A 72,089-nucleotide genomic window follows, 5' to 3' on the forward strand; every position below is an offset into this window, starting at 1 on the left:
GTAATTACGAGAATCAAAAAGTCGTAATTACGAGAATCGAAAAGTCGTAATTACGAGAATTAAAAAGTCGTAATTACGAGAATTGAAAAGTCGTAATTACGAGAAAAAAGTCGTAATTACGAGAAAAAAGTAGTAATTACGAGAATCGAAAAGTCGTAATTACGAGAATTGAAAACTCGTAATTACGGGAAAAAAGTCGTAATTACGAGAATTGAAATCTCGTAATTACGAGATTTTAAATTTTATTTTTTTCCTTACAACTTGGCACTAATACGCTTCCGTAAAATACTTTATGGCTAAATTCCACATTGACATGTTGAGGGTACTGCAGTCCGGTCACTGTTTGCAATTGACTGAACTCAAACTATGTCTAAAGTTCTTCAGAATCAACAAGTCATGGCTGGCTGCTATTGTAAGAGCGTAAGTTTATATGTACTCCATGTACATATATGTTCATATACACTTTAGCTAATATAGTGGTGAACATACCGGTTGCACTAGTCCATTCAATAGAAAGACTGTTTAATCCAGTATACACAATCAACCTATCATGCCTATTGTATGTAGCATCTTTTCATGTCACAGTTTCTCAATTTTAAGTCAGCGAAGATACATCATGCATTAGTAGTGGCAGAGTTATCGGATGAAGTGCAATGTATAATACATGTCTGAAAAAAGAAATATCTTGAATTATTTTTCTGTTCACACACAAAATCGAGAGTAAAGCTAGATTTGGGCTTTGTTAAGGCTTACACCCATGTGACAAAATAGCATTACATGTGTGTGGGCCAAAGATATTGTTACAGTATTGAAATGGATAGGTAAACATTTCTTTGATATAGCTTAGACATGCTTTTAAATAAGAAACATAATAGTATTAATTTTCAAAAAGACGTCTGTAGGTGAAAGATACTGAAGTGAAATGATAGGTAAACAGTTGTTTTTGGTATAGCTTACACATGCTTGGTTGACCTAGCCTGTTAATGAGTTATTCACTACTTCATAATCATGATGATATGGATTATAAGACTGGAACAAATATGTTTAAGAAATTAAATCTAGATGATTAAAACACGTGCATTTTGAGTGCATCAACATAACGTTCAACAAGAGTATTTTCAAACCTATGAGGGGGGAGGGGGCTCTGAACAATTGTTATGGTATACAAACGAGGAAGAAACGCCCCTATTGGATAGTAATAGTTATTATAACAAAGGAAAAACAAATAAAGTTTCTTTGTTGTGTTTAATTTGTTGAAAACTAGCCATAACAATGAAGCAGTGATTTGAAATCTAGCCATAACATATGAATCATTGATTTGAAATCTAACCACAACAAATGAAGCATTGATTTGAAATTTAGCCATAACAAATGAAGCATTGATTTGAAATCTAGCCATAACAGATGAAGTATTGATTCCAAATCTAGCCATAACAGATGAAGCATTGGTTTGTTATCTAGCCATAACAAATGAAGCATTGATTTCAAATCTAGCCATAACAGATGAAGCATTGGTTTGTTATCTAGCCATAACAGATGAAGCATTGGTTTGTTATCTAGCCATAACAAATGGAGCCTTGATTTCAAATCTAGCCATTAAAATAAAGCATTGATTTGAAATCTATCCATAACAAAAGAAGCATTGATTTCAATTTTTAGATCTAGCCATAACAAAAGAAGCATTGATTTTAGATCTAGCCATAACAAATGAAGCATTGATTTGAAATCTAGTCATAACAAATGAAGCATTGATTTGAAATCTAGCCATAACAGATGAAGCATTGATTTGAAATCTAGTCATAACAAATGAAGCATTGATTTGAAATCTAGCCATAAATGTAAAGCATTGACTTGAAATCTAGCCATAACAAATGAAGCATTGATTTGAAATCTAGCCATAACAGATGAAGCATTGATTTGAAATCTAGCCATAACAAATGAAGCATTGATTTGAAATCTAGCCATAACAAATGAAGCATTGATTTGAAATCTAGCCATAACAGATGAAGCATTGATTTGAAATCTAGCCATAAATGTAAAGCATTGACTTGAAATATAGCCATAACAGATGAAGCATTGATTTGAAATCTAGCCATAACAGATGAAGCATTGATTTGAAATCTAGCCATAACAAATGAAGCATTGATTTGAAATCTAGCCATAAATGTAAAGCATTGACTTGAAATCTAGCCATAACAAATGAAGCATTGATTTGAAAACTAGCCATAACAGATGAAGCATTGATTTGAAATTTAGCCATAACAAATAAAGCATTGATTTGAAATATAGCCATAACAAATGAAGCATTGATTTGAAATCTAGCCATAACAAATGAAGCATTGATTTGAAATCTAGCCATAACAGATGAAGCATTGATTTGAAATCTAGCCACAACAAATGAAGCATTGATTTGAAATTTAGCCATAACAGATGAAGCATTGATTTGAAATATAGCCATAACAGATGAAGCATTGATTCCAAATCTAGCCATAACAGATGAAGCATTGATTTGAAATCTAGCCATAACAGATGAAGCATTGATTTCAAATCTAGCCACAACAAATAAAGCGTTGATTTGAAATCTAGCCATAACAAATAAAGCATTGATTTGAAATCTAGCCATAACAGATGAAGCATTGATTTGAAATATAGCCATAACAGATGAAGCATTGATTCCAAATCTAGCCATAACAGATGAAGCATTGATTTGAAATCTAGCCATAACAGATGAAGCATTGATTTGAAATCGAGCCACAACAAATGAAGCATTGATTTGAAATCTAGCCATAACAGATGAAGCATTGATTTGAAATCTAGCCATAACAGATGAAGCATTGATTTGAAATCTAGCCATAACAGATGAAGCATTGATTTGAAATCTAGCCATAACAAATGAAGCATTGATTTGAAATCTAGCCATAACAGATTTGAAATCTAGCCACAACAAATGAAGCATTGATTTGAAATTTAGCCATAACAAATGAAGCATTGATTTGAAATCTAGCCATAACAAATGAAGCTTTGATTTGAAATCTAGCCATAACAGTTAAAGCATTGATTCCAAATCTAGCCATAACAAATGAAGCATTGATTTGAAATCTAGCCATAACAAATGAAGCATTGATTTCGAAACTAGCCATAACAGATGAAGCATTGACTTGAAATCTAGCCATAATTGATGAAGCATTGATTTGAAATCTAGCCATAACAAATGAAGCATTGATTTCAATTTTTAGATCTAGCCATAACAAAAGAAGCATTGATTTTAGATCTAGCCATAACAAATGAAGCATTGATTTGAAATCTAGTCATAACAAATGAAGCATTGATTTGAAATATAGCCATAACAGATGAAGTATTGATTTGAAATCTAGCCATAATTGATGAAGCATTGATTTGAAATCTAGCCATAACAGATGAAGCATTGATTTGAAATCTAACCATAATTGATGAAGCATTGATTTGAAATCTAGTCATAACAGATGAAGCATTGATTTCAAATCTAGTCATAATAAATAAAGCGTTGATTTGAAATCTAGCCATAACAAATGAGGCATTGATTTCAAATCTAGCCATAACATATGAATCATTGATTTGAAATCTAGCCATAACAGATGAAGCATTGATTTCAAATCTAGTCATAACAAATGAGGCATTGATTTGAAATCTAGCCATAACATATGAAGCATTGATTTCAAATCTAGTCATAACAAATGAAGCATTGATTTGAAATCTAGCCATAACAAATGAAGCATTGATTTGAAATCTAGTCATAACAAATGAAGCATTGATTTGAAATCTAGCCATAATAGATGAAGCATTGATTTGAAATCGAGCCATAACAAATGAAGCATTGATTTCAAATCTAGTCATAACAGATGAAGCATTGATTTGAAATCTAGTCATAACAAATAAAGCATTTATTTCAAATCTAGCCATAACAGATGAAGCATTTATTTCAAATTTAGCCATGACAAATAAAGCATTGATTTGAAATCTAGCCATAACAGATGAAGCATTGATTTGAAATCTAGCCATAACAGATGAAGCATTGATTTGAAATCTAGCCATAACAAATGAAGCATTGATTTGAAATCTAGCCATAACAAATGAAGCATTGATTTGAAATCTAGCCATAACAAATAAAGCATTGATTTGAAATCTAGCCATAACATATGAGTCATTGATTTGAAATCTAGCCATAACAGATGAAGCATTGATTTGAAATCGAGCCATAACAAATGAAGCATTGATTTCAAATCTAGTCATAACAGATGAAGCATTGATTTGAAATCTAGTCATAACAAATAAAGCATTTATTTCAAATCTAGCCATAACATATGAAGCATTTATTTCAAATTTAGCCATAACAAATAAAGCATTGATTTGAAATCTAGTCATAACAAATAAAGCATTTATTTCAAATCTAGCCATAACATATGAAGCATTTATTTCAAATTTAGCCATAACAAATAAAGCATTGATTTGAAATCTAGCCATAACAGATGAAGCATTGATTTGAAATCTAGCCATAACAAATAAAGCATTGACTTGAAATCTAGCCATAACAAATGAAGCATTGATTTCAAATCTAGTCATAACAGATGAAGCATTGATTTGAAATCTAGTCATAACAAATAAAGCATTTATTTCAAATCTAGCCATAACAGATGAAGCATTTATTTCAAATTTAGCCATAATAAATAAAGCATTGATTTGAAATCTAGCCATAACAAATGAAGCATTGACTTGAAATCTAGCCATAATTTATGAAGCATTGATTTGAAATCTAGCCATAACAAATGAAGCATTGACTTGAAATCTAGCCATAATTTATGAAGCATTGATTTGAAATCTAGCCATAACAAATGAAGCATTGATTTGAAATCTAGCCATAACAAATAAAGCATTGATTTGAAATCTAGCCATAACAGATGAAGCATTGATTTGAAATCTAGTCATAACAGATGAAGCATTGATTTCAAATCTAGTCATAATAAATAAAGCATTGATTTGAAATCTAACAATAACAGATGAAGCATTGATTTGAAATCTAGCCATAACAGATGAAGCATTGATTTGAAATCTAGCCATAACAAATAAAGCATTGACTTGAAATCTAGCCATAATTTATGAAGCATTGATTTGAAATCTAGCCATAACAAATGAAGCATTGATTTGAAATCTAGTCATAACAAATAAAGCATTTATTTCAAATCTAACAATAACAGATGAAGCATTGATTTCAAATCTAGTCATAACAAATGAAGCATTGATCATAAAACAATGGCTCATTAGAATTATAATCGATTAGTACCGATTGTCTTTGTCGTTCATTTATTCCTTTTATTACATTGTTATCTGACAATTAAACCACACATATTTTGATTATTAGAAGTAAAAAAGTAGTTCAATTGAAAATGGCCCTTCCAACTAATGAGCCCGTATTTGAATCACAATGAAGGTAATATCTTACAAAGGATCGGAATCAGTGAAGTACAATAACAATGAAACTAGGCTCTATGAATATTAATGATAAAACGTGTCAAAAGGTCACTAAGAAACCTGTTATCAGTTTGAATCCAGGTGTATTTTGATATCTTAACTATCAGCACGTGGCTACAGTTATCCTCTGCATGTAAAGTATGGATGTCCACTAGACGTCAATCACGTAGCTACAGTTATCCTCTACATGTAAAGTATGGATGTCCACTAGACGTCAATCACGTAGCTACAGTTATCCTCTGCATGTAAAGTATGGATGTCCACTAGACGTCAATCACGTAGCTACAGTTATCCTCTGCATGTAAAGTATGGATGTCCACTAGACGTCAATCACGTAGCTACAGTTATCCTCTGCATGTAAAGTATGGATGTCCACTAGGCGTCAATCACGTAGCTACAGTTATCCTTTGCATGTAAAGTATGGATGTCCACTAGACGTCAATCACGTAGCTACAGTTATCCTTTGCATGTAAAGTATGGATGTCCACTAGACGTCAGTCACGTAGCTACAGTTATCCTCTGCATGTAAAGTATGGATGTCCACTAGACGTCAGTCACGTAGCTACAGTTATCCTCTGCATGTAAAGTATGGATGTCCACTAGACGTCAGTCACGTAGCTACAGTTATCCTCTGCATGTAAAGTATGGATGTCCACTAGACGTCAATCACGTAGCTACAGTTATCCTCTGCATGTAAAGTATGGATTTCCACTAGACGTCAATCACGTAGCTACAGTTATCCTCTGCATGTAAAGTATGGATGTCCACTAGACGTCAATCACGTAGCTACAGTTATCCTCTGCATGTAAAGTATGGATTTCCACTAGACGTCAATCACGTAGCTACAGTTATCCTCTGCATGTAAAGTATGGATGTCCACTAGACGTCAATCACGTAGCTACAGTTATCCTCTGCATGTAAAGTATGGATGTCCACTAGACGTCAGTCACGTAGCTACAGTTATCCTCTGCATGTAAAGTATGGATGTCCACTAGACGTCAATCACGTAGCTATAGTTATCCTCTGCATGTAAAGTATGGATGTCCACTAGACGTCAATCACGTAGCTACAGTTATCCTCTGCATGAAAAGTATGGATGTCCACTAGACGTCAATCACGTGGCTACAGTTATCCTCTGCATGTTAAGTATGGATGTCTACTAGACGTCAAACACGTAGCTACAGTTATCCTCTGCATGTAAAGTATGGATGTCCACTAGACGTCAATCACGTAGCTACAGTTATCCTTTGCATGTAAAGTATGGATGTCCACTAGACGTCAGTCACGTAGCTACAGTTATCCTCTGCATGTAAAGTATGGATGTCCACTAGACGTCAATCACGTAGCTACAGTTATCCTTTGCATGTAAAGTATGGATGTCCACTAGACGTTAGTCACGTAGCTACAGTTATCCTCTGCATGTAAAGTATGGATGTCCACTAGACGTCAGTCACGTAGCTACAGTTATCCTCTGCATGTAAAGTATGGATGTCCACTAGACGTCAGTCACGTAGCTACAGTTATCCTCTGCATGTAAAGTATGGATGTCCACTAGACGTCAGTCACGTAGCTACAGTTATCCTCTGCATGTAAAGTATGGATGTCCACTAGACGTCAGTCACGTAGCTACAGTTATCCTCTGCATGTAAAGTATGGATGTCCACTAGACGTCACTCACGTAGCTACAGTTATCCTTTGCATGTAAAGTATGGATGTGTCACAGATGACATATTTATATTTTCAGTAAACTTAATATTTTAACAACATCGCATGTCCTAGTTTGACTGAAAGGTCAATAGACTGTCTCCAGGATATCGGATTCAGACCACACAGGATTCCAAGCATACTCGAATACATGAGACGACAGTCTGCATTTTATAAATATCTGGGATTCATAGTGATCATTCATCAATGTTTTGAAAATACTTTTAGGGCATGATCACGCCCAGAAATAATTATTTGGCCATTGGCCATGCGTTATGTAAATTTAGACTTTGGGGACGTCACAATAAAGAACACTTGGAACTGACAGGCACTCAGTTTTGGTAGGGAGACTTGGCTTCGCGGGAAGTCAATGAACGAGGCACTATGCTGGGTGTTTGCCTTGATTTCCAGTGTAGATCTTTAAACACTGTGTGTAGTCTGAGCTAATTCCCTTTAAGTTCAAGTGTGATCCTGGTACGTACATACAGAAGTTGAGTCAGATATGAGATATGAGGGTGATTCGGGTGTTATTACTTGGTCTATCAGCTGTGTGCGAAGATCAGTAGTAATAGATGTCCACTAGACGTCAGTCACGTAGCTACAGTTATCCTCTGCATGTAAAGTATGGATGTCCACTAGACGTCAATCACGTAGCTACAGTTATCCTTTGCATGTAAAGTATGGATGTCCACTAGACGTCAACTTGATCGAATTCACTGAAATAGCTGTGATATTTGTTGTAGGCTTTCTAAGGCCAAATAAAAAAAGTTGTTTGGTTCCGGTTACCCGACCCCACCAAGTTTTTCACGCCGACCCTAAACTTTTTGTTTTACGATTCGAGAAAAATAACAATAACATCGCGAAAATCGTGAAGTCTCGCAAGAAATAGTGGATGCGGAAACTGACATCAACTTAAAAAGACAATAATTATAAACTTATTCTTCCAATCTGTAATGGTTGTGCATCTGATAGGAAGAAATAAACAGCACAGAGACCATTTGGAGAACGATGGAAAACGTGAACTAGACACTCTAAAATTGAATGTAATCGGAACCACACAATTTGTTTTACGCCTAATCTAGCGATATCACATTAACAGTTGGTGTAGATGGCCAACGATAAGTACCTAGAGTAAATTTAACCAAGTGATGATGGTAAGGAACTCAATCGATGTCAGTTTTCAGCGTCTACTGTACTAGAAAGCTGGTGAGATAATCCTAAAAGACAAATTGTCGAGTGACTTCTACCAGAAGATACGTGCACCTTAAGTTTGAATCGTTTGCAGACATAGTAGTCACTACATAGACGTCCCAAATACGTGTACCTTTGATAAAATAAAGATATCCTATCAATGGAATAGTCGGCTATGGTTGATCTGTAACATTGTTATTTTGTGTTGAAACACTGATTGAGTAGATAGAGTAGATTTTTAGTGTTGATAATTCAACACCAGCCAGTCTGCCAGAAGCCATCGTAGTTGTCAGGGTTACAGTCAGTAACAGGATCTGGCCAGTCATACCACGCCGATTTTCTATACTTGTCCAGTCTTTCATTGAGTTCTTTCACTTTTTCCGGGTAGAGTTTTGCCACATTGTTTGTTTCATATGGATCGACTAGATAGACGACAAATAAAACAAAGTACTTTAGATAAATTACTAATGGAATGTGATTATATACAATTAAGCAAAAAACTGTAATTTCCGATAACATGCTAAGAAAATATGGTAGGTATGAAACAAGCAGAATTTACGGTTAATGGGGAAGGGGCGGCTTAAGGGATAAATATTATATTTTTGTAAAACTTGATTTCATTTGATTATAGGTAGATAAATGTTTACCAGGTTAACTTGGTTCAAAGGATAGCAAATCAAAACCAAAACATTTCAAGACTGGACCTTTCAGACCAATGACCACCCGCATTCATTTTCATGACCACCATTTTCTCCTCAGGCTCCCCGTCAGAAAATCTGCCTGTTCACTTTGGATTTTAGTTTTTGTGAAAAACTACGCCCCAAGGCAAGACAATTTTCTGTTAGAATAATTTTGCTGTTACATTAATAGTTTGAAGAACAGTAATGCACACACACACACACACACACACACACACACACACACACACACACACACACACACACACACACACACACACACACACACACACACACACACACACACACACACACGCGCGCACACACACACACACACACATATTAAATACTAAAGGAAATCAAATATATCATTTTCGGTCCAAAAAAAGCAACAAAACAATCGATATCAAAAATTAAAATAGAGCATGTCAAATACCATCTTCCCACATTAACAAAACTTGAATATTAGTTTCATTATTTATTCGCATCGCTTCATCGGATTGCATATACGTGAATTCAAACACATTGTCAAACATGACAACTAAAATCCGCGGCCGCTGATCAATCATGCTTTTAGATTTCAAAGCAGGTACTAGAGTGACAGATGTGATTTTTTTATGTTTTTAATGGCAATTTGCCATTTCAGATAAACATATGTAATAATATTTAACCAAACCCCATGCCACTCGAGTTCCAGTGTGGGTACTCAGGGGTATTTGTACTCGTGCTTGCAGAGTTCGCTACTCTCGTGAAAGTGCAAGCACTCGGGCAAATACTCTGAGTACGTCAAACTTGCACTCACGTGTCATGGGGTTCTGTCATAGTATTTACCGTCTAGATTAAACAGATACACATCCGTGCCATCAGGTTCACGTGGTGCTATATAACCTTTTTCGCCTTTTCTGTACGAGGGATAGTACCAACCAACTGGAGATAACAAATCAGGAAATAGTTCCATACAGCTTTATATATAATATATTATACACTTATTAGAGTAATTATATATATATATATATATATATACTATGGGCATACTACAGCTGAACTGGTCTATACTATGGGCATAGCACAGCTGCACTGGTCTATACTATGGACATACTAGAGCTGAACTGGTCTATACTATGGACATACAACAGCTAAATAGGTCTATACTATGGATATACTACAGCTGAACTGGTCTATACTATGGACATACTACAGCTAGACTGGCCTATAGTATGGACATAGTACAGCTGAACTGGTCTATACTATGGACATACTACAGCTAGACTGGCCTATACTATGGACATACTACAGCTGAACTGGTCTATACTATGGACATAGTACAGCTGAACTGGTCTATACTATGGCCATACTGCAGCTGAACTGGTCTATACTATGGACATAGTACAGCTAAACTGGTCTATACTATGGACATACTAAAGCTAAACTGGTCTATACAATGGACATACTACAGCTAGACTGGCCTATAGTATGGACATAGTACAGCTGAACTGGTCTATGCTATGGGCATACTGCAGCTGAACTGGTCTATACTATGGACATAGTACAGCTAGACTGGCCTATAGTATGGACATAGTACAGCTGAACTGGTCTATACTATGGGCATACTACAGCTGAACTGGTCTATACTATGGACATAGTACAGCTAAACTGGTCTTTACTATGGACATACTACAGCTAGACTGGCCTATAGTATGGACATAGTACAGCTGAACTGGTCTATACTATGGGCATACTGCAGCTGAACTGGTCTATACTATGGACATAGTACAGCTAAACTGGTATATACTATGGACATACTAAAGCTAAACTGGTCTATACAATGGACATACTACAGCTGAACTGGTCTATACTATGGGCATAGCACAGCTGCACTGGTCTATACTATGGACATACTAGAGCTGAACTGGTCTATACTATGGACATACTACAGCTAGACTGGCCTATAGTATGGACATAGTACAGCTGAACTGGTCTATACTATGGGCATACTGCAGCTGAACTGGTCTATACTATGGACATAGTACAGCTGAACTGGTCTATACTATGGACATAGTACAGCTGAACTGGTCTATACTATGGACATACTAAAGCTAAACTGGTCTATACAATGGACATACTACAGCTGAATTGGCCTATACTATGAACATACTACAGCTAAACTGGTCTATACTATGGACATACTACAGCTGAACTGGTCTATACTAGGGACATACTAAAGCTAAACTGGTCTATACAATGGACATACTACAGCTAAACTGGTCTATACTATGGGCATAGCACAGCTGCACTGGTCTATACTATGGACATACTAGAGCTGAACTGGTCTATACTATGGACATACAACAGCTAGACTGGCCTATACTATGGATATACTACAGCTGAACTGGTCTATACTATGGACATACAACAGCTAAACTGGTCTATACAATGGACATACTACAGCTGAACTGGTCTATACTATGGACATACTACAGCTGAACTGGTCTATACTATGGATATACTACAGCTGAACTGGTCTATACTATGGACATACTACAGCTAAACTGGTCTATGCTATGGACATACTACCGCTAAACTGGTCTATACAATGGACATACTACAGCTGAACTGGTCTATACTAGGGACATACTAAAGCTAAACTGGTCTATACAATGGACATACTACAGCTGAACTGGTCTATACTATGGCCATACTGCAGCTGAACTGGTGTATACTATGGACATACTACAGCTAAACTGGTCTATACTATGGGCATACTGCAGCTGAACTGGTCTATACTATGGACATACTACAGCTAGACTGGCCTATACTATGGACATAGTACAGCTAAACTGGTCTATACTATGGGCATACTGCAGCTGAACTGGTCTATACTATGGACATAGTACAGCTGCATTGGTCTATACTACAGCTGAACTTGTCTATACCCGGTACTGTGGACATACTACAGCTAAACTGATCCATACTATGGACATACTATATCTAAACTGGTCTATACTATGGACATGCTACCACTGAACTGGTCTATACTAGGGACATATATTTACCGCTAAACTGGTCTATACTATGGATATACTACAGCTAAACTGATCCATACTATGGACATACTATATCTAAACTGGTCTATACTATGGACATACTACAGCTAGACTGGCCTATAGTATGGACATAGTACAGCTAAACTGGTGTATACTACGGACATGCTATCGCTAAACATGTCTATACTACGGACATGCTATCGCTAAACCTTTTTTATACTATGGATATGCTACTGCTGAACTAGTAGGTCTATACTAATTAGATTATATTCTTGTGCTTAGCTATGTACATCATCTATCGTACGTATATACTTACGTTCATTCCAAGTATACGAGAAAGACGGATAACCAACAATAAGTTTCCACTCTTCATGTCTGAAAAGATACATTACGATAAAACTTTAAAATGATCGTCAGCTCACAGGGAGAAGCACAACAGATAATCATTCCTAATGTGATTTGTTTATCCGGTGTGATACTCCTCAAAGTCACAGATAGACACGTTTAGAGAATTTATAAAGTGGATTTGGTAAAAGTGGAAAGATAGACCATGTGTCTTTGGGGAGGCTTTAAGTAATTACAAGGGGAAGGCCATGGTATACCAAACCCGGTCTGCTACGTAAAATGTTACCCCTCACCCGTTTTCTAAAATGTGGCCCACCCTCAATTTCCTTTCTCTAAAACATTCAAATATTTCAAAAACATTGGTAACAATGCAGTCAAACATGTGGAAAGGGACATGAGTTCCAGAGTCAATGGTAAGGACTCGAGCCCATCGCTGCTATCACCAAAGGGTATTTGTGTGGAGGCATTGCATTAATTAATTCTCGTGTTTTGATCTAATTTCCAGAGTTGAAGGCCAAAACTCCCAAAGACTATATGAAGACATTAGCGACATTGTTGTGTCATGAGCAATATCTACCTCCGCCACATTCTCCCCAATATCTTATCACCATGTTCCCTCAAGTCAAGACCCACTCCTCTCCTCACACCGAAACTAACGACTGATTCTATCCATGATTAGCAGTGTTCTGATATTAAGGTACAATGGGATGACTTAATAACGGTGGGATGTCAAAATCATATAATATTGCAAACTTAGAACATCGTATTATTTCATCACACGAGATCCGGTGTATCGTGTGAGACAGCTACTGGAAATCACTGATCAGAAATAAAACATCTTGTTTAGCCGTTTTCGCACTGTGATTGTTAGTCTCGCTGCCACACTCGTGAATATCGTTCCCTAAGTTTTGTAATGTAGAGCGGAGAAGTGAGGGACTTAAGTCTTAAGTCCCAAAGTCCGATCTGTGGAATAAAATGTGACCCCCCCATTCCGTTACGCTAAAATGTGACCCTCCTTCAATTTCCTTTCCCTAAAATATGATCCTCCCCTGTTGGAACATTTTTTATACCGCCTCCCTGTGGCGTAGTTGTAAGAGTTGAAGATAGTAGTCAGGAGGTCCTAGGTTCAATTCCCACTAGAGACGGAATTTTTCTGTTGTTTAATAGATCCCAGCAAAGGCATTTGTTTCACAACGGTGAGTTTGTGTTTGTATATAAATCAATGTCTGTGTTTGTATATAAATCAATGTCTGTATTGGATCTAATTGGCTGACCTTAAGGCCAGAACTTGCAAAGACTAGTTGAGCGCATAACTATCCTCCATAGGCCCAAGGTCAACATTTCCACCCCACCATATTATGCACAAAACCCTGCAACACTGTTCCCCCTTTACTACCGTTAAACCCGCTCCTCTCCGCACACCACAACTAAAAGTTAATTCACTGCATTTTACCTTACAATGGTGGGATGAGGTAGCAGTAGGATTTGGAACCGGTGGCAGTGGTGGGATCATACTAAAATCACAAAATAATGCATTTGATTTAAAAGGAGAGTCCTTATTTCGATTTTCTAAAATATGGCCTTGCCCCGACGACCGATTTGTAAAAAGTAACCCCCCCCCCCGACCCAAACAATACCCATTGTAATTACTAAAGAAGTCTCCCTTATATTAGGCACATCCTTCAAATGCTTTATTAATCAGTTGTTCAGGCATCATTTCACGGTACAACCACATGTAAACTGAATGCCTCCATAGATTCATGTTCCTACACACATTGTTGGAATGCAAAATTCAGAGTTATAGCAATCATACATGATGTACCCCTTAATTGGAAAGTTAATCATATGAAACCATATGTGAATGAATCATAAAAATTATAAGCTTCATAAACGTGCTTTAACGAACACAATCTGAAATGTAAAGCTTATATTCTAAAGAGTGTAATTATCAAAAACGGTTATTTATACAAATTATATATCACAATAAAAAATATATAAAAGCCTAAATCAAACAGGTGTGCTTTGTTATGGTTGATGTAGGTACAAAATTAGATGAAATTTGACGTTTGCATTCTTAACATATAGTCTAATTACCATAGATAATTAATTATAGTCTAATTACCATAGATAATTAATTATAGTCTAATTACCATAGATAATTAATTATACAAATTTCTTACTAAAACTAAACGCTGCATTAACAAGTTATAAAGTACATGTGCAATTTGTTATGTTTGATTTGTGATGTGCCAGGTGTGCTCATTGTGGTTGACATATGTACCAAGTGTGCTCATTGTGGTTGACATATGTACCTAGTGTGCTCATTGTGGTTGACATATGTACCAAGTGTGCTCATTGTGGTTGACATATGTACCAAGTGTGCTCATTGTGGTTGACATATGTACCAAGTGTGCTCATTGTGGTTGACATATGTACCTAGTGTGCTCATTGTGGTTGACATATGTACCAAGTGTGCTCATTGTGGTTGACATATGTACCAAGTGTGCTCATTGTGGTTGACATATGTACCAAGTGTGCTTATTGTGGTTGACATATGTACCAAGTGTGCTCATTGTGGTTGACATATGTACCAAGTGTGCTTATTGTGGTTGACATATGTACCAAGTGTGTTCATTGTGGTTGACATATGTACCGAGTGTGCTTATTGTGGTTGACATATGTACCAAGTGTGCTCATTGTGGTTGACATATGTACCAAGTGTGCTCATTGTGGTTGACATATGTACCTAGTGTGCTCATTGTGGTTGACATATGTACCTAGTGTGCTTATTGTGGTTGACATATGTACCAAGTGTGCTCATTGTGGTTGACATATGTACCAAGTGTGCTTATTGTGGTTGACATATGTACCTAGTGTGTTCATTGTGGTTGACATATGTACCAAGTGTGCTTATTGTGGTTGACATATGTACCTAGTGTGCTTATTGTGGTTGACATATGTACCAAGTGTGCTCATTGTGGTTGACATATGTACCAAGTGTGCTCATTGTGGTTGACATATGTACCAAGTGTGTTCATTGTGGTTGACATATGTACCAAGTGTGCTCATTGTGGTTGACATATGTACCTAGTGTGCTTATTGTGGTTGACATATGTACCAAGTGTGCTCATTGTGGTTGACATATGTACCAAGTGTGCTCATTGTGGTTGACATATGTACCAAGTGTGCTCATTGTGGTTGACATATGTACCAAGTGTGCTTATTGTGGTTGACATATGTACCTAGTGTGCTTATTGTGGTTGACATATGTACCAAGTGTGCTCATTGTGGTTGACATATGTACCAAGTGTGATCATTGTGGTTGACATATGTACCAAGTGTGCTCATTGTGGTTGACATATGTACCAAGTGTGCTTATTGTGGTTGACATATGTACCTAGTGTGCTTATTGTGGTTGACATATGTACCAAGTGTGCTCATTGTGGTTGACATATGTACCAAGTGTGCTCATTGTGGTTGACATATGTACCAAGTGTGCTCATTGTGGTTGACATATGTACCTAGTGTGCTTATTGTGGTTGACATATGTACCAAGTGTGCTCATTGTGGTTGGCATATGTACCAAGTGTGCTCATTGTGGTTGACATATGTACCAAGTGTTCTTATTGTGTTTGACATATGTACCAAGTGTGCTCATTGTGGTTGACATATGTACCAAGTGTGCTCATTGTGGTTGACATATGTACCAAGTGTGCTCATTGTGGTTGACATATGTACCAAGTGTTCTTATTGTGTTTGACATATGTACCAAGTGTGCTCATTGTGGTTGACATATGTACCAAGTGTGCTCATTGTGGTTGACATATGTACCAAGTGTTCTTATTGTGGTTGACATATGTACCAGGTGTGCTTATTGTGGTTGACATATGTACCGTGTGCTTATTGTGGTTGACATATGTACCAAGTGTGCTCATTGTGGTTGACATATGTACCAAGTGTGCTTATTGTGGTTGACATATGTACCAAGTGTGCTTATTGTGGTTGACATATGTACCAAGTGTGTTTATTGTGGTTGACATATGTACCAGGTGTGTTTATTGTGGTTGACATATGTACCAGGTGTGTTTATTGTGGTTGACATATGTACCAAGTGTGCTCATTGTGGTTGACATATGTACCAAGTGTGCTTATTGTGGTTGACATATGTACCAAGTGTGCTTATTGTGGTTGACATATGTACCAAGTGTGCTTATTGTGGTTGACATAAGTACCAGGTGTGTTTATTGTGGTTGACATATGTACCAAGTGTGCTCATTGTGGTTGACATATGTACCAAGTGTGCTCATTGTGGTTGACATATGTACCTAGTGTGCTTATTGTGGTTGACATATGTACCAGGTGTGTTTATTGTGGTTGACATATGTACCAAGTGTGCTCATTGTGGTTGACATATGTACCAGGTGTGCTTATTGTGGTTGACATATGTACCGTGTGCTTATTGTGGTTGACATATGTACCAAGTGTGCTCATTGTGGTTGACATATGTACCGTGTGCTTATTGTGGTTGACATATGTACCAAGTGTGCTTATTGTGGTTGACATATGTACCAAGTGTGCTCATTGTGGTTGACATATGTACCAGGTGTGTTTATTGTGGTTGACATATGTACCAGGTGTGTTTATTGTGGTTGACATATGTACCTAGTGTGCTTATTGTGGTTGACATATGTACCAAGTGTGCTCATTGTGGTTGACATATGTACCAAGTGTGCTCATTGTGGTTGACATATGTACCAAGTGTGCTCATTGTGGTTGACATATGTACCAAGTGTGCTTATTGTGGTTGACATATGTACCAAGTGTGCTCATTGTGGTTGACATATGTACCAGGTGTGTTTATTGTGGTTGACATATGTACCTAGTGTGCTTATTGTGGTTGACATATGTACCAAGTGTGCTCATTGTGGTTGACATATGTACCAAGTGTGCTTATTGTGGTTGACATATGTACCAAGTGTGCTCATTGTGGTTGACATATGTACCAGGTGTGTTTATTGTGGTTGACATATGTACCAGGTGTGTTTATTGTGGTTGACATATGTACCTAGTGTGCTTATTGTGGTTGACATATGTACCAAGTGTGCTCATTGTGGTTGACATATGTACCAAGTGTGCTCATTGTGGTTGACATATGTACCAAGTGTGCTCATTGTGGTTGACATATGTACCAAGTGTGCTTATTGTGGTTGACATATGTACCAAGTGTGCTTATTGTGGTTGACATATGTACCAAGTGTGCTTATTGTGGTTGACATATGTACCGTGTGCTTATTGTGGTTGACATATGTACCAAGTGTGCTCATTGTGGTTGACATATGTACCGTGTGCTTATTGTGGTTGACATATGTACCAAGTGTGCTTATTGTGGTTGACATATGTACCAAGTGTGCTCATTGTGGTTGACATATGTACCAGGTGTGTTTATTGTGGTTGCATATGTACCAGGTGTGTTTATTGTGGTTGACATATGTACCTAGTGTGCTTATTGTGGTTGACATATGTACCAAGTGTGCTCATTGTGGTTGACATATGTACCAAGTGTGCTCATTGTGGTTGACATATGTACCAAGTGTGCTCATTGTGGTTGACATATGTACCAAGTGTGCTTATTGTGGTTGACATATGTACCAAGTGTGCTCATTGTGGTTGACATAAGTACCAGGTGTGTTTATTGTGGTTGACATATGTACCAAGTGTGCTCATTGTGGTTGACATATGTACCAAGTGTGCTCATTGTGGTTGACATATGTACCAAGTGTGCTCATTGTGGTTGACATAAGTACCAGGTGTGTTTATTGTGGTTGACATATGTACCTAGTGTGCTCATTGTGGTTGACATATGTACCAAGTGTGCTCATTGTGGTTGACATATGTACCAAGTGTGCTCATTGTGGTTGACATATGTACCAAGTGTGCTCATTGTGGTTGACATATGTACCTAGTGTGCTCATTGTGGTTGACATATGTACCTAGTGTGCTCATTGTGGTTGACATATGTACCAAGTGTGCTCATTGTGGTTGACATAAGTACCAGGTGTGCTTATTGTGGTATCAATGACTTTCAGTAATTCAACTACTAAAAATGTAAAGAATGCACATTTCAAAGTCCGCAACATTTGGTATGTATATCTACTATAACAAAGCACACATCTTATAAAGCCATTTGGCATAGGTTTTAGTTTTTAATGAGTAATTTGCATATTAATTAATGATTTTCAGTAATGAGGCTATGTATAAAGAAGGCATTCTTCAAATTCCGCAAAATTTAGTACATATGTCAACCACAATGAGCACACTTGGTACATATGTCAACCACAATAAGCACACCTGGTACACACACACACACACACACACACACACACACACACACACACACACACACACACACACGTAACATAACATAACATAACATAACATAACATAACATAACATAACATAACATAACATAACATAACATAACATAACATGACATATTACAACACAAACTTCCTTTATGGGAGGTAAAAATGACAAATACACTTATTTTGTTGTTAACTCAAGTGACCCTCACTGCAGTTCAAGTGGTGTTTTTCAAAATGACCGCGTGCCACCACCACCACCACCACCACCACCACCACCACCACCACAAACACGGCCCCAGTCATATTGAATGGCTCTTAATACTTGTTTTCGAGCTGAAAATATACATACCTGTATGCAGATACATTACACCCTAATACTCCCTCAACGGCAGCAAACTTTTCGTCCACTGTAAGGAGCATTTGATGACGAGGAGACGCTGTACCAGTGGATAATGACTGCCAAACGTTTATTCCATCGATATCATCTACAATTATCATAAATATGCATTGGTGAATATTATGATGAACACCGATACTGACACACTGTAACACTAGATACATTCTGATTAAATCTGATGTGGTGCATACGGTTCGATTTCTTTATTTACCTCAATTTTCTCCGTATTTTCGTTCTATTTGTTCCAGGAGTGATCACCGCCTTCCCACCTTCCCACGAAGGCGGCGATCTCTCCAGGATCTAGGAATAAACAAAATGAAAAACGAAGAAAATTGATAAATTGATAAATATTCTCCCATCAGATTTTAATCAGATTGCACTAGGTAGTGATTAAGCACTTTGCAGTATCGCTACAGCTTCCAATGCCAAAACATGTCGCTAGAATCTTGTTGGCATTTTGAGGTAAAAGCCACACTGGAAGATAACGTTTCCAAGGTAATTTGACGGTGCTTAATAAAAAAACCATCTCTTCCAAGCGAAATTTACCCTCAAATTTCCTTAAATTTGCATAACGTTTTGGCAAAACTGAGATAAAGGAAACGCCATCGAGTAAAAATACTTTTTTTTATAAAGTCTTAACAATGCCATTTTTGTAGCAATGTATCATGGGAAAAGTCAATACAGTGGCCAAGTTGAATCCTTTGGTAACTTTGTCTACAGGGGTGCTCATCAATCAAATTTGTCTCTATTAAACGAGTTCATTGTTGATTGAAAAAGAAGGATACCTATTCATAGCGTTGTCAAGATTTCAGAACATTTTGCTAGAAAATGGTCATTGAAGCATCTCATGTTAAAAATCAGGAAGGCAACTCTTTTAGGATAATTTGAAAGTGCTAATTCTAAAAAACCGTGCCTTCCAAGTAAAAGTTTGACATTTTATCCCTTGAAATTAGCATATAACTTACATAAATTGGACTTCCTGCAAATATTACATAGAAAAGGAACACACTTTTAGAAACCTTCAAAATGCTGTTCCCCATTTTTGACCAATTAAGATACTTTCTAGAGCTAATCATCACCCACTTTTGACCAATTAAAATACTTTCTAGAGCAAATCATCACCCATTTTTGACGAATTAAGATACTTTCTAGAGCAAATCATCACCCACTTTTGACCAATTAAAATACTTTCTAGAGCAAATCATCACCCACTTTCGACGAATTAAGATACTTTCTAGAGCAAATCATCATCCACCTTTGACCGATTAAGATACTTTCTAGAGCAAATCATCACCCACTTTTGACGAATTAAGATACTTTCTAGAGCAAATCATCATCCACCTTTGACCGATTAAGATACTTTCTAGAGCAAATCATCACCCACTTTTGACCAATTAAAATACTTTCTAGAGCAAATCATCACTCACTTTTGACCAATTAAAATACTTTCTAGAGCAAATCATCACTCACTTTTGACCAATTAAAATACTTTCTAGAGCAAATCATCACCCACCTTTGACCAATTACTTTCTAGAGCAAATGATCACCCACTTTCGACCAATTACGATACTTTCTAGAGCAAATCATCACCCATTTTGACCAATTACTTTCTAGAGCAAATCATCACCCACTTTTGACCAATTAAGATACTTTCTAGAGCAAATCATCACCCACTTTTGACCAATTACGATACTTTCTAGAGCAAATCATCATCCACTTTTGACCAATTACGATACTTTCTAGAGTAAATCATCACCCACTTTTGACCAATTACGATACTTTCTAGAGCAAATCATCACCCACTTTTGACCAATTACGATACTTTCTAGAGCAAATCATCACCCACCTTTGACCAATTACGATACTTTCTAGAGTAAATCATCACCCACTTTTGACCAATTACGATACTTTCTAGAGCAAATCATCACCCACTTTTGATCAAACAAGATACTTTTTAGAGTAAATCATCACCCACTTTTGACCAATTAAAATACTTTCTAGAGCAAATCATCACCCACTTTTGATCAAACAAGATACTTTTTAGAGTAAATCATCACCCACTTTTGATCAAACAAGATACTTTTTAGAGTAAATCATCACCCACTTTTGATCAAACAAGATACTTTCTAGAGCGAATCATCACCCACTATTGACCAATTACGATACTTTCTAGAGCAAATCATCACTCACGTTTGACCAATTACGATACTTTCTAGAGCGAATCATCACTCACGTTTGATCAATTAAAATACTTTCTAGAGCAAATCATCACCCACTATTGACCAATTATGATACTTTCTAGAGCGAATCATCACCCACTATTGACCAATTACGATACTTTCTAGAGCAAATCATCACTCACGTTTGACCAATTAAGATACTTTCTAGAGCGAATCATCATCCACTTTTGACCAATTATGATACTTTCTAGAGCAAATCATCACCCACTTTTGACCAATTAAAATACTTTCTAGAGCAAATCATCACCCACTTTTGACGAATTAAGATACTTTCTAGAGCAAATCATCATCCACCTTTGACCGATTAAGATACTTTCTAGAGCAAATCATCACCCACTTTTGACCAATTAAGATACTTTCTAGAGCAAATCATCACTCACTTTTGACCAATTAAAATACTTTCTAGAGCAAATCATCACTCACTTTTGACCAATTAAAATACTTTCTAGAGCAAATCATCACCCACCTTTGACCAATTACTTTCTAGAGCAAATCATCATCCACTTTTGACCAATTACGATACTTTCAAGAGCAAATCATCATCCACTTTTGACCAATTACGATACTTTCTAGAGTAAATCATCACCCACTTTTGACCAATTACGATACTTTCTAGAGCAAATCATCATCCACCTTTGACCAATTACGATACTTTTTAGAGTAAATCATCACCCACTTTTGACCAATTAAAATACTTTCTAGAGCAAATCATCATCCACCTTTGACCAATTACGATACTTTCTAGAGTAAATCATCACCCACTTTTGACCAATTACGATACTTTCTAGAGCAAATCATCACCCACTTTTGATCAAACAAGATACTTTTTAGAGTAAATCATCACCCACTTTTGACCAATTAAAATACTTTCTAGAGCAAATCATCACCCACTTTTGATCAAACAAGATACTTTTTAGAGTAAATCATCTCCCACTTTTGATCAAACAAGATACTTTTTAGAGTAAATCATCACCCACCTTTGACCGATTAAGATACTTTCTAGAGCGAATCATCACTCACTTTTGACCAATTAAAATACTTTCTAGAGCAAATCATCACTCACTTTTGACCAATTAAAATACTTTCTAGAGCAAATCATCACTCACTTTTGACCAATTAAAATACTTTCTAGAGCAAATCATCACCCACCTTTGACCAATTACTTTCTAGAGCAAATGATCACCCACTTTCGACCAATTACGATACTTTCTAGAGCAAATCATCACCCATTTTGACCAATTACTTTCTAGAGCAAATCATCACCCACTTTTGACCAATTAAGATACTTTCTAGAGCAAATCATCACCCACTTTTGACCAATTACGATACTTTCTAGAGCAAATCATCACCCACTTTTGACCAATTACGATACTTTCTAGAGCAAATCATCACCCACCTTTGACCAATTACGATACTTTCTAGAGTAAATCATCACCCACTTTTGACCAATTACGATACTTTCTAGAGCAAATCATCACCCACTTTTGATCAAACAAGATACTTTTTAGAGTAAATCATCACCCACTTTTGACCAATTAAAATACTTTCTAGAGCAAATCATCACCCACTTTTGATCAAACAAGATACTTTTTAGAGTAAATCATCACCCACTTTTGATCAAACAAGATACTTTTTAGAGTAAATCATCACCCACTTTTGATCAAACAAGATACTTTCTAGAGCGAATCATCACCCACTATTGACCAATTACGATACTTTCTAGAGCAAATCATCACTCACGTTTGACCAATTACGATACTTTCTAGAGCGAATCATCACTCACGTTTGATCAATTAAAATACTTTCTAGAGCAAATCATCACCCACTATTGACCAATTATGATACTTTCTAGAGCGAATCATCACCCACTATTGACCAATTACGATACTTTCTAGAGCAAATCATCACTCACGTTTGACCAATTAAGATACTTTCTAGAGCGAATCATCATCCACTTTTGACCAATTATGATACTTTCTAGAGCAAATCATCACCCACTTTTGACCAATTAAAATACTTTCTAGAGCAAATCATCACCCACTTTTGACGAATTAAGATACTTTCTAGAGCAAATCATCATCCACCTTTGACCGATTAAGATACTTTCTAGAGCAAATCATCACCCACTTTTGACCAATTAAGATACTTTCTAGAGCAAATCATCACTCACTTTTGACCAATTAAAATACTTTCTAGAGCAAATCATCACTCACTTTTGACCAATTAAAATACTTTCTAGAGCAAATCATCACCCACCTTTGACCAATTACTTTCTAGAGCAAATCATCATCCACTTTTGACCAATTACGATACTTTCAAGAGCAAATCATCATCCACTTTTGACCAATTACGATACTTTCTAGAGTAAATCATCACCCACTTTTGACCAATTACGATACTTTCTAGAGCAAATCATCATCCACCTTTGACCAATTACGATACTTTTTAGAGTAAATCATCACCCACTTTTGACCAATTAAAATACTTTCTAGAGCAAATCATCATCCACCTTTGACCAATTACGATACTTTCTAGAGTAAATCATCACCCACTTTTGACCAATTACGATACTTTCTAGAGCAAATCATCACCCACTTTTGATCAAACAAGATACTTTTTAGAGTAAATCATCTCCCACTTTTGATCAAACAAGATACTTTTTAGAGTAAATCATCACCCACTTTTGATCAAACAAGATACTTTCTAGAGCGAATCATCACCCACTATTGACCAATTACGATACTTTCTAGAGCAAATCATCACTCACGTTTGACCAATTACTATACTTTCTAGAGCGAATCATCACTCACGTTTGATCAATTAAAATACTTTCTAGAGCAAATCATCACCCACTTTTGACCAATTATGATACTTTCTAGAGCGAATCATCACCCACTATTGACCAATTACGATACTTTCTAGAGCGAATCATCACTCACGTTTGATCAATTAAAATACTTTCTAGAGCGAATCATCACTCACGTTTGATCAATTAAAATACTTTCTAGAGCGAATCATCACCCACTATTAACCAATTACGATACTTTCTAGAGCGAATCATCACTCACGTTTGATCAAACAAGATACTTTCTAGAGCGAATCATCACCCACTATTGACCAATTACGATACTTTCTAGAGCAAATCATCACTCACGTTTGACCAATTACGATACTTTCTAGAGCGAATCATCACTCACGTTTGATCAATTAAAATACTTTCTAGAGCAAATCATCACCCACTTTTGACCAATTACGATACTTTCTAGAGCGAATCATCACCCACTTTTGACCAATTACGATACTTTCTAGAGCGAATCATCACTCACTATTAACCAATTACGATACTTTCTAGAGCGAATCATCACTCACGTTTGACCAATTACGATACTTTCTAGAGCGAATCATCACTCACGTTTGATCAATTAAGATACTTTCTAGAGCAAATCATCACCCACTTTTGACCAATTATGATACTTTCTAGAGCGAATCATCACCCACTATTGACCAATTACGATACTTTCTAGAGCGAATCATCACCCACTTTTGACCAATTACGATACTTTCTAGAGCGAATCATCACCCACTTTTGACCAATTACGATACTTTCTAGAGCGAATCATCATCCACTTTTGACCAATTAAAATACTTTCTAGAGCAAATCATCATCCACCTTTGACCAATTACGATACTTTCTAGAGCGAATCATCACTCACGTTTGATCAATTAAAATATCAAATTACAATAGACAAGTTGCCTTCCAACTTTTACCCACAAAATACCTGCAACATTCACCTTTTAACCACAAAATACCTGCAACCTTCACCTTTTACCCACAAAATACCTGCAACATTCACCTTTTAACCCCAAAATACCTACAACATTCACCTTTCCTGAAACTGGAACTAGACTGCTACAAATATACTGAACACAAACTTAGTTTTACTCAATAATGTCAAACATTGTTACACCTACTACACCTACTACACCTACTACCTAGAATAGTTAGATCTGATAACAATTGCTTCCTACTGTAACATCAAGACATACACAACAACAAATGATAGATAATATTCTAATCATATTTATTAGTATGACTTTATTCAATCAGATATAGACATAATTAAACCACATTAAATTATTTTGTTTCATAAGAGCAAATGGATCTAGAGCTGGGAAATAATGACACACATACACACAGACAGACAGACAGACAAACAAACAAACAAACAAACAAACAATCACACGCGCGCACACACACACACACACACACAGGTGAGCAAATAGACAGACAGACGCACACACACATGGGTGAGCAAATAGACAGACACACAGACACACACACTCACACAAAATGAGAGACCGACATAAACATACCTGGGACAGTTTGACCGACTACACCTTCAATGAGAGTAGGATACATATCAACGATGTGATACATACTAATAATGTCAAATAAATCAAAACATACAATGTTCAGTTAACATTTGTCATTCATTAGACATCGCCAAATTGTTCCAGTGATAATGATAATGGCAATGACAATGATAATAACAAAGATTATAACAATGACAATGATGCTGACAATGACAATAACAATGACGATGACAATGATAATAATGACAATGACAATGACAATGGTGATGATAATGACAATGACATTGACAATGACTAACAATAGCAATAACAAAGATACTGACAATGACAATAATATTAACAATGACAATAACAATGATAATGAAAATGATAATGACAATTATAATGACAATGACAAAGATAATGATAATGATGTGATAATTATTTATAATGACAATAATAATGATAAAGATAATGATAACGATGTCAATGATAATGACAATGGCACCAACAGTGATAATGACAATGACAACGATAATGACAATGATAATGATAATGGCAATAGCAATAAGAATGACAATGATAGTTATAATAACAATATCAATGACAATGACAATCATATGATAATGACAATGACATTGACAATAATGTCAACGATAATGACAGTGACAAAAACAATGATAATGAGAATGCCAATGACAATGATAATGACAATGACCGACAATAACCATGATAATGATAATGACAATGACAATAAAAATGATAACAATATGATAATAACATTAACAATGACAATGGCAGTAACAATGACAATGTCAATGATAATGACAATGGAAATAATAACAATGATGATAATGACAATAACGATAACGATAATGACAAGAGCAATGACAATGATAATGACAAGGACAAGAACAACAACAATTATAATGATAATAACAATGACAATGAAAACGATGACAATAATAATGACAATGATAATGACAATGACAAAGATAATGATAGTGATGTGATAATGATGATAATAACAATGATAATGACAATAACAATGATAATGATGATGATGTCAATGATAATGACAATGGCAATAACAATGGCAATGATAACTATAATAACAATATCAATGACAATGACAATGATATGATAATGACAATGACATTGACAATGACAATAACAACAATGATAATGACAATTACAATAATTACACTGACAATGACAATGATAATGACAATAATAATGATAATGATAATGACAATGTAAATAACAATGATAATGGCATTTTCAATAATTATAATCATAATGACAATGATAATTACAATAACAATGATAATGATAATGATATCAATGATAGTGACAATGGCAATAACTAACAATGACATTGATAATGACAATGATATAAACAATGATAATGACATTAACAATGACAATGACAATAACAATGTCAATGATAATGACAATGGCAAGAATAACTAATGATAATGACAATAATGATAATGATAATGACAAGGACAAGAACAGCAACAATGATAATGGCAATGATAATGATAACAATGATAATGATATGATAATTACAATAACAATGACAATGACAATAACAATGGCAATGATGTCAATGATGACAATGGCAATAACAATAACAATGGTAACGACAATGACAATGACAATGATAATGACAATGATAATGATAACGATAATGACAAGAGCAATGTTAGTTACGATAATGATAACAATGACAAGAGCAATGACAATGACAATGATAATGATAATGATAATGATAATGATAATGAAGGAAAAATAACATATGGAATAATATGCAAACAGGGTTGTTCAGATGCATGGAATTCAAAAGTGTTAACCAGAGTTTTGGGGATAAGTGTGATAATAAAGAGAAAATACTTCATGATAATGCCAAATATGCAACTTTATGCAAACAGACACCACAAGAAAATTTGTGATACACAGCGTTACCCATACAGAATATATCTTAAAGATAGGGTTTCCTTCTTTAGATGTCAGGTAAAAGAATATTGTTACATTATAATAATATGTAAATTAGGGTGATTTGTATTCATTTTTCTCATGTGAAAGCTATCTAAACTGACAAGAATACTTTCAGTTGATATCAAGTATTTCTTACAATTCGATGCTGTGAGTGATTTGAGAAGGGAGGTGAAGATGATGGGGTGACCTCCTAGTAGCACGTATTACATATTGAGAATATGTCCACATAGAACTTAATACATACATACAAGTTTACTCACTTGTTATTCGTATAGCCGGTTTTCTTGATACCTTTCCCAGCAATGAAACCAGCGGCTTTTATTCCACCTTCAAAAAACGTTCCCTTATCACCTCTATAGGGCCAGTTACTAGAACCTGAACGAACACTTCCACCATTCTGTAAAAACATAACACATGTGATATCAAATACAGTAACTTGTGAATCAATTTATAAAGTTGTCTTCTCTCCTCTGATTGACTATTGGGTAAGCACGGTTTCAATACATCATACATATAAAGGCCATAAGTCCAAACATTTATCAACCTTTGTGTGTACACTTATCATACACATAGTAAAAACTAGTGTTGTGATAGATGACGGATTAATGACGTCATGGCTCATTTGTCTACCCAAAGTTCATAAATAAAGTATTCCTAGTCCAAACTCCACCCATTGTTTCATTTACGTTATCTAATGTTAAGATTATGCAGAGTTCTCGATAGGTAAAATCATACAAACGTTGAAAAGTAAGGCAACCTTGACTGTTAACTAAGGCTTAGACATATCAATACTCTGTTTGTCCTGCTGATAGTAATATATGGATGCTCAATAGAGTTAGATGATGCAGTGACCCCGGAGTGACCACAGTATGCATGGTTTAGATTACTGTGACAACAAGATTACTTACATCTGAGTGAAAGATAATGAGAGAATCATTGTACATTCCGACAGCCTTTAGTTCATCAAAGATCTCTCCGGCCATAGAATCCATGAGCGTAAGCTGACCTTGGAATATAAAATAAAAATATGCAAACGATCAAAGATTTGTCTTTGATTGCAGCTTGAAAGCGTTGTATGTATGTATGTATGTATGTATGTATGTATGTATGTATGTATGTATGTATGTATGTATGTATGTATGTATGTATGTATGTATGTACAGGTATGTATGTATGTATGTATGTACAGGTATGTATGTATGTATGTATGTATGTATGTATGTATGTATGTATGTATGTATGTATGTATGTACATGTATGTATGTATGTATGTATGTATGTATGTATGTATGTATGTATGTATGTATGTATGTATGTATGTGTATGTGTGTGTATGTATGTATGTATGTATGTATGTATGTATGTATGTATGTATGTATGTGTGTGTATGTGTGTGTATGTATGTATGTATGTATGTATGTATGTATGTATGTATGTATGTATGTATGTATGTGTTTGTGTGTGTGTGTGTTTGTATGTATGTATGTATGTATGTATGTATGTATGTATGTATGTATGTATGTATGTATGTATGTATGTGTGTGTGTGTGTGTGTGTGTGTGTGTGTCTATTTATCTATCTATCTATATATATATAGGTATATATGTATACATGTATATCCGTGTCGGTATGTGTACATGTATAACTACATAACCATCAAAGAAATAAAATACCGGTGTCGTCGGTAGTTTGATACAATGATCAAATTTAAAACAGTTATATTATGTCTAAAAAAAACACCAAAATTGTTTTTTCTTATGCAAAAGAATTAATCCAAATATTATCAAATGATTTATCCATAAGATGAAACCAGTCTCACTTGTATATAAATGACCCTATAATATGAAAACCCCGACTTCAATATTTTACAAACAAAATCAAAATTCAAACCTGATAACCTTCTACGATTGTCATCTTCCATGTGTAGATATATATCTTCCCATTCTTGTGGAACCTAAATTGTTAAAATATGAAATACTACAATAATATATCGGTTGTTTCACAATAAATGCTTCATTTCTGCTTTTGTTTTGTTATGACTAGATTTCAACAAATTAAACAACAAGAGAAACTGTATTTTGCTTTCCCTACCTTATATAATAAGTATTTCTACAAGACGAGTGTTTCTTCCTGGTTTACCAAACCCACGAAAGTAGGCTTGACAAATTCTCATTTTGAACTTCATGTTGCTGCACACAAATTGCATAAGTTTTAATGACCTTGATTTAATCATTTGTTCGGTGATATATTGCTCTATAATGGATACAGAACGATTTTATTACGTGTCTACATATATAATGGATACAGAACGATTTTATTACGTGTCTACATATATAATGGATACAGAACGATTTTATTACGTGTCTACTTATATAATTCACATCCATCGGAATGGATACAGAACGATTTTATTACGTGTCTACTTATATAATTCACATCCATCGGAATGGATACAGAACGATTTTATTACGTGTCTACTTACATAATTCACATCCATCCAGCACGCGTTGTTTCTTTTAAATATCAAAGTTTATCGTGGCAGGCATTTCCTTATTGGCTTTGTGTATTACGATGTCACAGACAAAGTTTGGCAAGAGATTACGGCCTTCATTTATGGTGATATGTATGTATTGATATTGTTAGTTAATAGAACAAAGCCTGTTTTGAAGCTAGGATACATATAGGAAAACATCGATGGGTCCAAAACAATTTAGTTTGTATGTCACACAAAAATGGAAGTGTTCATACCTACTATGTGAAATAGATACTACAATTTATTGTGTGCTCTAGACTGATGAGATTGTGATTTGTAGTGACCGTAACATACAGTTGCCATACCATACCATACCATACCATACCATACCATACCATACACTTACCACACGAGGTGCATGGGGCTGCTGGTGGGCTACATACAGATACATGGGTTTAGAAGAATTGTGATTTCGTATGTATTCGATTACTTTAGCCTGGAAGAGCTCCTGCAATGGAAATGTGTGTATATATATGAATTAAGTCTATAATGCTCTGCTACTAATATTGCATCGATCACTGTTCTCTCCAGTGAGACACTTTTACTTAAATGAGTATATATATATATATATATATATATATATATATATATATATATATATATATATATATATATATATATATACACTCGTCGTCTGACGATCGCTCAAAGCATGAAACTCTGAGTAAACGACTTATTACATCCTTACAAATTAGTATATAGCTAGGTTGATAATATGAAAAGATATAGGAACAGCAACCCTTACGGAAAGCATTCAGAGTATGTCACGCTTTTACAGCCGAAATGCAGCATTCTTTCATACCTTGGATTTTAGATATGTTTAGTGAAGTTAACCAGAATACACCAAAATAACCATTTACATCTTCTTAGGAAGGCACTTTTTTCCAAATTTGAATCTCTCTTTGTAATATCAGTGTGCAATTTGTCACATATTTCTCATTTATTTATGGAGAGTGTAATGTTATGGTAATTATGGCATGAGAGAGTGTAATGTCATAGAAATCATGGCAGGAGAGAGTGTAATGTCAAGGAAATCATGGCAAGTGAGAGTGTAATGTCATAGAAATCATGGCAGGAGAGAGTGTAATGTCATAGAAATCATGGCAGGAGAGAGTGTAATGACATAGAAATCATGGCAAGTGAGAGTGTAATGTCATGGAAATCATGGCAAGTGAGAGTGTAATGTCATAGAAATCATGGCAGGAGAGAGTGTAATGTCTTAGAAATCATGGCAGGAGAGAGTGTAATGTCATAGAAATCATGGCAGGAGAGAGTGTAATGTCATAGAAATCATGGCAAGTGAGAGTGTAATGTCACAGAAATCATGGCAGGAGAGAGTGTAATGTCATAGAAATCATGGCAATTAGTGATAGTGTAATGTCACAGAAATCATGGCAAGTGACGGTATAATGTCATGGAAATAATGAGTTGGCTTTAATTTTACACTGTAACAGTTTTGGCGAGGTATTATGTCAGTAATTTTCTTGAATCACTTTATCAAATACACAAGATTCTATTCTAGGTGTAATGCTAACATGCACCTACTGTAGAATACACGTTATCTATGCCTTCTCCTTTAGCTGGTGTCAAATCATCGTGTAAATCGATACCTTCCATTAAACCAGGGTAGCCAGGATCTATAACAAACCAACAAATACAATCTTATTAGGATTGGGTTGAAGTATTACTAACTGATTATAAGATTGTTAATAATTAGCTTTAGTGCAATATGTCTCGTTATTATATGACAAATGTAGAAAACTATGCACATATGATAATGTAGAAAACTATGCACATATGATAATGTAGAAAACTATGCACATATGATAATGTAGAAAACTATGCACATATGATAATGTAGAAAACTATGCACATATGATAATGTAGAAAACTATGCACATATGATAATGTAGAAAACTATGCACATATGATAATGTAGAAAACTATGCACATATGATAATGTAGAAAACTATGCACATATGATAATGTAGAAAACTATGCACATATGATAATGTAGAAAACTATGCACATATGATAATGTATTACATGAATAATTGGGTCCAAGTATTGTAAAGTAGTAATTATGACGTTTGTGTGATGATAAACACTTTTACAAAATATGATTATGCAATTATTATATGTGTAAATGAATTTGGTCCCGTTGGTCTGTCAATCTTGTTTGAACTAAAGTTTGTCAAATTGGTATGTTATTTGCATAATAGTGACTACTCCATCCAAATGATTTGTGTAATCTCCTCCACAAGTTTTACTTTATATGCAAATTCAAAATTACTAAATATACAGGACAAAGAAGTTGTGAATGGTTCTACCTTGTTCGCTGTTGGTGTGTTCATAGTATAGGATACCATCATTAAAGAAACCAAAGAAATGGTCAAAGCCACGATTTGTAGGCATGTACGAGGAATTACAAAATCCCATATGCCATCTAAAGTGAAAGATATAATTCAATACAAAGATCAATTATTTTTAATTTTGTATCTCATCACTCGATATAATCGTTATATAATGGCGATTGAACCCAACTACGATGTCATCATGACGTAATATAACATGTGTTTGTTTTATTCAATATTACCAATGTTTGGTTGTGACATAAAATGGTACTGAACATTGACTAAATGTTTGTACAGTAATAAACAAATAATGGTAATTATAAAAGGAACAGAAACAAAAACTAGCGATGACTAAAATAAAGCCAAACAGAATAGAAAGTCAGTAAATACATTAAAATATGTATTACTGCAATAGTCCCATTAAGTAAGGAATTTTGAGTAATTCGTGCATTCAAAGGTTAAAGTATTCAAAGGACTCAACTCTTGCTGTTGGAAATCTTATGTGATTTGATTTAATAATCCTGACTGATGTCGCGTAGCACAGTGGCTGTACCCGTTTACATATCAACAGTTTTGAAAATAGATTTGACTTTAACTGATTTGGGTAAATAATAGGCAGAAATGTGTCACTTGGTAAAACTTACTTGCCAACGCCATATGTTGCATAACCTGCATCTTTCAACTTTTGTGGCAATATCTGGTAGTAAGTTGGAACTCCATGGGGACGATCAGCCAAGTAGGTGTAATGCTGTTGGCCAGGAAATACATGTATGTCTTATTGCCAACGTCAAAGTAAATTTGATAGATATGCTTCATACACATTCATATTATAATGCTTTCTACACTCATTGCCACTTGCATTACACTAATTCATGTTATATAAAGAAATTAAGGAGGTGTGTGTATGTATGTATGTATGTATGTATGTATGTATGTATGTATGTATGTATGTATGTATGTATGTATGTGTGTGTGTGTGTGTGTGTGTGTGTGTGTGTGTGTGTGTGTGTGTGTTTGCGTGCGTGCGTGTGTACGTACGTACGTATGTATGTCCGTCCGTCTGTCCGCTGGCCGGCCGGTCTGCCTATCTATTGTATCAGTGACTGTCTCTCTCAGCAATGTTTTGTACAAACATACTAGTTATTGACATTTCTCAAGATAATTTCATAATCGTACGAACAATATGCGTACTTAATTTTCTTGTGTGGCACTTATAAACATTTGAAGAACAACTAGTAAATACCTGTGCTCCAATGTTAGATGAATATCTTCCTGTATTTAAGGCTGCACGGGACCTGACAATGAAACAACATTAGTGCATACATACATACATACATACATACATACATACATACATACATACATACATACATACATACATGCATACGTTCTTACCTACACAAGTACACACGCGCGCGCGCGCACGCACACTCACGCGTAAACCTGGCTGTTCCAATATATTACATTAAGTGGCATACACGCTTTTCAAAATGTTACCATTTACTCTATCTTATTGTTAAACATTTCTATGCAAAAACAACCCAAAGAAGGTCAGCATCAACAAAAATACCCTATCCATACCCAAAACAAATCTCACAAAATTTGAAATAAATTAATCACACTTATGAAAACCACGATAGTGTCTACGCTATGTAAGAAATGACTTGATTCTAATTGATGATCGACCATAAGGCCAAAAAAAAATATGTCTGGTTCTGGTCAGCGCGCGCGTGCCCTGAATACCCCCGCGTCGATCCTTTTTTTCCGATAATATTTTGCTTTCCCGTTCCTTATTATTTACAATTCCCCGTCGATCAACACTGTATGCAAGGCTAGCGGAAAAAAATTAACTCGTGTGATGGCGCACTTCTATTTGGTAACGGGTACCCATTTCTTCTAGTACTGTTGCATACCCATAACCCCCCCCCCCCCCCCCGTACGATATGTGTACGCAATATGTACGATGAGCGTGGTTGATGGGAATCACGGGAAATAGTGTGTTCACTGTGCTAGGTGGTAAACCGCTCACATGTTTCGAAAATGTCTGAAGTTTGAGTACGTCGTGAGCAATCGAAATGTTGATATCAATTCAGCTGACTTTCGAGGTGTTCTTAGTTCTGGTGATCGGTTCGTTCTGCCTTCTGAATACAAAGATTTTCCTGTAGCGTAAGCAGTTAGCTCTGGATGTATGCGCTACGATGTTCGACACGTCTTTCTATCTGCGATGAGATGGAAAGACGTGTCGAACATCGTAGCGTATACAGACTGCGTATCAGACTGATGATGGACGGTGCTCGAAAGAAAACACTGCCTCCTCTACGTCCGTTGGACAGACCTATTTCTCGTTATTTAACGTTACAAGTTGCACAATGACATTAATTATACAGTGGTTGCAAGGCAAGACTCATTATTATCTTGGATGGGATTATAACTGCAAATCACTGGGCGATAAGATAAATTTGTAAATGTGACTAGTGATGCCCTGATGGATGATTGATCCGCATCGTACAAAACTTGCCATACAACAGTGCCAACTTCCAGAGTTGTATGACATCTTCCGAGAGCATGTAAAGTGTCAAAAATGTGTATTTACTAATTTGCAAAAAAAAAAAAATTAGGAAAAAAAAAAACGCGCGTCGTCGCACCACTTTAGAAAGTTTACCCTGACCAGAACCAGATTTTTTTTTTTGGCCTAAATTCCAAGTCAGGTGTGAAGACCAAGGTCTTATGAGAAATCTTGCACCTGTATAATGTAAAGAGCAAGCAGCTGAATAGAGTATCAATACAATGTTCTGGTTATGCAGTAAATGGTGATTTTAAAACTACAAATATGGTAGTCATTTTTCACATTTGATAATGTCATGAAAAAATACTATGTCAATATGGTCCTATGGTATGTAATCTTTGAAATGAAATGTTTTGGTATTGCGTGTCAGAGAAATGGCAGCAAACTGACAGACTGATGGATGGAACCATTGGTAATACAGCGTCGATGTGGGTTATGACTGGTTGAGGGTAGGGGTTTGGATTTCAACATAGTGTCTAAATATTTATGTTGCTAATGTATTTTGCATCATGATACATTTCAATCCAGACATAGTTTAATGTAAGGGAGCTTTCAGTAATTACAAGAGGGGCCGGGAGGAAAATCAGGGGCGGACAATGTGAGTCTCTCCTGATTCTGTCTTACTAAAAAGTAGCCCTCCCTCAACTTGCTTTCTCTAAAATATGAAACCCCTACTAAAGTGGTTCAAAATATGGGTTAAAATGCTGTCAGAAGTGTAAAAGGACACGAATCCCAGAATCATTAGTAAGGTTCTAATCCCACCGCTGCCACCAATGTTGAGGCATTGGTTATTTCCCACTACTACCGCCATGTGGATGTATGTGAAGATACTGCATAATACCTGTGTTTGGATCTTATTGGCTGAGCTGAAGCCCACAACTCCCTGTGATTAGACTGTCACACTCCTGACAGTGTTGGGATTGATGTCATGATCTCCACAACATTATCCATAGTATCTTACCCAACTCTTCCCGTTTTACACCTGTGAGACCCACTCCTCTCCTCACCTCACACCACACCACAACTGACGATTCATTATATTGGTTGTCAGCAACAATTTGATATAGGTTGATATCATGGGTACCTAACCCTAACCATATAGGCTGATATCATGGGTACCTAACCCTAACCATATAGGTTGATATCATGGGTACCTAACCCTAACCATATAGGCTGATATCATGGGTACCTAACCCTAACCATATAGGCTGATATCATGGGTACCTAACCCTAACCATAATCCTAACTTTAACCCGAATGGCAGCAATGAGATTTGGAACCGGTAGCAGCGATGGAATGACAAAAACCCAAAATAACGCAATGATAATGTTGGACGATACAGTGAGTCAAAGTAAAATAATACCCTCCCCCTTATCCCATTTTCTAAATACGGCCCTCCCGAGAGCTGATTTGTAAAAAAGAAGAAGTGCCCCCTCCCCTGTAAAAAGAAAGACTTACGGACTGCATGCAGGCATGGTATACAAGTTGCCAAATTTCACACCACTTTCAGCCAGCTCAGAAAGACGGGGAGTTAGTATGGTGTTGTCATGCCAACCAACGTCGTTATATCCTGTGAATTCAAAATAAAGTAATTAGTTGATTAATGAGAGGATATGGTCTTAGTGTACACGATAAGTTAAAATTTAACCGACATATGTTAGGTTAATTATCACCGATGACTTCATCGGTTAATTCACTAACTGTTCATGGTGCGTCTTTTATGGATTAAGTTCATCCATAAAAGGCTCACAGCAGATTCTCAAATATTGTCACTCCTTCGCCCTATGGTCTAACATAGTGTTTTACCTAAATCAGTAACTAGGGGAGCCTAACACAACGTCTTACCTAAATCAGTAACTAGGGGAGCCTAACACAAAGTCTTACCTAAATCAGTAACTAGGGGAGCCTAACACAAAGTCTTACCTAAATCAGTAACTCGGGGAGCCTAATACAAAGTCTTACCTAAATCAGTAACTATGGGAGCCTATCACAAAGTCTTACCTGAATCAGTAACTAGGGGAGCCTATCACAAAGTCTTACCTAAATCAGTAACTATGGGAGCCTATCACAAAGTCTTACCTAAATCAGTAACTAGGGGAGCCTAACACAAAGTCTTACCTAAATCAGTAACTATGGGAGCCTAACACAAAGTCTTACCTAAATCAGTAACTATGGGAGCCTAACACAAAGTCTTACCTAAATCAGTAACTATGGGAGCCTAATACAAAGTCTTACCTAAATCAGTAACTAGGGGAGCCTAACACAAAGTCTTACCTAAATCAGTAACTATGGGAGCCTAACACAAAGTCTTACCTAAATCAGTAACTCGGGGAGCCTAACACAAAGTCTTACCTAAATCAGTAACTATAGGGGAGCCTATCACAAAGTCTTACCTAAATCAGTAACAAGCGGGGCGTAACAAAAAGTCTTACCTAAATCAGTAACAAGCGGGGCCTAACACAAAGTCTTACCTAAATCAGTAACAAGCGGGGCGTAACACAAAGTCTTACCTAAATCAGTAACTAGGGGAGCCTAACACAACGTCTTACCTAAATCAGTAACTAGGGGAGCCTAACACAAAATCTTACCTAAATCAGTAACAAGCGGGGCGTAACAAAAAGTCTTACCTAAATCAGTAACAAGCGGGGCCTAACACAAAGTCTTACCGAAATCAGTAACTAGCGGAGCCTAACACAAAGTCTTACCTAAATCAGTAACTAGGGGAGCCTAACACAAAGTCTTACCTAAATCAGTAACAAGCGGAGCGTAACACAAAGTCTTACCAAAATCAGTAACAAGCGGAGCGTAACACAAAAGTCTTACCGAAATCAGTAATTAGGGGAGCCTAACACAAAATCTTACCTAAAATTAGTAACTAGGGGAGCCTATCACAAATTCGTACCTAAATTAGAAACTAGGGGAGCCTGACACAAAGTCTTACCTAAATCATCAGCAAGTAGGTATATTATATGCGTTGGTCCTTTATCCTTTTCTGTGTGTGAAAAAAAAAATCGTGTAAATTCATCAAGAAGTTTGACAAAACATTTAAATTGAAGGTCCCTTAAGCCAAGATTAATATGTAGCATTCAGACATAATGTTAACTGTAGCAGACACCATTCAGACATAATGTTAACTGTAGCAGACACCATTTAGACATAATGTTAACTGTAGCAGACACCACTCAGACATAATGTTAACTGTAGCAGACACCATTCACACATAATGCTAACTGTAGCAGACACCATTCAGACATAATGTTAACTGCAGCAGACACCATTCAGATATAATGCTAACTGTAGCACACACCATTCAGACATAATGTTAACTGTAGCAGACACCATTCACACATAATGCTAACTGTAGCAGACACCATTCAGATATAATGTTAACTGCAGCAGACACCATTCAGACATAATGCTAACTGTAGCACACACCATTCAGACATAATGTTAACTGTAGCAGACACCATTCAGACATAATGTTAACTGTAGCACACACCATTCAGACATAATGTTAACTGTAGCACACACCATTCAGACATAATGTTAACTGTAGCAGACACCATTCAGACATAACGTTAACTGTAGCAGACACCATTCAGACATAATGTTAACTGCAGCAGACACCATTCAGACATAATGCTAACTGTAGCAGACACCATTCAGACATAATGTTAACTGTAGCAGACACCATTCAGACATAATGTTAACTGTAGCAGACACCATTCAGACATAATGTTAACTGTAGTACACACCATTCAGACATAATGTTAACTGTAGCAGGCACCATTCAGACATAATGTTAACTGTAGCAGGCACCATTCAGACATAATGTTAACTGTAGCAGGCACCATTCAGACATAATGTTAACTGTAGCACGCACCATTCAGACATAACATTAACTGTAGTACACACCATTCAGACATAATGCTAACTGTAGCAGACACCATTCAGACATAATGTTAACTGTAGCAGACACCATTCAGACATAATGTTAACTGTAGCACACACCATTCAGACATAATGTTAACTGTAGCACACACCATTCAGACATAATGTTAACTGCAGCAGACACCATTCAGACATAATGCTAACTGTAGCAGACACCATTCAGACATAATGTTAACTGTAGCAGACACCATTCAGACATAATGTTAACTGTAGCAGACACCATTCAGACATAATGTTAACTGTAGCACACACCATTCAGACATAACGTTAACTGTAGCAGACACCATTCAGACATAACGTTAACTGTAGCAGACACCATTCAGACATAATGTTAACTGTAGCAGACACCATTCAGACATAATGTTAACTGTAGCAGGCACCATTCAGACATAATGTTAACTGTAGCACACACCATTCATACATAATGTTAACTGCAGCAGACACCATTCACACCATTCAGACATAATGTTCATGTATAGTCAAGCAAGATGGAAAGACTGCTGTGTATTATTGTATTCTATGAAACGTCGGTATTTTAAAGTAATAGTTTGTATCTGTGTCCTGTCTATTTTCAGTGGATATGATATATGTATAGTTTGTATCTGTGTCCTGTCTATTTTCAGTGGATATGATATATATATAGTTTGTATCTTTGTCCTGTCTATATTCAGTTGATATGATATATGTATAGTTTGTATCTGTGTCCTGTCTATTTTCAGTGGATATGATATATGTATAGTTTGTATCTGTGTAATGTCTATTTTCAGTGGATATGATATATGTATAGTTTGTATTTGTGTCCTGTCTATTTTCAGTGGATATGATATATGTATAGTTTGTATCTGTGTCCTGTCTATTTTCAGTGGATATGATATATGTATAGTTTGTATCTGTGTAATGTCTATTTTCAGTGGATATGATATATGTATAGTTTGTATCTGTGTAATGTCTATTTTCAGTGGATATGATATATGTATAGTTTGTATCTGTGTAATGTCTATTTGCAGTGGATATGATATATGTATAGTTTGTATCTGTGTAATGTCTATTTTCAGTGGATATGATATATGTATAGTTTGTATCTGTGTCCTGTCTATTTTCAGTTGATATGATATATGTATAGTTTGTATCTGTGTAATATCTATTTTCAGTGGATATGATATATGTATAGTTTGTATCTGTGTAATGTCTATTTTCAGTGGATATGATATATGTATAGTTTGTATCTGTGTAATGTCTATTTTCAGTGGATATGATATATGTATAGTTTGTATCTGTGTAATGTCTATTTTCAGTGGATATGATATATGTATAGTTTGTATCTGTGTAATGTCTATTTTCAGTGGAAATGATATATGTATAGTTTGTATCTGTGTAATGTCTATTTTCAGTGGATATGATATATGTATAGTTTGTATCTGTGTAATGTCTATTTTCAGTGGATATGATATATGTATAGTTTGTATCTGTGTAATGTCTATATTCAGTGGATATGATATATGTATAGTTTGTATCTGTGTAATGTCTATTTTCAGTGGATATGATATATGTATAGTTTGTATCTGTGTAATGTCTATTTTCAGTGGATATGATATATGTATAGTTTGTATCTGTGTAATGTCTATTTTCAGTGGATATGATATATGTATGGTTTGTATCTGTGTAATGTCTATTTTCAGTGGATATGATATATGTATAGTTTGTATCTGTGTAATGTCTATTTTCAGTGGATATGATATATGTATAGTTTGTATCTGTGTAATGTCTATTTTCAGTGGATATGATATATGTATAGTTTGTATCTGTGTAATGTCTATATTCAGTGGATATGATATATGTATAGTTTGTATCTGTGTAATGTCTATTTTCAGTGGATATATGTATAGTTTGTATCTGTGTCCTGTCTATTTTCAGTGGATATGATATATGTATAGTTTGTATCTGTGTAATGTCTATATTTAGACATAAAGATGCTGCTATTTAATACATACTCATATACATCAATACAGTTACGGGTGAGATTAATAGTTCAATGTACGATAAAAACTAAATTCTTATACTTAGGCTTCTCAGACCCCCTACCCTCCACCCACCCTCCCCCTTAACTAAATCGGCCAAAAATTGAAAATTGTCTCGGAAAGCACAATCAATTTCAGATCAGCGTGCTATGAATGCAAAGCCAGTAAGTAATGAAGAAAAAATAGCTTTTTTTATTGACATTGTAATGTATTTTAGTGGCATACAAAGATAAATTTTTCTTCCATATCTTGATTTGACGATATTTTCTATAATTATTTGTATTTAGAGGTACAAAACAGATTTCTTTAAAAGTAAAATTGATTGTGTAGGATGAGAACTGTAAAGTGGGTCACACACCCCCCCCCCCCCCACTAAAGGAATTTACTTTTTTATCCTACACTGAACTATTGATCTCGCCATCTAATCATGTCATCGTTGGTAGAGTCGGCTGACCATTGTCACATAACGGTAGCAATATTATTGCTCTACCTAATGTGTGAAACTAGTGCATTTATTACATTTCACTAACTTTGTGTGGACTTGTCATCACCTAGTTGGAATTGACAGGTTGGGGACTATCCCACGCACTATCCCAGGGATCTGATAACCATTGCATCCGGAAGAAATACATACAACTATAATATTTTGTATCCGGAATCATTAATAGTTGTCAACTTCAAGGACACCACAAGACAGATGTATGTTACTAGGTCAGGCATGGCTTTGATTTAACTTTTAGCCAATAACCTCAATGACTGAGTACGTCATCATACACATTAGCCAATGGAGACTGAGTTTTTGGCTGTGAATGACATGCTGTATGAGCACATGTTTTCTGATAGAAACTGTTCAAAGTGTTAGTTTTATGGTTAAGGTTGGAGCAGAGTCAGCAGCAGAGTAGATATGGTAGACTAGAGTTTGAGCTAGTGCTTGGGGGCAAGGCAAGGCAAGGAAGGCGAGGTGAGGCAAGACAAGCGAGGGAAGCTGAGGCAAGCAAGCTGGAAGCAGACCAAATTCTACAGTGGGAGCAGAGCCCAGGTTCAAGTGTGCAAGTAACGGACAGTGGTAGCAGTATTGTGCATCTGAAGACAGTTCTGCAGCCTGTGGAATCTTCGGTTCGAGCCAGTTGTACCAGTTGTTGTGTGACTGCAAATCGTTTCATTGTGTGCACCCGCGTTCGGATACTGAGTTCATTTGATAATTCACAGCACAGTCAGATAAGTACTAGATTAAGATTAAAATTAACAGACTAAGACTAAGACTAAGACTAAGACTAGTAGGAATTTTGCCGGCATATATATATATATAGTTTTGGTAGTACTGGAACTCTTTCTTGGTTGTAACTCGGAGTTTCACGCATTGTGAAATGATGATGATCGCACAATGCGTGAAACTCCGAGTATATATATATATTCTTTTTTTATATAGTTAATAAAAGTCTGATTTTTAATTATATACCTGGTGTCCTGGAATTTATTTACAGCAAGTCATTCCACATATCATATCCGTCCCCGACTTGCCCACAGTTTATCAAATTTTAGCCTGTAAAACTCAGGAACGGGAATATTCCCAAATTCCAGATATTGTCTATTTATTGTCTATTCATTCACACAAACGTGGTGAAAGACGATTTCTCTATAAATCTAATATATACCATATGATAGAACATACCCTTTTCCCATGTTGACAGTGTTAACATCAATGCAATAGCAGTCACCGTCAGGATTAACAAAGCTATGACGCCAATTAGACCAATGAGCTGGAAAGTAAAACGATTACGAGGTGAATATTAAATGACTTGATAGTATTGAGCCTTTGTTTTACAATGCTCATCGTATCATTGTTATATGCCAATATCAAAGTATGTTACATTTCTTGCCATTCTGTCAAACATTAGTTTACGACGTGATTTTGATTTCAAATTGATTAATTGAGTTATTGCCCGGGTCAATGAAAGTACATTGTACCATACAAGTTACTTCCACAAATGAACACTAATTGAAATCAATGAAAGTACATTGTACCATACAAGTTACTTCCACAAATGAACACTAACTGAAATCAATGAAAGTCAATTTTTGTTGTGTACGATCTAGTTAAGGAAGTCACGCCTCAAACTTTTACTGCAGGTGCTAGCGCGACCAACGGTTTCTCGACATATTCCGGTTCCCATCCCAACCCCAACGATTCAGTCACGGCCGCGGTGTTTGTAGGTACAATAATTTGCAAAAACTGCTTCTTTTTTATTGGAGAGTTTTAATGTAGTTATTTTTGACGTGTTTTCACTGTTTAAAAATGCTTACAATTTGTACGTAATAGACGATTAATGAAAGCATTTGGTCTTAGAGTAGACGATATGTTAGAATTTGTACGTAATAGACGATTAATGAAAGCATTTGGTCTTAGAATAGACGATATGTTAGAATTTGTACGTAATAGACGATTAATGAAAGCATTTGGTCTTAGAATAGACGATATGTTAGAATTTGTACGTAATAGACGATTAATGAAAGCATATGGTCGGCGTACGGACGGACAGAGAGATGCCTGTCTGACTGTCTGTGTGTGTGTGTCTGTCTGTCTGTCTGTCTGTCTGTCTGTCAGTACTACAGATGGATGGATGGATGGATGGACGGACGGACGGACGGAATGACAGACAGACAGACAGACAGACAGACAGACAGACAGACAGACAGACAGACAGACAGACAGACAGACAGACAGACAGACAGACAGACAGATAGCTACATAATAGATAGATACATACATAGAGGCATGGATGGATGGGTTGGTGGGTGTAAAAAAATTCATAGATGGCAGAATAGTATCCCGTGCTATATGTTATCATACTTCTTACCTTGATAAATGATTTCCTTTTTTCATGTCTACTTGCCATTCTATCACTTATAATGTAACTTGTTGTATTGTATCTGTCACAATTCTATCCAAAAAAGAAAGAAATGTATTTTGAATATTAAGAAGAAGCGTGAGGTCAAGAAAAGGTAGCCAATTTGATTAGTATAAATGCCAACACTACAATTTATCAAATACATAACATGAGAAGTAAGGTAATCATTACAACTGTATTTCTGTATCTGCGACTCATCATATACAGACATAAGTGTGAATACGAGTTTGTAATGACTGGAGGAAACAAAACACACTCCTAGGAAATTATGCAGAAGGTCAATGAAAACAACTTTGCTCAGAAGAAGGGCTATGAAATATCTAGGAATATACAGTAGCTTAAGGGAACTGAAATAGAGACAGACTGGAACTAGTCTTCTGCATTATGCAAATAATATTATTGATATATTATTTGATCGAACTTGTTCTTTTGTGAGTTTTTTGGTTCCCCGAAATGGCGAGGGGCTATTACAGTTGAATCTGTGCGTCCGTCAGTCCGTCAGTCCGTCAGTCCGTCAGTCCGTAAAAAGCTATTTCTGCAATATCCAAATTTTAATCAAACTTTGCACAAGGATGACATATCATATGGGACATATGTACGTCACTTTATTTTACGATATATGCCAAATTTGTACTGAAAAACAATATTTTTTTCTGCATCAAATTCAGTTGGTAAACTATTATCGTCCGTACCTGTATACTAATTTACAGGGAAAGTAAGAGAGTGGTGTGACATTTAAGTTAGAAAATGAACAAGAAACCCTATGTTTACAAGATACTGTGTTTGATATTTTATTGAATTTGACAAACCCTCTGCTATTCTGATATATTATCCAAGTTCATGTAGTTTTCCAAAGTATCAGTTTTGGTCCTTGGGCTGTACTGTGTGTACACAAACTTCAGTCTAATAATTAATATTCACTTTGGCAAAACAGACTTTCATTTTAATAGCTGATTGCCCACAGCTTGTACACAAGTTAAAGACCACTTTTTTGTATAATTGCTCTATATTTTCTTCAATTTCTGGTCTCCCCCTGAAGCATGTCGAAAGTTTAGTTTACTGATAAATTGGTGACAAAAATCAGTGACAAATTTCAAGAACCCAGTGATTGATCTGAAATGGACAATATCTCTATTTTTTTAATCATTTTAAGTATCGCCATTCTGAGCAATGACTGCAGTTTCTTTTTCTACTCCCAAAGTGCATTGAAATTACCAGTATTCAACTTTTCAATACAGTCTGTAAAGGTATATCAGTTGATCAGTGAATTCATGAAATTCATTTCAACAATGAAAAAATGTCCATATTTATACAGGTTTTGTAGACAAGCTGAATATTCAATGAATTCTGGGAGTAGAACAAATTGTACTCAATACATAAATCAAGAAGTACACCTGCATACATGTAGTTCCCTAACACGAAAGATATCGTCATTAGTTTGATTGTGCATGGAGATAGTAATCTCAAGTTCTTAGTTGTTATTATGCATGGAGATGGTAATCTTCTTAGTTGTTATTGTGCATGGAGATGGTAATCTTCTTAGTTGTTATTGTGCATGGAGATAGTAATCTCAAGTTCTTAGTTGTTATTGTGCATGGAGATAGTAATCTCAAGTTCTTAGTTGTTATTATGCATGGAGATGGTAATCTTCTTAGTTGTTATTATGCATGGAGATGGTAATCTTCTTAGTTGTTATTGTGCATGGAGATGGTAATCTTCTTAGTTGTTATTGTGCATGGAGATGGTAATCTTCTTAGTTGTTATTATGCATGGAGATGGTAATCTTCTTAGTTGTTATTATGCATGGAGATGGTAATCTTCTTAGTTGTTATTGTGCATGGAGATGGTAATCTTCTTAGTTGTTATTGTGCATGGAGATGGTAATCTTCTTATTTGTTATTGTGTATGGAGATGGTAATCTTCTTAGTTGTTATTGTGCATGGAGATAGTAATCTTCTTAGTTGTTATTGTGTATGGAGATGGTAATCTTCTTAGTTGTTATTGTGCATGGAGATGGTAATCTTCTTATTTGTTATTGTGTATGGAGATGGTAATCTTCTTAGTTGTTATTATGCATGGAGATGGTAATCTTCTTAGTTGTTATTGTGCATGGAGATAGTAATCTCAAGTTCTTAGTTGTTATTGTGTATGGAGATGGTAATCTTCTTAGTTGTTATTGTGCATGGAGATAGTAATCTTCTTAGTTGTTATTGTGCATGGAGATAGTAATCTTCTTAGTTGTTATCATGATTTACACTGGATACATGGAAATCATTTGTATTTTAACGTAGTTGCACATATTAGGGTAAATGTTGAATTTTTGTTTTTTTAAAGTCATAAAAAAGTATTTTTACAAGGGAAGTCGTCATGTTTACAATAAAATGTTCTTTGTGTCTAAATGTTGTTTGTATTACATATAAACATACACACACACATGTTGTGTGTGCATGTGTATGAATGTATACATGGGGGAAAAACTAAGTACTCTCAACGGGGGATATCATTTTTCCCACGATTTCCTGGGGGGGGGGGCATAAAAAATATACAAGGAAAATGAAAAATCATCCGGCCTCCACCTGGAAGTAAAATCTAGATACCCCTTACAGCTGACAGGAGAATATATTTCCATTTACAATTGTATTATATTTAAGAAATGACGTATAGACCTTGGAATACAAAGACCATCACTGATTAGATTATATACCATGAATTCAATGAAAGCAAAAAACCTACTCAGTTGATGGTTATGGACTGTAAGTAAAAAGTAGACATCATTGGCAAATAAAAGACGAAGTGTTTCTAGTTCTAGTTCGATCGTAGACAATTTTGATGCAACTCTTTTTACAACTTTTTGATGAAAAACGAACACTAAAAAATCTAAATCAATTGAACCAAACAGCTTGAACTTACAAAATCTGGTAAAACATCGAGATAATGTTTACATCTAAGTCTATAGTAGGAATTCAACATAAGTAAAATATATAGTGAGAACGATGTCTTTTGTTCACCTTCATTCATTGTTGGTGGTGAATAGACCAGTTACCGGTGCATGAAAAAGACCAAGGTTTTCTCGCCCGGACTCTGTAGAATTTGATATGTTAACGTTGTTTAAATTAAAATGTGCCTTACTATTCATGTGAAGTAGCAACAACGCAGATTCAATAAAGTATAGTTTTCGAGACGACTTCAGATTGGATAGGTGGTGTATATTCATACACGTAATAATAATTGTTGTTACAACTTACATTACAATACAATACAACACAGTAACGGTTCAGTTATATGGTGTCGACTTTTCCAAATGTGTTGGCCTCTACTGTTTAAATGTAAAATATAGTATGGCAGAGGCTGTCTAGTGACTGACTGCAATAGGTAGCTGGAAACACGACTCACCTGTCGGAACTATCATGGATGAAGTTACATGTGAAAGTCGGATATATAGTTTACCAACTTTTGACTAAAGACCGCGTACTCCGGGTTGAAGTGTTTGCTAATTCATATGTATTTGTGTCAGTGCGTTAATGTATGCCTATACACTGACCTTACAATATAAGGTTGTGGCAATGTGTCCATGACACTAAATCAGTGTGGCAACGTACCTGTAATAGAGAACGCCTATAGTCATAAACTCTTTTAATGGATTCAAATCCCTTTGTGTAATGCTGTAAAGAAACAATCACAATACCAATTTCATAAACAACATTTTAGGAATGATTGCCACTACAAGTAAACACTGTTGTACACAATATTTATGAATAATATACATACACCCCTCCTTATACCTGTGTTGTACACAATATTTATGAATAATATACATACACCCCTCCTTATACCTGTGTTGTACACAATATTTATGAATAATATACATATACCCCTCCTTATACCTGTGTTGTACACAATATTTATAAATAATATACATATACATATACCCCTCCTTATACCTGTGTAACATAAAGCTATGGCAATGACCTCTCCCACACTCTGCATTCTCAGTTCGAATTATTACCCCCAGGTAGGCACCAATGAATGCCATTCACCCACAACAACATTTCAAGAAGCCTTTACCAAGCGTAATAAAAGAGTCTCTATGATAAACCGTCTGGTATTTTAAATTTAGTGTATAATTGTATTTATATATTAAACTGAATCATTAATCAAATCGATATTTACGATACTCTGGCAGTTTTTGTTGTTTGTTTGTTTGTTTGTTTGTTTGTTTGTTTGTTTGTTACATGTACCCTCGGAGGGTCTATGGTAATCAGTGCTTTGGTCTTCTAGTATGTACACTTTTTTGCGTGTAAATTGTAATTTTTGTCTCTTCGGGGTCACAGCCTTGGTTGAATTTTACGAATAAACTTTGTTTAGTTTCAATTATCTATGCCTTGTATTGTAAGACCAAGCTGTCCTTCTGGTTCACCGTAAGTGGCCACGTGACCCTCGAAAAGTAGTGATGCTTTTCTTTCAAACCCACTCTGGTATCAAATAATTCATTCACTGTTATGAAAGGGTTTAGCCGAGCAGGAGGTCTAGTTTTGACATAGCCATGGGGAGGGGATTGTGGAGTAGATGGAGATGGCGAGTCGTTGGGAATATGTCTGATGCAACCAACGAGGCTGTAAATCCTTACCTGAAGTTAAGTTGACACAAGTTTTCAATGGATGGGCATACTAGTATTTTCAGTTGGGAGTTAAGGTTTCTGTCAACTACTTAGGGGAGATTATATAATATCCATCACATACTTCATTGTCAAAGTATCACCAGGGGTGTTCGCTATAATGATGGAGATTATATAATAATTATTATAAAGATGAGAGATTGTATTTAAATATGGAAAGAGAAAGGGAAGTGCAGGAGAAATGAGTTGGGTGCATTTTGATGTATCTAAGTGGAATTGAAGCATTGTTAATTTCCAAACATAAACACTTTGGGTATATATTTCGATAATCACTCGTCGACTTCACCTGTGTTATAGAATACCACGTTTCGGTCAAGATCCATCAAGATGAGAACCTCTAATATGCCTGGCCCTAGCAACAAGGCCGCACCCATAGCAACTTCCAAATGGGGATATATATTGAAAAGATAACAACAGGGATGGTTAGGCAAGTGGATAAAATTTTAAAAGGACATACATATGTGCCTAGTAATAAGACCATGCCAATAGCATCAGTAAACATCTGTAAAGTCAAAATCTAGGTCATTCAATGGTGACATCAGGCTGTATATATATACTATATGGTTTCTACAAGTGAACTTCAGTCTACCAAGTGACCTCTTATACAAATCTATGACTGTTTGAATACATTGTATAAATATAATGACGTGTGTATATCTTAAATTTGTTTTTTCCAAATCTATAAATAAAAATAGCACCAATGGCATTGTAGCACAACTGTACAGTTTTTTTTTTAAATGTTTATCCACACACTGATGTAATTAGGCTATATCATAAGAATGCACTCTTTAAATTCAATGTAATTAAGTACATACATTAATGATAACAAAGTGCATGTGTCATAAAGTTTGATAATACCACATAGCGTAATTTTAATGAGCTATTTGCATAATTAGTGATTTTCAGTAATTAGGCTAGATCTTAAGCATGCACACTTAAGGATGCACTCATCCTCTGGTGTTATATGGATGTGTGAGCTGATTAAAAATATGCACTTCTGATCTCAATAGATATATTACTTAATCGATAAAATAGAGAAAATATCATTGTATACTAGTACATGTATATTTTTGCATGTCATACCTCTCAGTATCGAAACAATAAAGGGTTCATGCATATATTCGGAACAGGTAGCCCGTGGGGTCAGCTATGAAACAACGATGCGAAGCCCAGGGTTAGTCGAATCTCCACTAAAACTACATCGCTGTACGACATTAATACACGTACAATTACTGAAATTTAACTAGCAAATTGCAGTCTACCATCTTTGAAACAAGTGAATATATCCATCGCCCTTTTGTAATAAAACTTGGCGAATCTCATAAGGTGAACAGATTACACTAACCTAGATCGTGTGGTGGTGTATGTGGATGGTAGGCTAGTAGCCTGAATGAGAATGAATGTGTACTCTTTGGTAGGTTTTATTTGAGTAGACGTAGTAACAAGCACAAAAATAGTTGACAAAACAACTACTTGAGTGGTAGACCTGATTAAAACTATTGTCTAGTATTAAATTGATTTTACTGGCATGAAAGAAGAGATTCAGTTGAGGTTTACTATACGAAAAGTCAAGTTTACCCACCTTTACCCTACCCGTGCCCCACCTAACTACCATCTCTGTCAAGGGGTAGTACAAGACAAAGTGACACTTTTGACTTCACAGCCCCAGGGGAGAGGTCACCGGGGTGAATTATTAAGTCAAATGTGTCACTTCGTCTTATACTCACCACATTTACACATCCTCTGCTAAAGATTTACCCCGGTAGAAAGACATGGTCAAATATGACTGTTCGTATAGTGAACTAAAATGGTGGACTATAGTGAAAGATACAGTGGGTTGAACATACACTAAACTCAACTTTTACTGAAGAGGATACGAACAATAAGTATAGCTATTTGGTTGGAGTTACATGTCAATTCAAGAGAACAACATGAATAGACGTGTTCTCCGCTGTTACATTTGATTGCGTTATTTCATGGAAATTCTAAAATAAAACAGAATAAAGGACAATGTAGTATAAAATAAAGATGATAAATTCAGTATCTGAAGAATATCTTTTATAATATTTCAAAGGAACAATATGAATATATGCATATTTAGTTTAGTTATTCAGCGTGAAGGCACTCTTACATTCGATTACGCAACGAACTTCCTCTTGGTCAGTCATGAATAAAGGTTGAAAGTAACAGCAGAGACACATTTTAATGTACCATCCAACCCCAACCACCAACCCACCAGAAAATAGTATCTTAAATCAAATTTTATTGCATTATTAATTATCATTCCACGTTTTTAGTACTCAAAGAAAATCTAACATTCAAATCCTCAACGTAAACAACATGGAATGTACCCTTCTACATTTTTTGGTAATTCTCATACACAAATAACCTTTATTGATGGGAATAAGTAGTCACATGCCAACTTGATGATTACGTCTATCTCATTTATTATATTATAAAATAAACATACTATCTCATTTTGACACCATTGCAAAGTGGGAAATTAATGAGCACTCATGAAATGCCTTTAATAACGATTCATTCACTTTTAACATGATATTCAGTACCGTAGCCTGCGGGGGGCAAGGGGGCAGCTGCCCCCCCCCCCCCCCCGAGATTTTGGAAAAAAGAAAGAAAAAAAGCAACTTTTTGAATAGCGATGTTATTAAAATCGTTATTTACGTGACGATTCCTAGCATGCGCGATTTAAATTGTTGGTTCACTAAAGTCAAAAGTGACTGTACACTGACTCCTCGCTAATATGTATCTTATATCTCTATTGTACGCTGGCTTAACTTTGAATAAAAATGTGTCCCGTTAGAAAATGTAACTTTTTGCAGCAAATTAAAAAATTCCTTGTGCGGGAAAGTACAAAAGAAGTGCGCACATGCACTGTGCATTTTCCGCGAGTAACAGTTGTCTTGAAAGTCTCCTTCATTTGAAGATAGCAAGTCGCAATTATAATGTCAGCGAGTGAAACTCAAAAAAAAGACGGAAAAAGTCGTTCAACGTGAGGTCGCCTGCTATGCTGCCTGCAGTGACTCCGAAGATGCGCTCGATCTCAGATCTCTTTTGGAATACTTGGTGGCCCTAAAAAGTATTAAACTAGGTACGCATAATCTCATTGCACACTGACACTAGCGTTATTCCGCAATTCATTTTGAAGCGACAATTTGCTATGGAAAGAATGGCCCTGAATTTGTAAACAAAGCTGTACCTTCGACATCAAAATCCAAACTTCAATTTCCATTATAATGATAATGACAAGGAGAATTTACTGAGCTCACCTTGGGTTCCGACATAAACGAGGCCATAAAAGTTTTGGGAGTTGGGTAAAGAAAATGATTATTTTGTTGTGTTACTTATTTGAGAAAGCACCATCCAATTTTGTTTTTACTTTGAATGTGACATCTTTTCGGCAACTACTTTGAAAGATGCGACATTAGGCCAGAAAAAATGAAAAAGCTGTTCAACCTACCCATATATTGTTTTCTGGTGATGGGCAATATATCCTCATGCGGGCTTCGCATTTGTTTCAAAATTAAGGATATCTCTTTATATTTTCTGAATAGTACATGTAACAATATATATTTGAGTCTATTCCAAATTATATATCTTATACAGTGGTTTACTCGGCTCTGATGATGCATACAAGCATGAATTGAGATTAAATTAAGCTGTTGCATATCCAATGTGCACTAAAAAGAATTGAATTGGAATGGGAGTGGGCTGAAAGAATTGAATGGGAGTGGGCTGAGCAGTCATTGGGCCATCAAAAGTCTGAAAGTCTTGAAAAGTTTTGCTCTTTATTCGGATTTTTTGGAACCAAATTAAACTTCAGGAGAAGTCATTTACTAAGTGCACATCCGCAAAATATCTTTCGGCTTTGCCACAACAAAATACACTTCCAGATAATATGTAATGCATAACATAATTGTTTCAATTCTAGTATTTTATTACCATATTCAAGCAATGTAAGACTTTAAATTATGTCTATGGTTGATATTTTATGCCTCTAAATGGCCTCCTACGCTGTCTTATTTTCAATATATTTTGTAAATTATATGCAAATTTGTGTAAATTAGCCACCTTTCTAAATTTTAAATGCGTGATTGCACCAAGACAAAGTTCTGCCCCCCCCCCCCCCCCCGGCAATTTGGTCAGGCTACGGCCCTGATATTTCTACAGAACATAGAGGGAGAACTGCATACAGAACAAATAACAAAAACGTTGTAAAGTAGTGTTACCGACTTGTCTTTGGTGGTGATAGCTATTGACCAAATTCAAGTTGTAATCTCAGACGCACACAGTCAATCTCAGAGGTACCAGAATCTCAGGACACGTATTCAGTGGATAAACTCACAAGCACTCAAAATATTACTTTTGGTGAAGAAGATGTATGCTTAAACCAACAATACGAGAGCTTTGGATCCGTTTTCCCAGCGTTTTCCTTCACTTACAGCAGTTCAGACTAGATTGAATCAATTAGTTCTCCGTAGTATTCCTACTACGGCGCATCAGTTACCGTAAGTAAGGACGTGTTGCTCTCCTCTGCCCCACAAGATCTCTACTCGTATCCGTTGGCTTTTCCGCATACACCCTACATTCACATTTTATTCAAATTCAAAGCTTCATTCCGTAATACAAATATGGTTAGTAAATAACATGTTTACAGTAAACTTCAATTCTTTTCCTTATTTAGGAAGTGTTTATGAACTACAGTTAATTTAATTCAGAGATAAACAGTTTTGAAAATACCCTTTTCTACTATAGCTGAATTCATTAAAAGTTGTGATTTATCACTTACAGTGACACTTACAACATTCACTTAATTACATATAATTACATGGCGTAGCTCGTATTACTATCTCATTAATCAATTAGACCTCACACGGTCGGGAAGCCTAGATACAATTACTGTTTGTTTATAATACAATTATATAGTTTGTAACGGTAGCTGCCATATTGACTTTTTCCATTGCTCTAGAGTAGAAAGTATCTCAATTGGTCAAAAGTGGGGGTAAAACATTCTGAAGGTTTCTAAAGGTGTTTCACTGAGTGATGTTTCTCTTCTATCTAATATTTGCAGGGTGTCCAATTTATGTAACTTGTATGCTAATATTGAGAGGTAAAATTTCAAATTTTGTGTAGACCTAAACTTGGACTCTATATCCTGTGTAGAATGTACCTGTCCAGGATTCAATACTACATGTGTAGATACATATTTAAAACCAGATGCCAGATCTGAAAAGGAATATTTTTAATGTGTGTATGTACACTTGAGAACAAGCCACACCAATAAGCCGAAATTGGTCAAAAGGACATATAATTTGGCAAGGGTCGTTCTATGCAATAAATAAATGACTTTATTTTTTTACCATGCATGCACCCATGAATGTACATGGGGAAGGAAGCCATTGAGGCTTTTATAGACCCCTTACTGTTCTGAGGTGTTATCAATACACACTTTAAAATGATTAATTGATGTAGTCACAATAACTCTTTCTGGTAAACTGTTCCAAATGTTATATTGACTGGAAAAATATTTACGTATATCCAATCTGGATTAAAATAATTACTAAGTAATTACAATGATTTAATTGGTGTAGCAATAACAATAATCCTTTCTGGTAAACTGTTCCAAATGTTTACAACATGTTGACTGAAAAAATATTTAGGTATACCCAATCTGGATCTGTCCTTAAATCATTTCAATCTATGTCCCCTTGTTGTCGAAGTAGATACTTTGAAAAATACAACTGGATCATGGCGAATATGTAAATGGAAAAGTTTATACACTTCCAGCAAATCAGCTCTAATTCATCTAGTTTCTAAAGTTGTCAGTTTCAATATGCGTAATTGTCCTCATAATTGAAGCCACCAAGCTGCGGAATCATCCTGGTGAACCGACGCTGCACTTTTTCCAAAAATGCAATATCCCTACTCGTATATATGTGGGGAAGACACTGGGGAAGCATAGTCAAGGTTTGGACTTATACTAGTGCTTTAAAAGATAATTGAAGCCACCAAGCTGCGGAATTATCCTGGTGAACCGATGCTGCACTTTTTCCAAAAATGCAATATCCCTACTCGTATATATGTGGGGAAGACACTGGGGAAGCATAGTCAAGGTTTGGACTTACTTGTGCTTTAAAAGATAAAAACCAACCAGAGTATTCATAGTAACTGAAATAATTCATGGTTGGCGTACATTTTTGAAAGAATAGCAATCAGCAACATCAAACGATACAGGATATCAAATAAACCGGAAGCATCTATATAATATGCAAATGATATGCAAATACAGAAGCCAAAATTTATAATATTGTGATTAAAATGCAAAATGATACAACAGTCTACAGGTTTATAGTCTACTGGATGCCCATAAGTACATTTATACAGATATAAAGCAATTGTACAGTTCACATATTTTAATTTGCCATCAATATACAGAAAAAACATGATTATACGTCATTTATGAAGTTGCTGCAAAAATTACCCTTAATATTGAAATAAAAATTGCCAACATATATTTTTAGTTGCTCAGATGATGGGGAACACAATGAGATATGTTGGCAAAAATTAACATGAATTACACACGAAACCCAAAAATCTGCCATATGCCCCCCCTGCACTAAAGGGAAAGTACAGCGGGGGGGGGGGGAATAAAGTGTACGCTAAGGGCCACAGAGCAAGGGAACCGATGTAAAGTCTATCATTAGTATTTTCTCAACACGTTCTCATTTCTAGACCCCCCCCCCATCTCGAACGCACACAAAACTCATTAGAGTTACTCAAGTGTCAAGACTTTTTCATTGTTTATTTGAAAAAAGACCCAACAACAACACAATTGTGTGTTCCTTAGGACACGTGCACATTGTAATGGTTGATATGTGTATCAAATTATACGGAATTTGAAGCTTGTATTCTTAAGAAAGAGCCAAATTACCGAAAATCATTAATTATGCAAATTATTCGTTAAAGCTGTAAGCTACATCGACACCCTTTTATGACGTGCGCTTTGTTATGGTTAACGTATGTACTAAATTGTATTGAATTTGAAAAATGCATACTTAAGATATACCCTAATTGCTCAAAACCATTAATTATGCAAATAACTAATCTATTTTGGACTTGATTATTGTGTCAGCTCTCAAGAAAGTATGCCAGTCAGGTGTCATTAGCATCGGATTAAGTGACCACATGTTAACTTTCTGCACTTGTAAGGTCTCCAAGTTCTATTCATGACATTTTGGCACTAGTCAAGGAGATTCTGCTAAAGCAGCGATCAGATCCTTGGATCACCAGTGACATATTATACCTCATTAGCCAGAGGGATAAGTATTTTACCAAATTCAGAAGGTCAAAAGATATTTCGGATTACAACCAATTCCAACATTATAGAAATCAGGTTAGATATAAGAAAGATATAGCTAAATCACAATATTATGTAAATGCTGTTAACAATAATCAGAATCATCCCAAAAAATTATGGAAAGTTTTAAAAGATCTTGGCTCTTCTTTTAAATGTAAAACGAAATCCAGTAATATTGTTCTGTAATGGTTTGTGTTTCGATAAATTGAAGGTTGCTGATCATTTTAATTCATTTTTACAACTGTTGCCTCTTCACTTGTCGATTCACCTCCAGCTTGTACCGGTTTCCCATATTGCACAATTGCATCGTTGTAAAGATATCTCAGACAACATGTTTGGTTTATCATCTGTTACAGAAGATCAAATTCATAAGCTATTGTGTAACGTGAGTGACAGTAAAGTGACAGGTTTAGACAATATTCCTGCAAGATTTGTAAAAGATGGTGCTTCCATTATTGCCAAACCCCTAGCTCATATTACGAATATTTCTATCCATACGGGCACTTCTCCCGATGATCTCAAGAAAGCTCGAGTTGTGCCTCTGTACAAAAAGAGGTCTAAAACCGAAGCTGGTAATTATAGACCTGTGTCTGTATTGAAGAGTGGTGTACAATCAAATTAATGATTATCTTGTCCAAAATAGTTTACTGTATGAATTCCAGTCTGGTTTTAGGCCCTCTTATTCTACCGATACATGTCTAATTCACCTGTCAGACAATATCAAAGAAGAAAATGATAAACAGACCCTCACCGGTATGGTTATGTTAGATCTCCATAAGGCCTTCGATACGGTACATTATGATAATATTATAAACTAAACTTAGATATTTAGGTCTAAATGAAATATCAGTAAAGTGGTTCAAATCGTATCTAACCAGTAGGTCACAAGTCGTTGATGTCCATGGTGTTCAATCTGGATCTAAAGGAATTGCATGTGGGGTCCCCCAAGGCTCTATACTCGGGCCTCTTCTGTTTCTGATATATGTGAATGATATGAAGTCTGCAGTTAAGTGTAAACTTATGCTATATGCTGACGACTCAGCATTGTTGGTATCAGGGAAGGATATATTAGAGATAGAGGAGACCCTGAGTATGGAGTTGACATCCGTTAGTGAATGGTTAACAGACAATAAGCTATCTTTACATCTGGGTAAAACTGAGTCTATTTTATTTGCCTCCAAGGAATATTTGCATACAACAAATAAAGTAAATGTGCGTTGTAATGGGAATGAGATTGAATCTAAGTGAGTGTGTCATACTTGGGGGTTTGTATACATGTATATGTATATGTATAGTTATGTTTGAACTAATAAGTAATATTAAAGAATTCATGTAAGAAACGGGGATAAGAACAAATATTTACATGTACCACATTTCAGACAAGGCTATATGCCATTGTAGAAACAGGATTGTTTTCTTCCATCACAATCCGAAACACAATGATCCCTCCCCCCTATCCACAATTTTTAAAACAGCATGCCCCCCCCCCCCCTAATTTAAAAAAAAAACCAGGGTGACCCCGCCTCCCCTACAAATCCACCCCCAGGCCGAAGAAACTGACTGGTCCCTAAAACTAAAAGCTAAATCGATAATATTTGGAAATGTATGCCTTAAGTTATAATGAATTTGAGGCGTGCATTCTGATTTCATTTGGCTTAATACAAGCAGTAAAGTATCGGATAAAAATTAAACAGAAACCAACAGATTCTCTTGTAAATGAAGCATTCAAACTGGGTATAGAAATGGAGAGGGTTGGGACACAAAACTGGGTGACAGGTATCAAGCAGATCTTAAAATCAATAAATATGGAGGAGGAATGGACAGAAATAGTTACAGAAGGTGATTCTAAATTAATTAATATAGTCAAAAAGAAACTAAAAGAACTGTATGACAGACAATCCATAGACATATTAAACTAAAGTTTGTAACATAACAATTACATTCATTATTGTGAAACTGACCAGAATTGAAATAAGATGGTACACTATACTGTGAGCGTGAGCAAAATAGTTTTAGGAACAAAAACGTGAGGAAAAGTGAACGCGTGTTTCCAATGGGTCAGTCAGGTACTACTTCTAGTAGTACGAGCGCACATGTTGACGTCGACCTGCTGTATTACATATCAACCTAAACCAGCTTTTCTATATCGCCTTGTAACGTTGTTATCATCATCATCATCATCATCATCATCATCATCATCATCATCATCATCATCATCATCATCATCATCATCTTTGTTGTTGTTGTTGTTGTTGTTAAGATTCAGTTTACTTCATCGTTCATTGTAGTATACATTCTCTTGGTGTTCAGAGTACACATGTATCATGAAAAGTCGAGAACAACATGTCTTGAACAGGTCGATGTCAACAATACTACAGCTAAAAATAAAATAATACTTTTGGCCTGCACGGCTTCCCATAGTCAGCTGCCTCGAGAAAACAAATGCATAAATATTTTAAACAAAAGCCATTTTTGAAGGCCTGCTAGGGTGTATTTTCCTTATTCTTCTTTGTTTTGTTATTTATTTGTACGTAATGTCATGTTATTTTCTTTCTTTATTGTGAATAGGTCTGATGTCCAGATTTGGATAAAGATACAATAAATATAATTATCAATAATATAATATAATATAATATAATGTAATTAAAATTCATTGGTCAAGCAACAGACAGCAACATTAAGGACCAAATTTGCTCACCCCACATCAAACTGAGTACTTCCCCTTCCCTGAGTTCTGAGAATATCAATCGATGGTCCTTTCCGGTTCCTTGCAATTGCACTCGTTGCCGCGTCCGACCGCCCTCAGTCGACTAATCATGAAAAACAAACACTTTTTGTCGTAGAGGGCGGTAACTAAACTGCGAGTTTATATTACGGCCACGTCAGGTTTACACATCCGGTAACTAGTTTGCGTGCACACCTACAGGTACTTATTCCGAAATAGTGAAGTACATATGAACATAAGAGATCAGCAGAAACTGATACAAACACTTCGGTAAGTTAACAAGGAGATGATTTCTTTATTCATTTGCCAACCTTCTTACACATGTTACCTGCGTGGTAATTTCAGAATAACTTGGCACCCACCTAGGCACGGACTTACAATGTCATTATCAATTATCATGAGTTGAGCATTTTACCGTGTTATTGTAACCGATTGAATACATATATTTCACTAAACAATGTTATATTACTGACATAGCTCTACCTCGTGTTAAAGATCCCACGTAATATTTTTTGAGTTGGCCATGCCATAATTTGGCATAAGTGCCAAGCGTTACATTTGCGTTCTATTATTATCGAAACAACGTGACTCACGAGTAACGTCCTCCAGAACTACACGTACTGCACATGCTGCAGCCCGGATAGCTCCGTGTGAGGTGTGACGTATGTACATGTATTTCCACCATATGGATAGGGTTATATCAACGACTTGTTTTTCATCGTTTGTTTGTGACATTGTATGGCCCACAAGTACAACAATCATACATCAGTACATGTACAATGTCTTCATTGAAGGTGAAACTCATAACTCGTATTGATAACCTAACCTCACTGTGACTGTGAGTCCATAAACTACAACGATAATTAATGTCGTGCCACTGTTCTTCATTTCTGCCATTATATCTACTTGTAAATAATACACAAGGTGTGTACAGATCACCTCATATTTATAGTGATTACTTTAACAGGGGTATGTGTTTCTATACATAGACACGGTTTTACGACCTGTACAAATAACATACAACTGTGCATGTATCATGAGTGCTATGTATAAAACTATAAATGATACATGTACACATATAATAATGTACAATACATGTAAATGTATCATGATGACTATATGTGTAAAGAATACATGAACTATGAATTATTTGGGTTAACCATGAATGTATTAGGGGACCTAGTACACTTTTAGGGGACCTAGTAAATTCATAGGTCAACACAGTAACAATGTGTTTGTTTATTGGGTAGTGAGGCATTTACAGTCAAGGTTTGATTGTTGTCTGTATACCATGACTAAGCAATTCAAAATTATTGATGGTTTCTCTTCCGTTTTCACATGATCAGAATTAGATTCTTTCACTTTCACATCATCAGAATTAGATTCTTTCACTTTCACATGATCAGAATTAGATTCTTTCACTTTTACATCATCAGAATTAGATTCTTTCACTTTCTCCTTAGCTGACTTCAAACTTGCATTATAAGTGAGAAAAAAAAGGTTAAAATTGGCGATCAGTGGCGACCCAAGCAGCCATGAACTTGCAGTTACACTGCATATTGTTCTCCCTTTTGGGGATTATGATGTCAATGATCATAGAGGGAACCTTTTCGTCTCAGTTAGTATAGTAAGTAATGGTAGACAATAGTAATACTGACTTTGATATTTGTCAGAATTTATCTCAGAGTGATGAATCTTCTTTCAATGATAATTTTACCATGTTGGATAGATTGATTTGGCTTTTTATGTAGGTGTCATGTCCACAGGCACTTGTTTCCCGAGATATGTATCAGAAAATTTCTATCAGAATACAATAAAATGTTGATAATATCGATATTATCAACATATTCAGCCAACTGTATATGAAAGGGATAAAATTATACTTGTTTCTGTGATCGTGCAAGTGATTGCCACTGTGTGAGTTATTAAGAAATTGTTACATGTACACTATTAGAAAGTTTGACATACATTTTTGTAGGGTAAAGACAAGAGGCACTCGAATCAATCTGTATGATTTTTAAAAAAAATGTGTAGTAAATATGAGGACCACAGTTTCATCATATAAAACCACTAACCACTGTATTACTTTACTAAAATCAAAACTGCATGGTTGAAGGGCTGAACACAGATGTGTGGGTGGGGATGTGTGTATGTATGTAAATGACTTACAAATGTAAAGTCAAAACTGCTAGACTGATTGCCTTTGTGTTTGGTGGGGACATAAATGATTGCATCAGAGGTGTGCCTTTTGTGATTTTTGGTCAAAAAACTTAATTAATTAATTGTGCTCACAAAAGAATACAAAACATACAAAATACACATGCAGTAATACACCTGATATAAACCACCTAATGTACAGAATACACAATACAGTAATACACCTGATATAAACCACCTAATGTACAGAATACACATACAGTAATACACCTGATATAAACTGTGCACCTAATGTACAGAATACACATACAGTAATACACCTGATATAAACCACCTAATGTACAGAATACACATACAGTAATACACCTGATATAAACCACCTAATGTACAGAAATGGACATACGTACACAACAAAAGTAGCATCACTGAAGTTAAAACGTCAACAGTTCTTGATGGCATGTTAAAAACTTTTCACTATGGATTATTTAAAATATTGATTGCATTAGAGATAAAACTTGTTTTTGCTTTCATTGTTCAAATTTTTGGAGAGCAGAACCAGCGACCAGATGGAAGTAATTCAAAAATCCAGTTAAGACATGGAGCTTATCACTTATCATGGCCATGGCTTTCTTCCTATTTAGTTACTTGGTAATGTACTAATGGTAGTGATGTTTCTAGGGATGTTTAGATGATAAATAAAGTGAAGTATGTAAGATGATGTGATCCAAATATGATAATATTGTATTTTAGATATGGAAAATTAATGTAATTGTTTGTCAAAGATTACAAACTTACCATACAGATTTATTAATATATTTGGATATGAATGACTTAAAAGTATATTCAGCTGTGCTACAATTCCATTGGCACTATTTTTACCACATAGCATCAAAAGGATTGCCCATATTGATGATGAACCAGGCCAATATCTTATTTAAATCTTCTTATAGTCAACATAGTGGTGTTGTCTGTTTTTTCATCATGTGCATCTATAGGTAAATCTCTCCACAACTGTTACTTGTATCTCAGAAGATGTCTTGCCCTGTTACCCATAATGCAACAGATAAGAGGATGGAGGAGAGAAAGATGAACTGGATAGCTCCAGATACACCATCACGATGTACTTGGATACTTGGAGGTGATGCAAAGGATAGCCCTCACAGTCATTGGGAAATGTGAGTTACATTTACAAATGTACTTCTGTTTAATTTGAATACATCATGATCTTTTTATTCAGATATTATTAATCTAAGTGACTTTTATGAACTGTTTTAATAACATTAACCCTTGTGACATAGCGTCGTTGATATCCATGATGTAGCACTTCCGTATTCTTGGCCACGTCATTGAAATCAACGACAACAGAGTAATTTGCATACATGTATGTTGTCAATAAAGTGACGTTGTAACAGGTTATCATTGTCCCGCCCTTATGCCCATAATAAGTAATGATGTACAGGACATTATCTCATTAAATATTAAATTAATCAGGTGGGAAACAGTCATGTTCAATTTCTTTCACTTTTTGCCGCCGAATGCAGATAACGCCTACCTAATATGGTGGCCGCTATGAATATGGATGATGACCTTTGACATTATGCTAATATATTGGATGAAGTAAACCTGGAAGACAGGGAGATTTTTGCTCGACACTTTCTAGACAGTGATAGTGATGATGATGAAGAATTTTACGGGTTTGAGGAAGTAACTTTTGTCCCACTAGAACGTATTGAAAACCCTCCCAATGACTTCGACTTTGGGACTAACATCGACAATGGCTGGTCCCACGACCCTCCTGATGACAAGGCAAGGTACAGATGCCAATGCCATATGATTGGGTTTATATGAAGACGTTACCGCAGAATCAACACCAGTGTTCTCCCCAGAGGGTTTTCACGTATCAGGCCCGATATCCTGTAATTTTCGCCGATACATGATCAGTTGTCACACTGTACAACATTTTACCCACAACTCTCTCTGATTTGTAGTGTTGGACATCATCTCCTTGAAGTCAGACAAATCTCACCAGTGTATAGAGTTTTGTAAAAACATTTTTTCCATTTGGCAAGCTTAGAATTGCCACTGACGAGTTTCTGAATACCCATTTTCATCGGTTCTGGTATCAATGATTTATTGTAGAAGGAGTAGCAATTTTAGGAATTTGTCAGCAGATTTTTATTGAAAGACATGCAGAATATTTTGCAACGAAACTAAGGAAACTATATGCACCTGTTATGACTTTGCCAAAGATATAGATTTATTTGAATAGGTATGACATTTTTGGAAGTATGTTACTTGTAAATCCAAATACCAAACCATTTTGGAAGTATGTTACTTGTAAATCCAAATACCAAACCATTTTGGAAGTATGTTACTTGTAAATCCAAATACCAAACCATTTTGGAAGTATGTTACTTGTAAATCCAAATACCAAACCATTTTGGAAGTATGTTACTTGTAAATCCAAATACCAAACCATTTTGGAAGTATGTTACTTGTAAATCCAAATACCAAACCATTTTGGAAGTATGTTACTTGTAAATCCAAATACCAAACCATTTTGGAAGTATGTTACTTGTAAATCCAAATACCAAACCATTTTGGAAGTATGTTACTTGTAAATCCAAATACCAAACCATTTTGGAAGTATGTTACTTGTAAATCCAAATGCCAAACCATTTTGGAAGTATGTTACTTGTAAATCCAAATACCAAACCATTTTGGAAGTATGTTACTTGTAAATCCAAATACCAAACCATTTTGGAAGTATGTTACTTGTAAATCCAAATACCAAACCATTTTGGAAGTATGTTACTTGTAAATCCAAATACCAAACCATTTTGGAAGTATGTTACTTGTAAATCCAAATACCAAACCATTTTGGAAGTATGTTACTTGTAAATCCAAATACCAAACCATTTTGGAAGTATGTTACTTGTAAATCCAAATACCAAACCATTTTGGAAGTATGTTACTTGTAAATCCAAATACCAAACCATTTTGGAAGTATGTTACTTGTAAATCCAAATGCCAAACCATTTTGGAAGTATGTTACTTGTAAATCCAAATGCCAAACCATTTTGGAAGTATGTTACTTGTAAATCCAAATACCAGGATAATATTGGAATAGCACCCCTCAAACAAAAAGGTCAGCTAATAAATGATAGCAAAGGAAAGGCAGATACATTGATTGAACAATTCAAATCCGTGTTTACAAAGTCCTCATCAACAGACGCCATGTCGACAATTAGAAAAGTAAAGAAACTAAAACCATTGGAACAGTTAACAATTGATAACAAAGGAGTGGAAAAATTATTAAAAACAATAATCCATCAAAGGCATCAGGTCCAGATTTAATACCAAATCTTGTGTTACGCGACTGCACTGAACAACTCGCACCAGGACTAACAAAAATATTCCAAATTTCAGTTGACTCAAGATCCTTACCAGACGACTGGCTTACAGCAAACATTGCCCCAGTGTTTAAAAAAGGGGATAAACATTACCAGAAAACTACAGGCCAATTTCATTAACATCTGTTACAAGTAAACTCCTTGAACACATAATTTGCCGACATATTCTTCAACACTTGGAAAGAAACCACATACTGTCATCACTAAACCATGGTTTTAGGTCTGACTTTTCTTGTGAAACCCAATTAGTTGAAACTCTCCATGATTTCATGAAATCTTTCAACCAGAACATCCAAACAGACATTGCTATATTGGATTTTTCCAAGGCATTCGACACGGTCCCTCACAAAAAGCTTCTCTATAAGTTAAAGAACTATGGCATCCATGGATCTATCCACTCATGGATTACATCTTTCCTTACAAAACGATACATGAGATCAGTAGTGGAAGGGGAATACTCAGACCTAGTCACCGTTGATTCTGGAGTCCCCCGTGGGTCGCTACTATTCTTGTGCCACATAAATGACTTACACATGTACACCTGAGTGTGTCAAATCAAATGTTAGACTCTTTGCTGACGACTGCCTATTGTATAGACAGATCAAGACCTATCAGGATCACTGCACTCTGCAAAGAGACTTAGAACAACTGGAAATATGGGCCACCACTTGGGGGATGCATTTTAATGCCAAAAAGTGCTACATCATGTCTCTTTGAAATAAATCTTCTCATTTCTATACACTGAGTAACTACATATTGCAGCAGGTCACACAAAATCCTTATCTTGGTCTCACTTTGTCAGAGGACATGAAATGGACTCCACATAATGCAAATATCACAAAGAAAGCAAACTCGACATTGGGGTTTCTGAGAAGAAACCTCCATCATTGTACAAATCATGTAAGAAAACAGCTTACATCACTAGTAAGATCCATGCTAGAATATGGTTCAGTGGTTTGGGACCCTTACTTATAGAAAAACATTGACCGACTTGACTAGGTACAGCACAGAGCAGCCTGTTTCATCACAGGGAACGACAGGAGTAGGGACGAAGGGTGTGTCGCCAAAATGGAGAAAGCCTCCAACTTACATCACTCCAGGATAGATGCAGAGCAAACAGGCTAATCTTTCTATACATGGTGGTTGAGGGCCGAGTACCAGCAATTCAACCAGCGGACTATCTTAAACCCGTAAGACCCAAAAGATATATAAAAGCTAGGAAATTTGCGGACTGTATCTCATCTAACATTGTTGAACAAAGAGTTACTAACAACTCAAAGGGCTTTGAAATTGTAAAACTGCTCAATATAAACAGTCATTCTTTGTAAAAAAACACTAGTAGACTGGAACCATCTAGACAATAGTACCGCTATAGTGCGCTAAATCTTGTGACGCCTTTAAAATGGCAGTCACTGTCACTGACTAAATACTCTCCCCAAGTGTGTTATTCCTTACCCAGGACCTATACCGTAACTATAGAGATACAGATAAATGTCGGTATTACATTACATGTTTAACCTTATAAATGTCCATATTACATTATTAACCTTATAAATGTCTATATTACATTATTAACCTTATAAATGTCCATATTACATTATTAACCTTATAAATGTCCATATTACATTATTAACCTTATAAATGTCTATATTACATTGTTAACCTTATAAATGTCCATATTACATTATTAACCTTATAAATGTCTATATTACATTGTTAACCTTATAAATGTCTATATTACATTACATTATTAACCTTATAAATGTCCATATTACATTATTAACCTTATAAATATCTATATTACATTATTAACCTTATAAATGTCCATATTACATTATTAACCTTATAAATGTCTATATTACATTGTTAACCTTATAAATGTCCATATTACATTGTTAACCTTATAAATGTCTATATTACATTATTAACCTTATAAATGTCTATATTACATTATTAACCTTATAAATGTCTATATTACATTATTAACCTTATAAATGTCTATATTACATTATTAACCTTATAAATGTCCATATTACATTGTTAACCTTATAAATGTCTATATTACATTATTAACCTTATAAATGTCTATATTACATTATTAACCTTATAAATGTCTATATTACATTATTAACCTTATAAATGTCCATATTACATTATTAACCTTATAAATGTCTATATTACATTGTTAACCTTATAAATGTCCATATTACATTGTTAACCTTATAAATGTCCATATTACATTATTAACCTTATAAATGTCTATATTACATTATTAACCTTATAAATGTCTATATTACATTATTAACCTTATAAATGTCCATATTACATTATTAACCTTATAAATGTCTATATTACATTATTAACCTTATAAATGTCTATATTACATTGTTAACCTTATAAATGTCTATATTACATTATTAACCTTATAAATGTCCATATTACATTATTAACCTTATAAATGTCTATATTACATTGTTAACCTTATAAATGTCCATATTACATTGTTAACCTTATAAATGTCTATATTACATTACATTATTAACCTTATAAATGTCCATATTACATTATTAACCTTATAAATGTCTATATTACATTGTTAACCTTATAAATGTCTATATTACATTGTTAACCTTATAAATGTCTATATTACATTACATTATTAACCTTATAAATGTCTATATTACATTATTAACCTTATAAATGTCCATATTACATTATTAACCTTATAAATGTCTATATTACATTATTAACCTTATAAATGTCTATATTACATTATTAACCTTATAAATGTCCATATTACATTATTAACCTTATAAATGTCTATATTACATTATTAACCTTATAAATGTCTATATTACATTGTTAACCTTATAAATGTCTATATTACATTATTAACCTTATAAATATCTATATTACATTATTAACCTTATAAATATCTATATTACATTATTTACCTTATAAATGTCTATATTACATTATTAACCTTATAAATGTCTATATTACATTATTAACCTTATAAATGTCTATATTACATTGTTAACCTTATAAATGTCTATATTACATTACATTATTAACCTTATAAATGTCTATATTACATTATTAACCTTATAAATATCTATATTACATTATTAACCTTATAAATGTCTATATTACATTATTAACCTTATAAATGTCTATATTACATTATTAACCTTATAAATGTCCATATTACATTATTAACCTTATAAATGTCCATATTACATTATTAACCTTATAAATGTCTATATTACATTATTAACCTTATAAATGTCTATATTACATTGTTAACCTTATAAATGTCTATATTACATTACATTATTAACCTTATAAATATCTATATTACATTATTAACCTTATAAATGTCTATATTACATTAGTAACCTTATAAATGTCTATATTACATTATTAACCTTATAAATGTCCATATTACATTACATTATTAACCTTATAAATGTCTATATTACATTGCATCAAGTTAACAATGCATCAGCATCTCATTATAAACATTGCATCTATTGGCATCTAGATAGCAGAGTACATGATAAACAAGTCACAAAGCATGTGTGCCTAAAGTGCTGTTTATTTTGTATCAGAGATGCAAGCATTGTTCCATGCAGATGCTTTGATGATGCAACAACAACAGTGCATCAATGCATAGTTAGCACCTCAATTGTGCAAGAATGATCCTTTTGTGATGTGCGCACTCAGGTGATGTTTTATGTGAGCTGTAAATGTCCATATTACTTTACATTATTTGAAACATCAGTACATTATTTGGGTACAAACCATATAGATGTTTGCATTATATTACTGATAAATGACTTTAGTCATGGCAGAAGGCTGTCTCTGAGTTTGGTTTTATTCAATTCAAAATTGGATTAGCCAATGGTATTGTAATAAGATGTATTTGTGTCATTGCAGTGGACAAGTTCATGAGAAAATTATTCCAAACATTTTGAGTAGAATTGGTAATACACCATTGGTGAGAATCAACAACATTGGCAAAGGAGCTGGACTAAAATGTGAAATATGTGAGTACCATCTATAGATGAAATCTATGAGTACCATCTATAGATGAAATATGTGAGTACCATCTACAGATGAACTCTGAGTACCATCTATAGATGAAATGTATGATGAAATGTATGATTACCATCTACAGATGAAATCTATGAGTACCATCTATAGATGAAATGTATGATTACCATCTACAAATAAATATCAGCAGAAGATTGAGCTGTAAATTGTATCTGTGAAATCTTACATTTGAGAATAATTTTTACATGTGGGGGTATTGATTTGATAATTGATAGGGGTATTGATTTGATAATTGATAGGGGTATTGATTTGATAATTGATAGGGCTATTGATTTGATAATTGATAGGGGTATTGATTTGATAATTGATAGGGGTATTGATTTGATAATTGATAGGGCTATTGATTTGATAATTGATAGGGGTATTGATTTGATAATTGATAGGGCTATTGATTTGATAATTGATAGGGGTATTGATTTGATAATTGATAGGGGTATTGATTTGATAATTGATTTGATAATTGATAGGGGTATTGATTTGATAATTGATAGGGGTATTGATTTGATAATTGATAGGGGTATTGATTTGATAATTGATAGGGGTATTGATTTGATAATTGATAGGGGTATTGATTTGATAATTGATAGGGGTATTGATTTGATTATTGATAGGGCTATTGATTTGGTAAACCTTAGAGAGAGTGAATTGCTAATAGATACAATAATTTTTTTCAATTTAGTGGCCACACCTTAGATAAAGTGATGAATTGACTTGAGATACATGTACAATCATTTCTTTAATTTAGTGGCTAAATGTGAGTATTTCAATGCTGGTGGAAGTGTAAAAGACAGAATTGGTCTCAGAATGATTGAAGATGCTGAAAAAAGGGGTGATTTAAAGCCAGGAGATGTAATTATTGAGCCTACATCAGGAAATACAGGTGGGTTCCATATTAAACAATGTCACTAAATTCTCCTGTCATTTCTGAGCATTATTGTACACTGCTATCCTGTTTAGTTCCCAACAGGCACTGCCCGGATGGGAGGTATATTTTGGGTTCTGTCTGTCTGTGTGAGTGTTACCCTCATACATGTATCTCTGCCATGCACCAACTAGCATGTAGGTATTATATTGGGTTCTGTCTGTCTGTGTGAGCGTTTACCCTCATACATGTATCTCTGCCATGTACCAACTGGTTTTAATCAAACTTGGCATAAAGGTAACATACTATATGAGATATATGCATGAACAGTGACTATATGTGTTGTTAAATTTCACAATATGCATCATAACTTAGAAGGTATAATATGCAATTGCTCCATTCAAGTGCCTACACCCCTATTAACAAATATGACCCTGACCTTTGACCTTTGACATGGCAAAACATTTACTTTGAAAGATTGTGATGAATTGGTTGAGGTAATGTTGTTAGGGATAAGCTTATTGGGACCTGTAATGTTATTTAATTTGATATTTTAGCACCTAGAAATATACTAGTTGAGTGAACATGAACGACCTTACTGCACTGATGCAATGATATAGCTAAACATTGATATTTTCAGTGTTTAAAGTTTGTGGTTGATGACTTTTCCATTTGGCTGATTGAAAATGAACAATATTAATCTAATGGCTATGATGTTTTTGGAAACCAACAACTGCATTGAGTGCTGACTGTCTTTAAAATGTTTTGTGACATTTTGTGAGAGCCCTTGTAAATTGCTTTTTGTCCATGTCAGAGAATTATACAGCTGTAGATGTCATTCAATAAAATAAGTTTTGATGGTCAACACCTCTGGAAATGACACTAATCAATATGAATACCCCTGGAAAACTGCTGAAAAACCCCTGGAAAGCCCTGGAATATTTTTTTTACCCTTAAGTGTACGAACCCTGCTTCATTTTGGGTTAGCTGATGTAAATACTTTCATCTTGATATGTTGTCATTAGGAATTGGTCTGGCTTTGGCATCTGCTGTCAAGGGATACCGCTGCATCATTGTTATGCCAGAAAAGATGAGTATGGAGAAAGTGGATGTTTTGAGAGCTCTTGGTGCCGAAATTGTACGCACTCCAACATCAGCTAGGTTTGACAGTCCAGAGTCCCACATCAGTGTAGCTCAGAGACTGAACAAAGAAATCCCTAACTCTATTATTTTGGATCAGTACAAGAATGCTGGTAATCCATTGGCACATTATGATACTACAGCAGAAGAAATAATACAGGCATGTGAAGGTAAGTTATTCCACAATAATGTAAGCCACACATACCTGTACCATACTCCACACATATGTGTATCGTAAGCCACATATACCTGTATCGTAAGCCACACATACCTGTATCGTAAGCCACACATACCTGTACTGTAAGCCACACATACCTGTACTGTAAGTCACACATATATGTACTGTAAGTCACACATATATGTACTGTAAGTCACACATATATGTACTGTAAGCCACACATACCTGTACTGTAAGTCACACATACCTGTACCGTAAGCCACACATACCTGTACTGTAAGCCACACATATATGTACTGTAAGTCACACATATATGTACTGTAAGTCACACATATATGTACTGTAAGTCACACATACCTGTACTGTAAGTCACACATACCTGTACCGTAAGCCACACATACCTGTACTGTAAGCCACACATATATGTACTGTAAGTCACACATATATGTACTGTAAGTCACACATATATGTACTGTAAGTCACACATATATGTACTGTAAGTCACACATACCTGTACCGTAAGCCACACATACCTGTACTGTAAGCCACACATATATGTACTGTAAGTCACACATATATGTACTGTAAGTCACACATATATGTACCATAAGTCACACATACCTGTACTGTAAGTCACACATACCTGTACCGTAAGCCACACATATATGTATCGTAAGCCACACATACCTGTACCATAAGTCACATATACCTGTACTGTAAGCCACACATACCTGTACCATAAGTCACACATACCTGTACTGTAAGCCACACATACCTGTACCATAAGTCACACATACCTGTACTGTAAGTCACACATATATGTACCGTAAGCCACACATATATGTATCGTAAGCCACACATACCTGTACCATAAGTCACACATACCTGTACTGTAAGCCACACATACCTGTACTGTAAGCCACACATACCTGTACTGTTAGCTACACATACCTGTACTGTAAGCCACATATACCTGTACCGTAAGCCACACATACTTGTACTGTAAGCCACACATACCTGTACCATAAGTCACATATACCTGTACTGTAAGCCACACATACCTGTACCATAAGTCACACATACCTGTACTGTAAGTCACACATACCTGTACTGTAAGTCACACATACCTGTACCGTAAGCCACACACACTGTACAACATTTTACCCACAACTCTCTCTGATATGTAGTGTTGGACATCATCTCCTTGAAGTCAGACAAATCTCACCAGTGTATAGGGTTTTGTAAAAACATTTTTTCCGTTTGGCAAGCATAGAATTGCCACTGATGAGTTTCTGAAT

General features: G+C 35.3%; 2 protein-coding genes and 1 long non-coding RNA gene across 4 annotated transcripts in view; 1 reads left to right on the forward strand and 2 right to left on the reverse strand.

The window, feature by feature from the left end:
- Nucleotides 1-8,652: 8,652 nt before the first annotated feature.
- Nucleotides 8,653-39,230, reverse strand: LOC144444413 (arylsulfatase B-like). Its single transcript, XM_078133825.1, has 13 exons — nucleotides 39,188-39,230; nucleotides 38,214-38,264; nucleotides 36,731-36,842; nucleotides 33,950-34,001; nucleotides 33,351-33,454; nucleotides 32,683-32,798; nucleotides 28,728-28,825; nucleotides 28,080-28,216; nucleotides 25,840-25,904; nucleotides 19,178-19,313; nucleotides 12,438-12,496; nucleotides 9,909-10,004; nucleotides 8,653-8,822 (listed from the first exon to the last, which is right to left on the reverse strand). Exons 1-13 carry the CDS (start codon nucleotides 39,228-39,230, stop codon nucleotides 8,653-8,655), a joined length of 1,239 nt encoding a protein of 412 aa, XP_077989951.1.
- A 3,683-nt stretch (nucleotides 39,231-42,913) lies between these two features.
- Nucleotides 42,914-47,646, reverse strand: LOC144444488 (uncharacterized). Its single transcript, XR_013481843.1, has 3 exons — nucleotides 47,544-47,646; nucleotides 44,100-44,183; nucleotides 42,914-43,001 (listed from the first exon to the last, which is right to left on the reverse strand). It is a non-coding gene; the product is annotated as an uncharacterized LOC144444488 (long non-coding RNA).
- Nucleotides 47,647-59,074: 11,428 nt separating this feature from the next.
- LOC144444152 (cystathionine beta-synthase-like) overlaps nucleotides 59,075-72,089 on the forward strand; it is a 56,882-nt gene continuing 43,867 nt past the window's right edge. Inside the window, exons 1-5 of one of the 2 annotated variants that reach the window (XM_078133560.1) lie at nucleotides 59,075-59,195; nucleotides 62,078-62,257; nucleotides 68,435-68,544; nucleotides 69,357-69,491; nucleotides 70,499-70,783. In XM_078133560.1, coding sequence (XP_077989686.1) covers nucleotides 62,115-62,257; nucleotides 68,435-68,544; nucleotides 69,357-69,491; nucleotides 70,499-70,783 — 673 coding nt within the window. In that variant the 5' untranslated portion in view covers nucleotides 59,075-59,195; nucleotides 62,078-62,114. The remainder of the gene's footprint in view (nucleotides 59,196-62,077; nucleotides 62,258-68,434; nucleotides 68,545-69,356; nucleotides 69,492-70,498; nucleotides 70,784-72,089) is intronic. The other variant, XM_078133561.1, reaches the window with a different exon arrangement.

Source organism: Glandiceps talaboti, chromosome 13, assembly GCF_964340395.1.
Source record: "Glandiceps talaboti chromosome 13, keGlaTala1.1, whole genome shotgun sequence".
Taxonomy (NCBI): Eukaryota; Metazoa; Hemichordata; class Enteropneusta; family Spengelidae; genus Glandiceps; species Glandiceps talaboti.

Excerpts from the sequence above, each read along its gene's own strand:
- LOC144444413 (XM_078133825.1), bottom strand. The coding sequence starts at position 39,230 with ATGTCTGAATGGTGTCTGCTACAGTTAGCATTATGTCTGAATG. Across the intron at positions 10,005-12,437 it reads CTCGTATACTTGGAATGAAC|TTGGTTGGTACTATCCCTCG; the intron begins GTAAGTATATAC and ends TGTTATCTCCAG. Across the intron at positions 8,823-9,908 it reads GTATCTGTTTAATCTAGACG|TCGATCCATATGAAACAAAC; the intron begins GTAAATACTATG and ends TCGTCTATCTAG.